Raw genomic sequence first — 62,028 nt, 5'->3', positions numbered from 1 at the left:
TATGGAGTGCTGCATCAGATGACCTGGCCTCCACAATCACCAGACCGTACCCAATTGAGTTGTTTTAGGATGAGTTGGATTGCAGAGTGAGGTAAAGCAGCCACAATTGCTCAGCATGTGTGTGAACTTCAAGATTGTTGGAAAAGCATTCTTTGTGAATCTGGTTGAGAGAGTGCCAAGAGTGTGCCAAGCTGGCAAGCAAGGGGTGGCTACTTTGAAGAATCTAAAATACAAGCTATTTTGATTTAACACTTTTTTTTGGTTACTACATGATTCCATATGTGTAATACCATGGTTGTGATGTTTTCACTTATTATTCAATGTAGAAAATAGTAAAAATTAAGAAAAACCCTTGAATGAGTAGGTGTGTCAAACGTTTGACTGGTACTGTATATTACACCAACTGACTGGTTCTTCTTATGTTCACACAGGAGATCATGTTGAGACATTCTCTACATCCAGAGAGCAACAGCAGGAAGATCACAGAGCTAACAGGTCTCACCACTGCCCACATTGTGAGGAGATTTTCCCAATTCTATCAACGCTAAAAATACACCTAAAAATACATACAGGAGAGAATCTGTATTTCTGCACTGACTGTGGGAGAAATTTCACCACATCAAGGGCTATGATAGTTCACCAGAGATACACACAGGAGAGAAGCCTTTCTCCTGCCTGACTGTAGGAAGAGTTCTCTCAATCGAGCCACTAAAACACATGAACGTATAAAGACAGGAGAGAAGCCTTACTCCTGCTCGGTCTGTGGAAATAGTTTCTCGGACCAGGGACATCTAAAACAACATGAACGTATACACACAGGAGAGAAGCCTTACTCCTGCTTACTGTTGGAAGAGTTTCTCTCACTCGAGCCACCTAAAACAACATGAACGTATACACACAGGAGAGAAGCCTACTCCTGCTCTGACTGTGGAAAATGCTTCACACAATCGTCTCAGCTAAAAGTTCACCAGAGAACACACACAGGAGAGAAGCCTTACTCCTGCTCTGACTGTGGAAATAGTTTCTCTCACCTGGGCCACTTTAAAGCACATGAACGTATACATACAAGGAGAGAAGCCATACTCCTGCTCTGACTTGGAAAATGCTTCACAACATCAACTGAGCTAAAAAGTTCACCAGAGAACACACACAGGAGAGAAGCCTTGCTCCTGCTCTGACTGTGGAAAATGCTTCACCACATCAACTGAGCTAAAAGTTCATCAGAGAACACACACAGGAGAGAAGCCTACTTCTGCTCTGACTGTAGTGCGAGTTTCTCTCAATCGAGCCAACCTAAACGACATGAACGTTATACACACAGGAGAGAAGCCTTACTACTGCTCTGACTGTGGAAAATGTTTTAAAATCATCAGCTGAGCTAAACGGTCATCAGAGAACCACACACGAGAGAAGCCTTTCTTCTTCTGCTCTTACTGTGGCAAGAACTTCTCCCGATTGGCCAATGTAAAAACACAACCACGGCTACAACACTTGAGAGAAGCCTTGATCAGTTTCTCTCACACCAGCTAAGATTTGTCACTCCACTTAATTCTCAATCTCATAAAATAATTGGCAACGTTGAATTGGATCAAATGAAGAAAGTGTAGAACACTATAGTAATCCTGTAGTTTCTCACTGTGAGAGAAACAATGCAGGGGAAAGGGAGGCATCATAGAATGTTAGCCTCTCTTTACTGATCAGTGTACATCTGGTCAGTTTTGCTGTGTTTTTTTTAGCCCGCGTCTATAGAGACACATACCAGCTCTACTGGTAGCACGGCTACTACCAGCAGTACCGGCACCTGTCGACTGCACAAGTTGTTCTGCTTCCACGAGCACATCCAATGCTAGCATTAGTTATTCTACGTTTGTTGTTAGCCCAGCTAGCATGGACACTGACAGTTGTGATTCTGATGCAGCCGAAGAGCTAGTGCCCCTTTACCCAGCAAGCACTGAACAACAGACGGATGTTGGACCATCGAAGAGGTGCAAATATGGTGAGAACTGCATTGATTTGTGGTTCACTTATATTGGGAATAGTGCCTTTCCTCAGCCACAGTGTGTTATATCTCACAACTCAATGAAAATCTTGGTGAGTTACCAAGTGCTAGGACAGTCAAGCTCCATACTATTGTGGAGGACTCATTCTTCCTGCTTCCGTGGATATGGCTGGGGGAAAATGTTTTAAAAAATGATTCCGTTCATGATGCATCAGTGACATGGCAGATGTTTTGAAACCATTACTGCTTCGCATACAAGCCAGTGAATTCAGTGGGATGTGTCAACAGACGTGGCGGGCCTGGCACAGCTCCTGGTATATGTCCATTACGTTTTTGGGGGGTCAATTAAGGAAGACATCCTCTTCTGCAAACCACTGGAAACCAGGACAACGGATATCTTTTAAAGTACTGGACGGCTTTGTGACATCAAATGGACTTAGGTGGTCAAGATGTGTTGTATCTGTACTGATGGCCAAATGCCATGACAGGGAGACATAGTGGAGTGGTACTTACTCCCGATGCTTCTTGGGTTCACTGCAGCAGCCACCGAGAGGCCTCTTGCTGCCAAGGGAATGCCTGACAGCTTGAAAGACGTTTTGGGGGACTACAGTGAAAATTGTTAACTTTGTTAACATGGACAACACACAGGTCTTTTCATCATTGTATGATTTATTTTGTGTGCAAATGAACTCAAGCTTATGGTCAATGTCAATGTGATCTAGCAAAGCACCTGAGTGAGTTTTGGTGTGCAAATACACGGGTACTTTCTGAAACGGATGACACCAACTAGATTCGTTATCCCTTCATGCCCTGCCTCCAGTCCACTTACCGATATCTGAACAAGAGAGCCTCTTCAAAATTGTAACAAGTGATTCTGTGAAAATGTAATTTAATCAGAAGCTACTGCCAGATTTCTGGATTGGGCTGTGCTCAGAGGGAGCCTGCCTTGGCAAATCGCGCTGTTAAGACACTGATGCCCTTTGGAACCGCGTACCTATGTGAGAGTGGATTCTCGGCCCTCGCTAGCATAACTAAATACGGGCACAGACTGTGTGTGGAAAAGGATTTAAGACAACCCTGCAATGTTGAGTTGTATTGGAGAGAGTATGTGCATCTTTTCAAGCAAACCCTTCTCATTAACCTGCGGTGAGTCTTTCACAATTTTCAATGAGCAACGAAGGTTTAATATGTAAAATGGCTAAATAAGAATTTACATATCAGACTAAATTGAACACGCACTGCAGCCGAGGTCTACTGCTAGTCGTGACCCCGAAACGCAACACGAGGTTGAAGACAAAGTAAATCTCTGAACAATCAAGTCTATGGTGGAGTAGCTATTCTTAGTACTGTATCAAGGAAGTTGAATTTGAGCTATTCTTTTCAAGTCACCGGTTGTCTACACGGTCCTCTTACCCACGCCGGGAGCATCGACACGCCTGATTAGCCTCCTCAGAAGCCCACTCTCACAGAACGAGTACAAGGAAACTGACAACTAAGAGAAAGGACATTGTGACATAGTTTGGAAAATCAGAGACTTACACCTGAAGACGAATGAACAAGGCGTTGGCCAAACCTTTCCCACTAAGCGGAACTCGACCCACAAAGAGACACCCAACAGAGACCTTCAACACATAAATACATGCATTACACTTTTTTTAATCATAACAGGGGCAGTTCAGGGCAAGCTGTTAGGGCTGAAACTAAGCATAGTTTACAAATGTATCCAAGTGTTGAATTTCTCTCTTTCTCTCTGTGTGTGAAGCTCCATCTTGCATTGGTCCACTAGGGACCTGTTTCCATTTTATGAAGTTTTAACCAATAACCTAGACTGTTTGTGTATATTTATCTTATGTTATCATATAACTGGTTAGTAAATAAATAACAATCTAAATTTGTGTGGTACGGCATAATTTGTGAGACCCGGGTTTGTGCAGATTTACTAATTATGCGACATTCAGAATGAGACGGAGGAAATTAATTAATTGATGACTGCTATGAAATCTATGTAATCTTTGAGTTAATTTGCGAAACGGTTACTCATTAAACAAGCTTTTCCTGTGGTGCTTCAGGTTAGAGTTAATTGTTACAGAATTAATTTAATCACGTAATAATAAACAGCTAATTATTCGATAAATAGCATGTCATCACATTAACAATAACGTCGGGACATATTGCTGCCCCTGTGCGAGAAATCTAAATCTAAACTAGGCCTCACTGTTGAATTCAGTACATAGGAATTGTGTAGCAAGTTACTCACACCAATCATGATTATTGTTGAGTGGCGTGTGTGTAGTTTTTCTTTTTCACCCAGATACTAGTATAGCGAGATTGACTCGTGTTGTATATCTGACACACATCAGTGTGTAGGGGATTTACTGAATGCTATGAGCTGGGGCATATGTACCAGCCGATGCAGGCATTCTGAGAAAAATACTAGTTGGGCCCAATGTAGTGTTATTTCTGTCTATCGCGTTCAGAAGCGAGTAGACTTGGTCATAATGAATTTCTCGAGCATGGACACAGGGCCGTTTAAAATTTGAGTAGATATTGGCTTGACCAAGTTAGTAATTATCTCTGTCTCGTGTTTTCATTGGTGTGAGTCAACCAACCGTGTGTTTGTGTTTTCCTCACGTTCCGGTTAATCGCAAAAAATATTGCTGAAAGGTTGAACGTGAGACGTCACTTAGTAAACCCGTTCTCTTGTTGGAGCGGAGTCTGACTTTCCAGCACAAGTGAAGCTAAGCATTGCACCAAATGCTAAGCTAACAAGGGGGAGCAGCCGTTTTTGTTTCCCCCTTTGTTCAAAGTGAAATCCCGTGCCGTGCGGGAATCCCATGTGATTTCAGCTTTTGCTATCAGTGACCTCTGGTGCTGAAGAATCGCCAGTAATTGTTTTAAATATCTCCGGTTACACGGCATGATATGATTTTCAACTTTCTACATAAACGTTATTTTTCCAAAAATGAAAATAGTGCCCCCTAGCTTCAAGAGGTTAACCTCTTGAAGCTAGGGGGCACTATTTTCATTTTTGGAAAAATAACGTTCCCAAAGTAAACAAGCTATTTGTCAGGACAAGATGCTAGAATATGCATATAATTGACAGCTTAGGATAGAAAACACTCTAAAGTTTCCAAAACTGTAAAAAATATTGTCTGTGAGTAGAACAGAACTGATATTGCAGGCGAAAGCCTGAGAAAAATCCAATCAGGAAGGGACTCTTATTTAGAAAGCTCTGCGTTCCTATGCGTCCCTATTGAGCAGTGAATGAGATATCAACCAGATTCCATTTTCTATGGCTTCCCTTATGTGTCTAGTGTCACAATACATAGTTTCAGGCTTTTATTTTGAAAAATTATCCTGAACGACAACATTGCGTCAGTGGTCAGCTGGAGGCTCTCAGTGTTTTGTGCGTAAAAGACAAATGCGGCCATTGTTTCTCTCTTTCCTACTAAGAAGCCACCTGTCCCGGTTGATATGTTATCAATAGATATTTGAAAAACACCTTGAGGATTGATGGGGATGGGCTGAGAGTGGCTGAGGGTTGGGATTAAAGACTTTGTTTGGTAATGTATTGTTGTTTATATATAAAAATACCATCTATGTAAAAATGTATTGGTAAAAATGTATGTATAGGTAGCAAAAAAGGGTGTACAAAAAAGAGGACAAATAGGGGTTTAAAAATAAAGAATGATGGAAATGACTCGAATATGGCTTATTGAGAGGTCAATAAGAAAAACATTGCAATGAAACATTGTTTCTGTTCAAATCAATTCTAGCCATAGCTCTAGTTTTCCTCATCTTCAGGTTCACCCTCTCCAACTGAACAGGACATCAGTAGGTTTAGTCCGCGCACACAGATATGCAGCTTTGCCTCCTGAAGTGCCATCGTACAAAAAACAATGGAAAGAAAGTACATTTTCTTAGAAATATACCTTTGCACTGTTTGTCTCCATTTATGGTCTTGGTATAACCTAGGCCTACACTATAGTCTATCGATCATGTTGGAAGAGAGAAGAAACCTCTGGGAGGAGGGCCGGAGGGATCCACCCCAACGACACTAACCACAGTCCTATTTCCCACAGTTCTCTGCTCATGCTGCTCTGGACTCAGGCAGGGCCATGACAATACCAGTAAAAAGAACAGACCTAGGTCCTCTGAGAAATAAACAATCAGTCTATCTCAGAGGTGGTGAGTGGTGACACCGCCTAGTTGGAAGGTATAAACATGTCATTGTGTGACTTGTATGTTGTATTTGCAGCTGACGTATCTAGTAGGTTGAATAAATCTGGTTTGTGCTTTTACTAGTTGTCAATCTGAGTTTCTACTCTGTTCGTTCAGAACTTAACAATCCTTTTATTGAGACCGCACTTGATATTGCTCACCCAGCAGAGAATCAGGGAGGAGGGGCATCATGATATAATAAGCAACTAATTCTCAAACCCTGAGCAATGTGACATTTGATTGATTGCAAATTACATGACACTCCCTGAACTAAATTGAAAAAATACTAAACCCTCCCCTTGACTGAAATCTAAAAAGCATGACACTCCCTTATTTTCCTCCGGGTAACAATTGTGTAAATTTCACCTCTCCCTAAGCGACTTTTGTTTAATGATATACATATGTTGAAACTACTACATATGTTTATTACATTGTCTTTTAAAACTAGATGTATTATGTTCATCCTTGATGAAGAATGTGTTTGGATAACTACATGGAACTTGATTGATCCGCTAATGAAAAATAAATATTCTACATTCTACTGCTCAGCCTATGGGTTATCTATACAGAACATGTGTTTGTTTAATTGATAGCATGCTAAATCATTTAAATGTCTATGTATCTACTCAATACATGTCACTACACCTCTGCATTCCAATTAGCTAGCCCCCAGTATGCTCTACAATGCATACAAATAATGTTTTGCAGTATTAAGGACATTTTTCATATTTAAATAAATGTGAAATACAACTAATGTAAAATATTGTGTGTGTGTGTTTTCTATGGTGCCAAAGTCCAGGGACAATATTACTACCACAATTCAAGTATGATCCACTTACTATTGGGGAATGGAACTAGAGAGGAAGCTGCATAACCCTTTCCCTTTGCCTCATTATTCAGAGAGGAAGAGCTGGGAACTCACCTGTGATGGCCCACATCTACCACAACATTTCCTATTGTGTTAGTAAGCACCACAGAATTTTAGGAAGCCATTGTTCAAAATCTGTTCATACACTCCGTAACAATGGGAGGGGGTGTGGCCTGCACAGAGGAAGACCAGGAGGTCGATTTCAGATGTCTATTTAGGACTGGGATCCTTTCCAGAGTTGACAGGTTGACAGTGAGTACAAACTCAGCCTGCCTCTCTCCTTCCACACTGAGACCAAACCTGCAGTCACTGGGTCCTGATTGTGACACTGGAGCTGAATGTCAAAATTAAAGATGATGAAGAGGAGGAGAACATTGGGAAATATTTTATTCATGGTAAAACCAGGTTCTAGATATAAATGCTATTCATAAATTAAACCTCCATAAATTATGACCCAGTCTATTGCTGTGTTGAATTCTGACATTACACATCCATGAAGAACTTCCAACTGCACTAATGTAGTTATGAAAGTTCAATCAGTAAGGCTGGTCTGAATGGATCGTCACTTCATTCATCTAGTAAACTCTATGGTGCAGACATGGTTTAAAATAGTCTCAGACTTGTCCTAGTGTAGATGTAAAGTCAGGATGATTTAATCGAGATTTAAGCAGTGGGGAACCATGAGGGCCTTCAGAGAAGGCTAAGGCTTGATAAAAATGTATATATTTTAAAAATAAAATTTCATTTTAATTTGTATTTCATCGTTACAATTCGTTTAATTTGTATTTTGTCTTAACAATAATTGTAATCATTTTCTGATTTCATCTCTTCAGTTGTTGTTGGAAAGAGAATAGTTAACACTGAAGAGAAAGAATATCCAATCAGGATTTTCTTTGGTGGTCTCTGGGTAGAAATATCTAGCTAGCTCAGCCAGCCATTGGCTAGAGTCATGGGTAACAGCATATATAGAGTGTGTCTGAAAGTGGGCCTGTTGACAGAAGTGGGAGGATCAACAGAAGTGAGTGTATGGAAAGTGAATCAGCTAATTGAGAAGATTTGTTGCCACTCAAGTCCGTTTTGTGTGGCTGATATGATTGTTGAACAACCAGTTGATTGTTTGACAACTGTAGCATTTTATCTAAGCAAAACCCTAACCCCTTTCCTAACCTTAACCTCATCCTAACCTCCACGTTAATTATCCTAACCATTTTCCTAACCTTAACCTCATTATCCTAACCTGCTATGTTAGTTATCCCAACCTGCTAGGTTAGTTCTCTTAACCTGCTATGTAAACATTACGCTGACCAGCATGCACCTGGGTATGGCTGGTCTGACCAATAATGGAGTGCTGATGTTAAACTTCCACCTTTCCAGACACAAGTCTCTCATCGTTGCCACTTGTTATAGACCCCCTTCAGCCCCCAGCTGTGCCCTGGACACCATATGTGAATTGATTGCCCCTCATCTATCTTCAGAGTTCATACTGTTAGGTGACCTAAACTGGGACATGCTTAACACCCCCGCCATCCTACAATCTAAGATAGATGCCCTCAATCTCACACAAATGATCAAGGAACCTACCAGGTGCAACCCTAAATCCAAAACCATGGGCGCCCTCTTAGGTATCATCCTGACCAATTTGCCCTCTAAATACACCTCTGCTGTCTTCAACCTGGGTCTCAGCAATCATTTCCTCATTGCCTGCGTGCGTAATGGGTCCGCTGTCAAACGACCACCTCTCATCACTGTCAAACGCCCCCTAAAACACTTCAGCGAGCAGGCCTTTCTAATCGACCTGGCCCGGGTATCCTGGAAGGATATTGACCTCATCCCGTCAGTAGAGGATGCCTGGTTGCACATTGAATGTGCTTTCCTCTCCATCTTAAATAAGCATGCGCCATTAAAAAAATGTAGAACTAAGAACAGATATAGCCCTTGGTTCACCCCCGACTTGATTGCCCTTGACCAGCACATAAACATCCTGTGGTGTTCTGCATTAGCATTGAATAGCCACCGTGATATGCAACTTTTCAGGGAAGTCAGGAACCAATATACAGTAGTCAGATTAGGCTACAGGTAAAACAAATGTTTAAAAAACACTGGCTGTTCTTGACAAGCATATTCAGTTAATATTCATATTTAATTCAGTGATTGAAATGATGAGCCCATCCCTCAGTAGCCTATTCCAGCAGGCTATTGGGAAACAAGCACTTCTTATTGAGGATTTGCCTCGCTTTCATGTTGAATAAATTAGTCTGGAAATTTGAAGTAAGCAAGCTGCTAAATCGTTCAGTTTACATCTTGCCTACATCTTGTCTAGGCTACTGTAGACTATCTGAAATTATATGTAGGTCTATCAGGCTACCTACTTTTATCCAAGCAAACTATGGCAAAATGTAATTAGAAACATAAACCCAGATTTTAGTCTGTTGCCTATGTCTATTGAAATGACAAGTCAGTCTCGCAAATGGGTCATTTATAACGGCTGTATTCTTACAATCTGGCACATAATAACAGCATTATTTCTATAAATTTGCCTAACATTCGTTTTTTTTATGTTCATCCAAATGTTTCTTGCTCAGAGATTTCGAAATCCTCTGCCAGCTTTCATCACTCAAACTCTCCTGTCGGATTTATCTATAGTTATGCACATGCGTAAAGGCTATTTATTTACAAAAATAAACCTGATTCAAGCCCTGAATGCTGATTGGCTGAAAGCCGTAATATATCAGACCATACACCAGGGGTATGACAAAACATTCCTTTTTACTGTTCTAATTACGTTGGTACCCCGTTTATAATAGCAATAAGACACCCTTGGGGTTTGTGGTATATGGCCAGGCACTCCGCGTTGCGCTTAGAACAGCCCTTAGCCGTGGTATGTTGCCCATATACCATACCCCCGTGTGCCTCATTGCTTAATCAAGTCGACATTCATTGATGGAAAATGATCTGGTGAGTTTAATAAAGGTGTTGTGTAAAGGTCTTATAACATGTGTTATATCTGGAGTTTCCTCGGACAACGAGGTTCATCTTCTTAAGCAGAAGATTCCTGGAGTGTTTGGATGACTAAACCGTGTGTAGATGGAAAGGAGGAAAGTCAATCGGTTTTACTGACGTTGGAAGAAGAGTACCAACCTACTAATATTTTTGGTATTTATTAGAATCCCCCATTAGCCGCTGCAAAAGCGTCAGAGTTGTTCACTTCTTTCATTAACTTCTCAAACCTCGGCTTGGTCTGATTTCAAGCGTTCTCGCAAGTCTCGCGTTGTTGCGTCTCTTGGTTAGGAACTCTATGGCTGAAGTGGGGGAACAGGAAGTTCCGGCCAGGGCCTCATCTTTCTTCATAACAAAGAAAGTGGCAGAATTGTGCAGTAGAGACGATTACTTTTGTCTCCTTTTCAAATGGATTGATACAGGTATGCACGTTTAAATATAACGTTTAAACGTTGTAATATCGAAAGAACATGTCATAAAAAAACGTTAAGGTATTATCACGTTTAGTTAAGGTTTTATTTTTGTATCAAACTGGGTGAGTGAAGAACGGGATAAAAATAATGTACAATTCACATAACGTTAGCTAGTTAGAGACTTTGGGCTTGCCTGAGTGGATGTACATAATTTCGTCAAAGTAATTTCATAAATAATCAATTTATTTGAGATGTCGGAGTTTGTTTTACATGTCGTTATTGGTTTTGTGTCAAATGAGCTGGAAAAATGGCGAGCTGGGAAAATGGTGGTGCCCACTCTGTCTGCGTCAAAGAGAGACAATTTCACGGTTGCACTACTGTTTTGAAGCTGAATGTGATGATGATCAGTTTTCTACATATGTAGTAATATTCAGACACATTCAGTTTCCACCTTGATCTATAATTGTTACTGGTGTGAACGGGAAATACAATCGGTCTTTGAATTAAATAATACATTGAAGAGAAGGTTATTCGGGAGAATCAAATGTGTCACTAGCCGAATACAACAAGCGTTGAACTTAGGGAGGATCAATGCAAATAGTTCAGGTAGCCTTTTGATGAATTGTTCAGCAGTGTTATGGCTTAGGGGTTAAAGCTGTTAAGGAGCCTTTTTGACCTAGACTTGGCGCTCCGGTACCGCATGCCGTGAAAATGGTACATAGAGCTGCCTAAATACAAACTGCAACCTTGTACTAAATGGTTTTTGTCATTTATGTGAATTTGGGAAATCTACTATAGTTTAAGTGCATTTACGTTATGTAGCCTAATTTATAGTGTGTACTCGCCAAATGTGAATTAGTGTTTTGCTGTCAATGCTTAGCCACCAGAACTGTTGAAATTAGATAATTGAACAAGAAAAAATAGAGAATAAAGAATGTACCTGAACTGCCAAGACAATAACTTTTGTGTCCGTTTGTCTTTGTTACTACAGGCCGACTCAGATTAAGTCTGAGGCTGGTAACATCAACAGTGAGGACAAACCCAGCCTGCCTCTCTCCTTCCACACTGAGTCCAAACCTAAAACCTACAGACACTGGGTCCTAATTGTGACAGTGAGCCCAGTTTGCACTGCAGGATCCAGAGATGGCATCAGTGAAGTTGGAAGACTGCAGTCAAACACTGGAGCTGAATGTCAACATCAAAGATGAAGAAGAGAAGATTGGGAAATCTGTTTCTCACGGTAAGAGCAGTTTCTATCTAACTAAGTTTGTTATTCATTCCAACTTCCCACTGTGCATGAGAAGTTGCAGTAGAACTGTTTCATGATGAACTGTTTCAATGAGAAGGTAGATGTCTGTCCTGTGTAGCTCAGTTGGTAGATCATCGTCCTCTCATCGCCAGGGTTGTGGGTTCGATTCTCACGGGGAACAGTATGAAAAAAAGTATTGTAAATTTGTAATACGGTAGGAGATAAAGAACAATGTTTTCTTCATTACATCTTTCACATTATTATGTAGTTTATGGTGGTCCCCAGTCATCTGGTGTTTGTTACAAGAACACAATGAGAAGAGACCGGAGTCTTGTGAGTCACTCACTGTCGGGCAGCATGCACCAGGTGATCTAATTACAGTATGGAATTCACAACTAAATGTTTGCCAGCTAGATATCTTAAACCTATTAAGTTCAGTCTACAATGTGCTAAATGCTCTGCATTTGCCCATTTTGTTTGCTAATTTAGTAGCTAGTTAGCTACCTAGCTAAGTGGCTAGCTTCTTCTAAAATCAAACATTCGCCTGGTAACAGCAGAGAATGCCCTCCTGGATCAAGATCCCTGCAGGCTAATATTCAGTTGGGGGTGCAGCAAACTCAGTCACGTTTTTGAGTTACCTGTATATTTGTATAGTTTGTCCGAAACTGTACAAAATGTTTGCAACGCGCTCATTAGCATTTAGTTTTTTCTATGAGGATTCCTTAGTACTTGTTAGCATTTTGATAGCATTCTGCTAAGTGACTTTTAAACGGGTGTAGTCAACTTGTGCTCTAGGTAATAAATAAAGCACATTGCGTTCATAAATTTGCCCATTTAGATCATTTTTCATTATGAAACTTACCACTACTAGTTTCCCAAAACAGAGGTCTGAGCCAGTAACGTGTGTCAAACGGTGGCTATAAAATATATTTTGATTTAACACTTTTTTGGTTACTACATGATTCCATATGTGTTGTTTCATAGTTTTGATGTCTTCACTATTATTCTACAATGTAGAAAATATTAAAAATAAATAAACCCTTGAATGACTAGGTGTTCTAAAACTTTTTACCGGTAGTGTATATCTGCAGAAATAAGACTGATCCTGCTTGTGTTGCCTGTTTGTTTTAATAGCCTACTGATTCCGTGAGCACAAAGCCTCACGCAACATGTCGGAAAAACTATTTTAAAAATTCAGCAGTTTTTTTTTAAATATCTTTGCAATGCTGTAATGAAGGCTTAACCAAACGATTCAACAGACTTGGTTATGCTTATTTATTTAGTGTTGTTTACGTTGTTCCAAATAGTCAGAACTTTTTTCTTGTACTCTAACAGCACCTACTTGGAACACCCCATATGCACTCAGTGTTTGCTCCTTACCTTCTTTTTCTTGATCTCCAGTGTTTTCCACAACTAGTCACATTTATTCCACACATCTGACTTCCCTTTACCTACTGAGCAACCAGTAAACATTCTCCCATTTTCAAGTTCGTCATGTCCTCTGCATTCATTTTTCTGTTACGGTGTTCTGAGTTTGTTATAACCAATTTATTTATGTGATTACGATATAGGTTAGGCCCTATTGGTCAGGTGCATGCGATGTATACATGTGTCACAAAGAGAGGAAAAGTTGAGGGAATAGAGAATGTTTTTCCATAACATATGAGGGATTTCAGCAACAGAACTTTTCAGTCAGAAATGGCTGTAATTATGTTACAGCTTCAGTACAGTGGACAGCGTGATGAACACTGTTGATGTTCTGTGGTGGTCCCTGCAGCAGGGAAGAGAGAGAGACAACGGGTGCTAGTCTTTTTTGTTGTTGTTGTTGTAAGTCTGAGCACAGTCGTATCAATTGCGGTCGAACTCCCTCTAGTCATTTGTGTGTCTTAGTTTAAGAGCAGTTTGATTAAATAAGTATCAGACAAGCTCAGTGCATGTGGTTGATTTGATTAAAACATGTCTATATATGGAGAAATAGATGGTACATTTTTCGACCAATCGATTGGTGGAAAGAACAGACTACTCTTGGTGCCCTAATGGACTGTGCAAGTTGTTTTTTGATATGTATTTTTATTTCACCTTTATTTAACCAGGTAGGCCAGTTGAGAACACCTTTATTTAACCAGGTAGGCCAGTTGAGAACACCTTTATTTAACCAGGTAGGCTAGTTGAGAACACCTTTATTTAACCAGGTAGGCCAGTTGAGAACAAGTTCTCATTTACAACTGCGACCTGGCCAAGATAAAGCACAGCAGTGCGACACAAACAACAACACAGAGTTACAAATGGAATAAACACGAGTACAGTCAACACAATAGAAAAAAAGAAAGTCTATATACAGTGTGTGCAAATGGCCTGAGGAGGTAAGGCAATAAATAGGCCATAGTAGCGAAGTAATTACAATTTAGCAGATTAACACTGGAGTGATAGATGAGCAGATGATGATGTGCAAGTAGAAATACTGGTGTGCAAAAGAGCAGCAAAGTAAATTAAAACAATATGGGGATAGGTAGATTGGGTGGGTTATTTACAGATGGCTATGTACAGCTGCAGCGATCGGTTAGCTGCTCAGATAGCTGATGTTTAAAGTTAGTGAGGGAAAGTCTCCAGCTTCAGCGATTTTTGCAATTCTTTCCAGTCATTGAAAGTATTCCACAGAGAGGCTGGCCCATGTTGACTCAAAATATGGATGTCCTTTGGGTGGTGGAATGTTCTTGATTCATAAAGGAACATGTTCAGCATGAAAAACCCAGCAGCATTACAGTTCTAGACACAAACCGGTGCACCAGGCACATACGATCATACCCTGTTCAAAGGCACTTAAATCTGTTTTCTTGCCCATTCACCCTCTAAATGGCAGACATTCGATCCAAATGATCTTAAGCCTTAAAAATCTGTCTCCTTCGCTTCATGTATACCGATAGCCGTCACCGGGTCAGTCTGTCATGGAAAGAGCATGTGCTCATAATATTTTCTACCACTGACTATTTTCTTCTGATGCTGTTCACACAGGTCACCTTGAGACAACCTCTACATCCAGAGAGCAGAAGCAGGAAGATCACAGAGCTAAGAGGTTTCACCACTGCCCACATTGTGAGGAGATTTTCCCATATCAATCAAAGCTAAAAATACACCTAAAAAAACACACAGGAGAGAATCTATATTCCTGTACTGACTGTGAGAAAAGATTCACAACATCACATTCTCTGACAGTTCATCAGAGAGTGCACACAGGTGAGAAGCCTTACTCCTGCTCTGCCTGTGGGGGGAGATTCTCTCGACGGAGCCACTTAAAGAGACACCAACATATACACACAGGACAGAAGCCTTACTCTTGCTCTGACTGTGGAAAATGCTTCGCAACATCATCTGACCTAACAGTTCACCAGAGAACACACACAGGAGAGAAGCCTTTTTCTTGCTCTGACTGTGGGGGGAGATTCTCTCAACTGAGCAGTTTAAAAAAACACCAACATATACACACAGGAGAGAAGCCTTACTTCTGCTCTGACTGTGGGAAAAGTTTCTCCCTATTGGATACCTTAAAAGCACATGCACGTATACACACAGGAGAGAAGCCTTACTCTTGCTCTGACTGTGGGAAGAGGTTCTCTCAACGGAGCAACTTAAAAATACACCAACGTTTACATACAGGAGAAAAGCCTTATTCCTGTTCGGACTGTGAAAAGAGTTTCTCCCAATTGGATAAGTTAAATAGTCACCAGCGAATACATACAGGGGAGAAGCCTTACTTCTGCTCTGACTGTGGGACTTGTTTCAGCCAAATTGATACGTTAAAATGTCACCAGCGAATACATACAGGAGAGAAGCCTTACTCTTGCTCTGACTGTGGGCAGAGTTTCTCTCAACACAGCAGCTTAAAGAAACACCAACGTATACACACAGGAGAGAAGCCATACTCCTGCTCTGAATGTGGGACGAGTTTCTCTCTACAGGACAGCTTGAAATCACACCAACGTATACACACAGGAGAGAAGCCTTACTTCTGCTCTGACTGTGGAAAGAATTTCTCTCGACACAGCAGCTTAAAGAAACACCAGCGTATACACACAGGAGAGAAGCCTTACATCTGCTTTGAATGTGGGAAGAGTTTTACAACATCAAGTGCTCTGACAGTTCATCAGAGAGTGCACACAGGAGAGAAGCCATACTCCTGCTCTGACTGCGGGGGAAGTTACTCTCGACTTGGAAACTTAGAAACACACCATCGTACACATACAGGAGAGAAGCCTTACTCTTGTTCTGACTGTGGTAAATGCTTCACAACATCAAGTGCTCTGACTGTTCATCAGAAAACACACACAGGAGAGAAGCACACCAACAGATACACACAAGCCGAGAGTTTTGCAGATTAAAATCTTACGTTTTCGGTGGATTGACAATGGACCCGTATTAAAGTATCCTTTTTTTGGTAACAGTTCTCTCAAACCAGCTGTGATTAAAGTCACTCCATCACTTAATTCTCATTAAAGAAGTGGTAAGTGAATTGGATCAAATGAAGAAAGTGTAGAACACTATTGTAATCCTGTTGTTTCTCACTGTGAGAGAACAATGCAGAGGAAAAGGAGCATTACAGAATGTTAGCCTCTCTTTACTGATCAGTGTGCATCTTGTCAGTGTTGGTGTTTTGTTAGCGTCTACTGCAAAGATATTGAGATGACCTTGGATTGGCCCTTAGTGTTGAATATCCTCTTAGGTTTCTCTTGTTGAAACAATGGAGTCTGATGGTTGACTGGATAGTACTGCTTCCCTCTGTAGTTTTCTGTTGGAATGAGCAAGTACACACAGCATGTATGAGATAGAGATGGTGTGATGATCAGTTTTCAGCATATATATATATATAGAGGAGCACAGTTAGCTCTGGATAACATGACAACAGCCTAACCAGCTAGGGCGAGTAAAATGGTCAGTTGGGTGTCCTCTCATTTGTGACTGGATGTAGCTAGCAAGCAAGCCAATTTTAGCCAGTTAGCTGTGGACGATGCTGAATGGGCAAAGAAGAGCTCTCCAGTAGGTACCAAAACATTCAAAGGCCATTTTCTCAGAAGTGAGGTTACAAGTATCAAGTTAATGGCCGAGCTGGTCGCCCGGCCAAACTGAGATATTGGGGGAGAAGGACCTTTGTCAGGGAGGTGACCAAGAACCCAATGGTCACTCTGACAAAGCTCCAGAGTTCCTCTGTGGAGATGGGAGAACCTTCCAGAAGGACAACCATCTCTACAGCACTTTGCCAATCAGCACATGACTTCCCGCTTGGAGTTTGCCAAAAGGCACCTAAAGGACTCTGACCATGACAAACAAGATTCTCTGGTCTGAATAAACCAAGATTGAATTCTTTGGCCTGAATGCCAAGCTTCACATCTGGAGGAAACCTGGCACCAGCCCTACGGTGAAGCGTGGTGGAAGCAGCATCGTGCTGTGAGGATGTTTTTCAACCGCAGAGACTGGGAGACTAGTCAGGATCGAGGGAAAGATGAAAAGTACAGAGATCCTTGATGAAAACCTGCTTCAGAACGCTCAGGACCTCCGTCTGGGGCGAAGGATCACCTTCCAACAGGACAACACAGGGATGGCTTCAGAACAAGTCTCAATGTCCTTGAGTGGCCCAGCCAGAGCCCAGACTTGAACCCGATCGAACATCTCTGGAGAGACCTGAAATTAGCTTTGCTGCGACGCTCCCCATCCAACCCGACAGAGATTGAGAGGATCTGCAGATAAGAATGGGATAAACTCACCAAATACAGGTGTGCCAAGCTTGAAGTATCATAACCAGGAAGACTCAAGGCTGTAAACACTGCCGAAGGTGCTTCAACAGAGTAAAGGGTCTTAATGTATTTAACTATTTTATTTTTTTGCAAACATTTCTAAAGACCCGTTTTTGCTTTGTCATTATGGGGTATTGTGTGTAGATTACGTAACGCAAAATGTGGGAAAAAGTCTAGGTAACTGAATACTTTCCGTGTGTGTGTGTGTGTGATGTGGTTGCCTACCTTGTTCAGTTAATAAAGTCAACGCAGTATTAAGATGATCCATAATGGGTTATGCATAATAAGCTAATAGCCTCTGTCTCTTGTGCAATACTCACCTGTGCTCTGCTGGCCTTTCCTTAAACCCTCCTTAGCTCTTGGACTCACATTTCTTCCTCTAATAGATTATTGGAAGAGAGAAGCAAGTTTTTTTTTTTTGCTGAATATTAATTACAGCAGCCAATAGAACTCACGGGTAGTTTGAAAGAGCCAACGCTCAATGGTGGTAGAATATATAGTAGTTATTGATTCACACCCATAACCATTCAATCTTTGTGAAGAGAAAGCCGTCTGCATCTTATTGTAGTCGTATATTATCTTATTGTAGTCGTATATTATCTTATTGTAGTCCTATATTATCTTATTGTAGTCCTATATTATTGTATTGTAGTCCTATATTATTGTAGTCCTATATTATTGTAGTCCTATATTATCATATTGTAGTCCTATATTATTGTAGTCCTATATTATTGTATTGTAGTCCTATATTATTGTAGTCCTATATTATTGTAGTCCTATATCATATTGTAGTCCTATATTATCATATTGTAGTCCTATATTATCATATTGTAGACCTATATTATTGTAGTCCTATATTATTGTAGTCCTATATTATTGTAGTCCTATATTATCATATTGTAGACCTATATTATTGTAGACCTATATTATTGTAGTCCTATATTATCATATTGTAGACCTATATTGTAGTCCTATATTATCATATTGTAGACCTATATTGTAGTCCTATATTATCATATTGTAGACCTATATTGTAGTCCTATATTATCATATTGTAGTCCTATATTATTCAAGCATGTCATTACAATAATAAAGATGAGGACAACAGGACTTATTTAACTGTTGAAAGTCAGGAAGGAATGAAGCAACCATAGAAAAAGGAGTTAGACTAATAACATTAGGGGAAACATTATGAATCCATATGCATCCGCCTACTAATTATACAAATGTAAAATAGGCTCTATTGTATTTCAAAATGATTATCACATTTGCTAGCTTATAATTGTAACTTTGTAGGCCGCATGTCCTGCACCAGATTTGCATGTTCTCTCCACAGTTCATGGAATGAAAGAGGTGAGTAATTCCAGTCCAGATAATACAATATAATACAAACCACACTCAAAGATTAGCCTACTGGAGCTAGTTTCATGTATTTACCCAAAAGAGCATCGCTGCATCGATGGGCTTTTATGTTTTTCTGTGTGCAATGTGCGGCAGCCTATGTATTGGATAATGGCACAATCATTTGGGGCCCACTCCAACGACTCTAACCACAGTCCTATCTCACACACCTCACGCTGCTTTGCACTGAGTCAGGGCCATAACAATACCAGGAAGAGGAACAGACTTGGGTCATCTTATCAATTGAGACTGATTATCTTAGAGGGGGTGAGTGGTGACTCGGTCCAAATTTGGAAGGTATAATAATGTACTTGTATTTGCATCTGAAGCGTCCAGCGGGTTGAATAAATCTGGTTTGTGCTTTTACTAGTTGTCCGTCTGTTTCTACTCTGTTCGTTCAGAACTTAACAATCATTTCATTGAGACTTCACTTGGTACACTTGATATTGCTCACCCAGCAGAGAATCAGGGATGAGAGGCATCACGATATAATAAGCAACTAATTCTCAAACCCTGAGTAATATGACATTTAATTGATTCCAAATGACATGACCCTCCCCCGAAATAAATGTACACATTTCTAAACCCATTTTTCTCCAGGTAACAATTGTCAATTTCGATCTCTCCCTAAGCGACTTTTGTTTTAATGATATACATACTTTGAAACTCTTTATTAAATTGTCTTTTAAAACTAGATGTATTATTTTTGCCATTGATGAATGTATTTGGATAACTGCATTAATTGCAACCTGCATTGATCCGCTAATGAAAAATTCATATTCTACATTCATTTGTGCTGCTCAGTCAATGGGTTATCTATACAGAAAAGGTTTTAGTTTATTTCCTAGCATGCTAAACCATTTAAATGTCTATCTACCCAATACATGTCACTACACCTCTACATGCCAATTAGCTAGCCTCCTTTCATATTTAAATAAAACTGAAATAAAACAACAACAAAAATATTATTTTAAAGTGTTTTCTATGGTGCAAAAGTCCAGAGACTATATTACTACCACAATTCAAGTATGACCCACTTACTATTGGAGGATGCAACCAGAGAGGAAGCTCTCTGGAGAATGCAACCAGAGAGGAAGCTTACCATTTCCATGCCTCATTGTTCAGAGTGGAAGAGCTGTGAGCTCACCTGTGATGGCCCACATCTATCACCTTTCCTATTGTGTTCGTAAGCACCACAGCATTTTAGGAAGCCATTGTTCAAAATGTGTTCATACATAATATTATAATGAGAGGGGGTGTGGCCTGCACAGGGGAGGACCAGGAGGTTGAGCTCAGACTTCTTTTTGGACTAGCATCCTATCCAGAGGTTCCAGATTACCATTGAGTACAAACCCAGTCTGCCTCTCTCCTTCCACACTGAGTACAAACCTACAGTCACTGGGTCCTGATTGTGACAGTGGAGCCCAGTTTGCTCTGCAGGATCCAGAGATGGCATCAGTGAAGCTGGAAGACTGCAGTCAAAAACTGGAGCTGAATGTCAGCATTGAAGCTGAAGAGGAGGAGAAGAATGGGAAATCTGTTTCTCATGGTAAGAGCAGGTTCTAGATATAAATGCTATTCATAAATTAGACCACCATAAGTTATGATCCAGTCTATTGCTAATTGAATTCTGACATTACACATCCATGAAGAACTTCCGACTGCACTAATGTAGTTATGAAAGTTCAATCAGTAAGGCTGGTCTGAATGGATCATCACTTCATTCATCTAGTAAACTCTATAGTGCAGTTCCGTGGACACAGATTGAGCCTAATCCTTGAATAAATTGCACATTTAAACTGTAATAAACCATTTCAGTTATCTCAGGCACGGTTTAAAATGGTCTCAGACTTGTCCTAGTCTAGAGTTTAAAAGTCTGATTTCCAGAAGGATGATTAGAGTTCATCTAAATTCAGCAAAAAAAGAAACATCCCTTTTTCAGGATCCGGATTTCCAAGATAATTCCTAAAAATCCAAATAATTTCCCAGATCTTCATTTTAAAGGATTTAAACACTGTTTCCCATGCTTGTTCAATGAACCATAAACAATTGAACATGCACCTGTTAAAGACACTAACAGCTTACAGACTGTAGGCAATTAAGGTCACAGTTATGAGAACTTAGACAAAAGAGACCTTTCTACTGACTCTGAAAAAACACCAAAACAAAGATGCCCAGGGTCCCTTATCATTTGCATGAACGTGCCTTAGGCATGCTGCAAGGAGGCTTGAGGACTGCCGATGCGGCCAGGTCAATAAATTGCAATATCCGTACTGTGAGACGCCTAAGACGGCGCCACAGGGAGACAAGATGAACATCTGATCGTCCTCGCAGTGACAGACCACGTGTAACAACACCTGCACAGAATCGGTACATCCGAACATCACACCTGCGGGACAGGTACAGCTGGTGGCCACACCAGATACTGACTGTTACTTTTGATTTTGACCCCCCTTTGTTCAGGGACACATTATTCAATTTCTGTTAGTCACATGTCTGCGGAACTTGTTTCAGCTGTTGAATCTTATGTTCATACAATTATTTACACGTTAAGTTTGCTGAAAATAAACTCAGTTGACAGTGAGCGGACTTTCTTTTTCTGCTGAGTTTAGATCTAACAGTGGGGAACCATGAGGGCCAAGGCGACCTGCCGCCCCAAGCTTGCTGATATATATTTTCTGTAATGTTCAGCCATCCGGCTTTGTTGTCTCGTAGAGCGCATCATCATCTGCGTTGGACAGGGTCGTGGGATGGATGGAGTCAAACAGACTCAGTGTTGCCCGCAGGCTTTTAAATCTGTTTGACAGCTGGTAAATAACGATGTCAAGGTTTGCATTAAAGACGTTGACTCTAAAACTACTCTCCCCATCAGTCGCTCGTCCTCACATAGCTCATCAAAATGATGCCTCGCCTTCCTTGCCTTCCTTCTCCGAGTGTCTTCAAATGCCTTCTGAGCACCCCATTTGTCGGCAAGGGTCTTTCAGTGACTTTGGCCTTCTCAAAATCATGTCGGAATCCGGACAGGACCTCTACAATGTCCTTGAGTAGTCTAACTGCCCTGTGCAGGTCTGCATCTTTGGCCTGTAGCATTTTGGAGACGACGTTCACACTTTCTAAAACCTCAGTCTGCAGAACGACTAACATTTAAGTGCTGCTGCATCATCCATCTCGTCCTTCTTGTCACTTAAAAGCACAATGTTGGTGAGGTCCTTCATTACGTCCACATATCTGTGTCTCAGGGCGGCAAGGGACTCCTATCTAGATGACCAGCGGGTGGGACACAGTCGTTTTGGAGTTACAATTTCTGATGCAAAATCAAATATACCACTCAACATTGACCATCTCTTTATGCTATACCCGAAGAAGGTGTATAACAGTTCAACAGTATCATACTGTTTAAACTGTTTAATCTCTGGCACATTTTTGATAGAGTCGTTGAGAGCCAGGTTAAGATTATGCGCTGCCCAATGCACATAAACAGCAAGCTGCTCCTTTTCGGATATTCTGGCCTGCACACCTGAATAGACCTCGCTCATGTTAGCAGCTCCATCATACCCCTGACCACGACATTTTGAAATATCCAGCCCTTTATCCTCTTTGCTGACGAAGGTTTTTATGTTGAAGTCTCCAGAAATCCCCAAAACAACTCTGACGGTCAGATCTGTGGCCACATTATTTGCATCCCTTATCACTCTCACCTAGCGATAAACTTGGCTTAACTGGTCTACTTTGGATACATCCGGTGTGGTGTCCATACTAATAGAAAAGAATGGGGCTTCCTGCATCTCTGCCTGAATGTCACACTTCACTCGCTCGGCTAAAATATAAATCAGCTCGTTTTGGATTTGAGGACTGAGATAGTTAACGGATCCTGCAGGGCGTTCTAAAAGTTCTTTCAGAACTGGCTCCTAAAATGACAGCAGTTCAATTATACTGAGAAAATTTCCACTGTTGGCCTGCCCCAGCTTTTCACAGTGCTTCCAGCTGAACGCTAAATTACACGATGCAAGTGTGAGAGTTACATTAACTATGCGCTCCAACACCTGTCGCCAGAAATTTGCTGCGTTACGCACGCCTCTCTCTTTCTGCGTCAATAGTGCCATTGAGCTTCCATTGCTCATATACCAAACAGGCACCCATGTGAATCTGGGATGTCTCATGACATGCTATTTTGGGTGTTAGATGGCGGCAATCTCTCACTCCATTCACCCACGCATCAGAGAAGAAAGGGGCTCTCTGATCTCCGAACAGCCAGCAAGGCTCACAATACGTGCAATCTACCTTGGCCAAATAACATAGCCATGTACGTGGTCATTTGATTACAGCCTTGGTTGTAGTGGTGTGATACGACTCGGAAAAACACCGCCTTTCATCATCTCTTGAGAATGGGCCAGTAGGTTTACACGAGCCTAATGCAATAACGTGCCGTTTAACTTTTGCATCGACATTTGTTGTATAATACCCCCCTGTCAGTTGGATAGGCAAAAAGTTTCCTCAGCCGCCACAATTCTAGCCTCGCCCTGCTCCTCTTCCTCCCCGCCCGGGGATAGCTTGTCAGGCCTGGCTTGTGCTCAGGGTTGTATCCACCGATACCTGACAACCTGTCAACTTTCCTCTGTCAAAGTTGCTTCTTCTGGTATGATGGAACAGCTCGGCCTTGGCTCACTTGACCCGCTAAAAGCTGCTGCTGGTGATGATAAACCTACATCCTCTTCTGGTCCTGCTACATTTCTTGTGCTAGCAATGGCTGCACTTGAACTGCATTTGAATCGAACTGCATTTGAATCTAATTTAACACATTTTGAAACCTCCTTTGCTTTCTCATTTTTGATCCTTGCTCTTTTGGGCTTCACTTTTGTGTTGATACATTGCTGATTTTTAAATCCGTAATTTTCTATTCTCGACATTCTCTCAAATTGTTTTGCGCCCGTTGTCTCTTGATAGCTGCTCAACTGTTGCTTAAAAGGATCACAGAAACAACAAAACTTTGGAGAGTATTTGCACAATGAATCCCAGAATGCATTTCATTATCTTAACATGGTATTGAAAGTATTAAATAAAATGATTTATTTAGCAAATTAATTAGATTTGTCGTCAATACACTAAAATATCATGCTGACTTACAATAGGCCTGTCCCTCTGCCAGGGTAAACAAAGTGGTAATGTTGTGTATTGTATATACAGTTTTTCACTTTTATTTCATTTAATTATACACAAAAGAAAAGCAGCTGCCCATAAATTCATGTACAAACATTTTTCATCGCTTTGTCAATTAGCAGATGTTCTTATCCAGAGCAATATACAGGACAAATAAGGGTCAATTGCCTTGCTCAAGGGCACAATTACATATTTTTCACCGAGTCGGCTCGGGATTCAAACCAGTGACCTTTCAGTTACTGGCCCAACACTTAACCACTAGGCTACCTGCTGCCAGATCAATTCACAAACACACAGTTATTCAAATACATTCATCATCAATGACTCAAATAATGAATCTAGTATTAAAATACAATTGAATAAACACAAGTAGTCGATTCATAGCCTGTTTATCATTAAACAAAGTTGTTTAGTAATATAAAATAATCTACCCAAACTAATGCAAAAAACTGATCATCACACCATCTTTTCTGATATAGACAGAGTACAAAACATCAGGAGAACCTTCCTAATATTGAGTTATACCTCCTTTTGTCCTCAGAACAGCCTCAATAGTCGGGGCATGGACTGTCCAAGGTGTTGAGAACGTTCCACAGGGATGCTGGCCCATGTTGACTCCAATGCTTCCCACAATTGTGTCAAGTTGGCTGGGAGTGGATCTACTCTGAATAACTCGTTCCATCTCCTCTCACAGTAAGCTGAATTCTCTGTAATGTTCTTGGAACCATTCCTGGACAAGTCTTGGGGCATAATCCTGCTGAAAGAATCCATTTGCAGATAGATACACTGCTGACATGAAGGGATGCACCTGATTGACAATGATGTTTAGATATCATGTGGCATTCAAACATTGTTCAACTTTTATCAAGGGGCCCAATGTGTTCCCTGAAAACACACCCCAACCATCACACCACCAGCCTGCAATGCTGACACACGGCATGGATGCAGGCAGTGGTGTAAAGTACATAAGTAAAAATGATTTAAATAATCATAACTACATAACTCATTAACCTTTGACTATTGGATGTTCTTATAGGCATTTTAGTATTGCCAGTGTAACAGTATACCTTCCATCCCTCTCCTCGCTCCTCCCTGGGCTCGAACCAGGAACACAACGACAACAGCCACCCTCGAAGCAGCGTTTGCCATGCAGAGCAAGGGGAACAACCACTCCAAGTCTCAGAGCGAGTGACGTTTGAAATGCTATTAGCGCGCACCCGCTATCTAGCTAGCCATTTCACATCGGTTACACCAGCCTCCTCTTGGGAGTTGATAGGCTTGAAGTCATAAACAGCGCAATGCTTGATGCACAACGAAGAGCTGCTGGCAAAACACACAAAAGTGCTGTTTGAATGAATGATTACGAGCCTGCTGCTGCCTACCACCGCGCAGTCAGACTGCTCTATCAAATCATAGACTTAGTTCTAACATAATAACACACAGAAATACGAGCCTTGGGTCATTAATATGATCGAATCCGGAAACTATCATCTCGAAAACAAGAGGTTTATTCTTTCAGGGAAATACAGAACCGTTCCTATTTTATCTAAGGGGTGAGATCCATTAGTCTAAATATTCCTGTTACATTTGCACAGCCTTCAATGTTTTGTCATAATTACGTAAAATTCTGGCAAATTAGGCGGCCCAAACTGTTGCATATACACTGACTCTGCGTGCAATGAACGTGAGAGAAGTGACACAATTTCACCTGGTTAATATCGCCTGCTAACCTGGATTTCTTTGAGCTAAATATGCAGGTTTAAAAATATACTTCTGTGTATTGATTTTAAGAAAGGCATTGATGTTCATGGTTAGGTACACATTGGAGCAACGATACGCACCGCATCGATTATATGCAACGCAGGACAAGCTAGATAAGCTAGTAATATCAACCATGTGTAGTTGATTGATTATGATTGTTTTTTTATAAGAGAAGTGTAATGCTAGCTAGCAACTTACCTTGGCTTACTTCATTTGCGCAACAGGCAGCCTCCTCGTGGAGTGCAATGAGAGGCAGGTGGTTAGAGCATTGGACTAGTTAACTGTAAGGTTGCAAGATTGAATCTCCCGAGCTGACAAGGTGAAAATCTGTCATTCTGCCCCTGAATGAATGAGGCAGTTAACCCACCATTCCTCAGCCATCATTGAAAATAAGAATGTGTTTTTAACTGACTTGCCTAGTTAAATAAAGGTGTACATTTTTCTTTTTAAACGCCAAATTGGTGTCCAGAACCAGTTCCTACATTTGAACATAAAAATTTATTTTATTAGACGAAACTACGCTACATTTTATCTGTGGGACCCTCAGGATGACAAATCAGAGCAAGATGACTCTGATGAAAAGTACATTATTGAAAGTACATTATTTACCTTCAGAGGTGAATGTATCAAATAATTTGCGCGATAAGTTTGTTGTTGTGTCTCTTCAAACAATAGCATGGTATTTTTTTACTGTATTAGCTACTGTTAATTGGACACTGCAGATAGATAAACAATAATTTAAGCTTTCTGCACATATAAGATATGTCTATGTCCCGGAAAGATGGCTGTTGTATACAACGTCAATCTAGTCAGACTAGCACACCTTAGCTACAACCGTCCCAGTTTAGGGACACCCATCCCTTAGGGGTAATTTAAGGAATTGGAAATTATGCATACTTTTACTTTTGATAATTAAGTATATTTACAACCAAATACTTTTCCTCAAGTAGTATTTTACTTGGTGACTATCACTTGAGTTACTCTTGCCACATTAAGAGCAAAAGTAAGGTTCCCTCTTGACCTTTCAGCTCAGCTTCTCTCCTCTATGTATACGTTCATGTGTTTTTAAGAGACCTATTCGAGAGAAACTCTTCCCGCAGTCAGAGCAGGAGTAAGGCTTCTCTCCTGTGTGTGTTCTCTGGTGAACTTTTAGTTCAGTTGATGTTATGAAGCATTTGACACAGCCAGAGCAGGAGTACGGCTTCACTCCTGTATGTATATGTTCATGTCTTTTCAAGTGGGCCAGTTGAGAGAAAATATTTCCACAGTCAAAGCAGGAGTAAGGCTTCACTCCTGTATGTATACGTTCATGTATTTTTAAGAAAGCCAATTGAGAGAAAGTCTTCCCGCAGTCAGAGCAGGAGTAAGGCTTCTCTCCTGTGTGTGTTCTCTGATGAAGTTTTAGCTCAGTTGATGTTATGAAGCATTTTACACAGTCAGAGCAGGAATAAGGCTTCACTCCTGTATGTGTATGTTTATGTCTTTTCAAGTGGCCCAGTTGAGAGAACATCTTTCCACAGTCAGAGCAGGAGTAAGGCTTCTCTCCCGTATGTATACGTTGGTGTGTTTGTAAGGCATCGAGTCGAGAGAAACTCACCCCACAGTCAGAGCAGGAGTAAGGCTTCTCTCCTGTATGTATACGTTGATGTATTTTTAAGAAAGCCAATTGAGAGAAACTCTTCCCGCAGTCAGAGCAGGAGTAAGGCTTCTCTCCTGTGTGTGCTCTCTGATGAACTGTCAGAGCCCCTGATGTTGTGCATCTTTTCCCACAGTCAGAGCAGGGATACAGATTCTCTCCTGTGTGTATCTTTATGTGTATTTTTAGCTTTGATAGAAATGGGAAAATCTCCTCACAATGTGGGCAGTGGTGAGACCTCTTAGCTCTGTGACCTTCCTGCTGCTGTTGCTCTCTGGATGTAGAGAATGTCTCAACATGGTCTCCTGTGTGAACAACATCAGAAGAACCAGTCAGCTGGAGTGATATACATGTCAATCAAATGTATACTATGAAGCCCTTTTTACATCATCAGTTGTCACAAAGTGCTTTATAGAAACCCGGCCTATAATTCCCAAAGAGCAAGCAATGTAGATGTAGAAGCACAGTGGCCAGGAAAAACTCCAGAAAGAGCAGGAACCTTGGAAGAAACATAGAGAGGAACCAGGCCCAAAGGGGTGACATATGTATTAATATCAGTAGGCTGTACAACACAAAAGGGGAATGAAACAATTATAAAAGTGGGTAAGAGTTGAAAGCTAAAAAGGGGGCGTGTCATCCTTCAATCACTATCACAAGGGTTAGTAACTACAGACTCATTTCATAGAACTTTAAAACACTGGCAGATTGTCTACTTCACTTCTTTAGTCTACTCTCAGATAGCCCAGTAAATAAAACAAAATGCAGACAATACTGGTGTCAAACCATGCAAGTCTGAGTAGCACGAAATACCATCTACCTTCTCATTGAAACAGTTCATCATGAAACAGTTCTACTGTACCTTTTCATGCACAGTGGGAAGTTGGAATGAAACACCAACTTAGTCAGAGAGAACCTGCTCTTACCATGAGAAACAGGTTCCCCAATCTTCTCCTCCTCTTCTTCATCTTTAATGTCACCATTCAGCTCCAGTGTTTGACTGCAGTCTTCCAGCTTCACAGATGTTCCTAGACTTAATTCTAGTCGTCCTGTAGTAACAATGAGAGACAGACAAAAAGTTAGAAATTGACGGAACTGTCAAGACTTTCTTCTCTAAAAATATATTATATTTCTTCTTGTTCAATTATCTAATTCAGTGCTCGACTTGGACTGAAATAGGTGCAGGTACTGTTTATATTTAGGTTCAATAGCTTCACAATACTGTTGAGCTAATATTCTATAAGAGGAACATGAGCTCAAACAGTAGACATTTGAGGTGAACTGTCCAAGTCAAGCACTGATCTCATTTCAATAGATCTGGTAGCTAAGCATTGACAACAAAACATTAATTAATTCACATTAGAAAGGACACACTTTAAAATTAGGCTACACAAACGTAAGTGAACTTAATCAAAAGTAGATGTCCTAAATTCACAAATGACAAAAACGATTTAGTACAAGGTTGCAGTATGTTTTAGGCAGCACTATGCACTATTTTCCTGAATAACCTTGTCTCCACTGTATAACCACATCAAAAAACAATAGTATTTCCCGTTCACACCATAGAAACATTTACAGATAAATATGGAAACAACTGTCTGAATTTTACTACACATGATAATCATTACATTCAGCTTCAAAACTGTAGTGCCATCGTGAAATTGTCTCTCTGCATCCGCACTGCAGTCCGTTGACACAGACAGTGGGCACGCCCTGTTACCAGCCCACGGATTTCACACAAACCAATAACATGCCAAATGAACTCAAAAATCTCAAAAAAATTAATTTATTAAAATTACCATGAAGAAATTATGTACATGCATTCAGACAAACCTAAAGTTTGTATCTGTGTGACTTTTAAAATAGTTTCACGTTCACTTGGTTTGACACAAAAATAACAATGGGTTTGTTACCTAGCATGGAATGAGTTCTTTTGTTATTATGCAGAGCAAGGAAAACAACCACCCCAAGGCACAGAGCGAGTGAAGTTTGAAACGCTATTAGCGCGCTAACTAGCCAGTCATTTCACTTCGGTTACACCAGCATCATCTCGGGGGTTGATAGGTTTGAAGTCATAAACAGCGCAATGCTTGACGCACAACGAAGAGCTACTGGCAAAACGCACGAAAGTACTGTTTGAATTCATGTTTACGCACCTGCTTCTGACTACCACCGCTCAGTCAGATACTTAGATACGTGTATGCTCAGTCAGATTATATGCAACACAGGACACGCTAGATAATATCTAGTAATATCATCAACCATGTGTAGTTAACTAGTGATTATGATTGATTGTTTTTTTATAAGATAAGTTTAATGCTAGCTAGCAACTTACCTTGGCTTACTGCTTTCGCGTAACAGGCAGTCTCCTTGTGGAGTGCAACGAGAGAGAGGCAGGTCGTTATTGCGTTGGACGAGTTAACTGTAAGGTTGCAAATTTGGATCCCCCGAGCTGACAAGGTGAAAATCTGTCTTTCTGCCCCTGAACGAGGCAGTTAACCCACCGTTCCTAGGCAGTCATTGAAAATAAGAATGTGTTCTTAACTGATTTGCCTAGTTCAATAAAGATTAAATAAAGGTGTAAAAAATGTTTTTTTAAATAAATAACAAAATTATTTTAATACAATTATTAAAAAAAATATATATATTTTTTTTAATTAAACAAATTTAATTTAAAAATAATTAAAATATCGGCACCCAAAAATACCGATTTCCGATTGTTATGAAAACTTGAAATCGGCCCTAATTATTCGGCCATTCCGATTAACCGGTCGACCCCTAATGTCTACAATGATGCTTATTAGAGTTTTATCATCTGAGAGGAAATAGAGACTAATATATTGGTAAGTCACCTAGTCCGAGATACATTTCCATGGTTATCAAAACGTCACGCCAGGGTAAGCTTACACGAAACGCAGCCCTTACTTTTATTGTTTCTAAAAATCACTGGAAAATGATTGGAACCATTTCCATTTTCCCCCCGATACGAAATATCACATTTACATAAATAGTCAGAACCTTTACTTTACTCCATACTTTGATGAAGCACCGTTGGCAGTGATTACAGCCTTGAGTCTTCTTGGGTATGACGCTTCAAGCTTGGCATACCTGTTTTGGGGAGGTTCTCGCATTCCTCTCTGTAGACGTGTCGCCGCACAGCTATTTTCATATCTCTCCAGAGATATTTGATTGGGTTCAAGTCTGGGCTCTGGCAGGGCCACTCAAGGACATTCAGAGACTTGTCCCGAAGACACTCCTGTGGTGTCTTAGCTTTGTGTTTAGGGTAGTTGGAAGGTGAACCGTCACCCCCATTGTGAGGTCCTGAGTGTTCTGGAGCAGGTTTTCATAAAGGATCTATCTGTACTTTGTTGTACTTCCCAACTAGTCTCCCAGTCCCTGCCGCTGAAAAACATCCCCACAGCATGCTGCTGCCACCACCATGCTTCACTGTAGGGATGGTGCCAGGTTTCCTCCAGGCGCGATGCTTGACATTAAGGCCAAAGAGTTCAATCTTGGTTTTATCAGACCAGAGAATCTTGTTTCTCATGATCGGAGTCCTTTCGGTGTCTTTTGGCAAACTCCAAGCAGGTTGTCATGAGCCTTTTACTGAAGAGTGGCTTCCATCTGGGCAGTCTACCATAAAGGCATGATTAGCGGAGTGCTGCAGAGATAGTTGTCCTTCTGGAAGGTTCTCCATTCGCCACAGAGGAGCTCTGGAGCTTTGTCAGAGTGAGCATCGGCTTCTTGGTCCTGACCAAGGCCCTTCTCCACTGAGGTCTCAGTTTGGCCGGGAGTCCAGCTTCCTAAAAAGTCTTGGTGGTTCCAAACTTCTTCCATTTAAGAATGATGGAGGCCTTTCAAATCATATCCTTGGACTAATATGATTGACACTCACATGCAAAGGAACTTTGGGTAACGTGGCACATATACAATGGCATCTTTTCCTCATGGATGCTGTTCATTTCTGATCTTTGATACTTTTATTGGTTTGTAACCGTATCATGGTATACTATGTTAACGCTATGTGGGAGGGCCACTTTGTTACTTGGTAGCTACTAGCAAAAAACCCTGTGTTGTGGATCATCTACAACTATTTTGGACTGTCCATACTGTAACGTTGGTCTCAGGCTTCACTAACTAGCATTACTGTTATAGGTGGAGCTATTCTTTCCTACTTTTCAAACAAATACTGTAATATTTCACATATCTTGCTAGATATGTATCTTGTTGTGATATTTCACATAACTAGTATGTGCTTTGAAAGCCTCCCATCTGGTACTCCATGACGTTTGGTCAGTGTTCAATGTAAAATAAACATCTATATGCACTCCAACATAATGTAAGAAGTTTGGGTCCTGTAACCATCTGGGATGCAAATGCCATCTAGGAGGATCCTTTTACTAGTTTTGTATCCCTGTAGAATAATGACACCGGGGAACGGTCACTCAGAACAATACTATCATATCCACTTCCTGCTACATTGGGAAGCAATGAGCAAGAAACTAAAAAGTAGTCTGTATGAGAAAATGGAATACTCCCTTTTACTCGGGTTCTGAATCCTCCAAGGTTCACATAGATTAATGTCCTTAATGAAAAGCTGTCATTTCTTTCTACTCTGTTAGTGGGAAGTGTCTAAACCAGAGGAGCGATCCAGATCAGGAGCAATTAAAATCCCCTGCCATTAGGACTTTACCAGGAAGGGATGTAACTAGACTAATTAATTCTCAGTTACTCTAATATTTAAATAAACGATAATACTTCATACGGCGTCTAGTATGTTCAATAGAAAAGGAAAATTACGAAGAGCGCACCCTCGTTCACGCGGGCAAAGAGACTAATTTTCTCTTAGTGCTCCCCATGGATAAACAACCATTACTCGTTTGTTTTTCAAAAAACAAGCCTGAAACTATGTATAAATACTGTTGACATCTAGTGGAAGCAATATTATCCTCCACTCACTATCACAAGGGTTAGAAACTACACACTCATTTAATAGAACTTTAAAACACTGGCAGTTTGTCTACTTCATTTCATCAGTCTACTCTGATCACTCCAGACAGACCAGTTAATAAAACAAATGCTGGAAATACTGGTGTCAAACCATGCAAGTGTCAGTAGCATGAAATATCATCTACCTTCTCATTGAAACAGTTCATCATGAAACAGTTCTACTGCAACTTTTCATACACAGTGGGAAGTTGGAATGAAAAACAAACTTAGTTAGAACCTGCTCTTACCATGAGAAACAGATGTCCCAATCTTCTCCTCCTCTTCTTCATCTTTAATGTTGACATTCAGCTCCAGTGTTTGACTGCAGTCTTTCAGCTTCACTGATGTCATCTCTGATTCCTGCAGTGCAAACTGGGCTCCACTGTCACAATCAGGACCCTGTGACTGTAGGTTTGGAGTCAGTGTGGAAGGAGAGAGGAGGCCTGCGTTTGTCCTCACTGTTGATGTTACCGACCTCATACCATAGTCAGCAAGTACTAGAGGAGAAACAGACACAAAAGTTGTGTCTTCAAAGTCCTGGCACATTCTTTATTCACTATTAAATATATTCAATTTTTTCTTGGTCAATTATCTAATTCAGTGCTTGACTTGGACTGAAATAGTTGCCGATACTCATTTTGTGTGCTGGTACTGTTTATATTTAGGTGCAGGAGCTTCATAATATATTTGAGCTAAAACTTAACCTGTAGTAGATAAATGCATACAAGACTCAAAAACCATTTAGTACAAGGTTACAGTTTGTTTTTGGCAGCACTATGTACTATTTTCCTTAACCTTCTTCACGGTATTATTCCAATCAAAAAACAATTGTATTTCCATATAGAAATACATAAGACAGACTGAATGTGTCAATATTCTACACATGTAGAAACTGATAATCATTACATTTAGCTTCAAAACAGTAGTGACCTTAAAATGGTCTCTGCTGCACCCACACTGTCTGCACTGAAGTCCGTTGAAGCAGACAGAGTGGGAGCCGCCATTTTACCAGCTTGTGAATTGTTCCTTCCATGGAGATCTACGGACAATTCCTTCGACCTCATGGCTTGGTTTTTGCTCTGACAGGGCTGGGCGATGTGGCCAAAATATCATACAATTTTTCACATTTTTGACGGTATTTTATGTTTTTGATTAATAAAAGTTCTACATTTGCTTTATGAGTAGTGTGTGACCCCAGGGTGGCAACACTTATATTCTAAATGAATTCAATGGGTCTTTCTCAATTCAGATTGTTTTATACTGTTCAATTCAACTTCAACCTAAAACAATTTCCTGCACTCATTTGAGGTAATTTACACACTGCCACGATATGGGCAAAAATAATAGGGCTTATTATTAACCAAATGTTGCAATTTAGATCAAAACACCAAGGTGAACTTTTGGAATCATGGAAATAGAATGATTATTCTAATTCTATAGTTAGAAAATAAATAATGGGCACTTCTACCTTCTCATTGAAACAGTTCATCATGAAACAGTTCTACTGCAACTTTTCCTGCACAGTGGGAAGTTGGGATGAAACAAACTTAGAACCTGCTCTTACCATAAGAAACAGATGTTCCAATCTTCTCCTCCTCTTCTTCATCTTTAATGTTGACATTCAGCTCCAGTGTTTGACTGCAGTCTTCCAGCTTCACTGATGCCATCTCTGGACCCTGCAGTGCAAACTGGGCTCCACTGTCACAATCAGGACCCATTGACTGTAGGTTTGGACTCAGTGCAGAAGGAGAGAGGAGGGCTGGGTTTGTCCTCACTGTTGATGTTACTAGCCTCATAGTAGTAGAGAAACAGACAAACATTATTGTCTTGCCAGTTCTGGCACCCTCTTTATTCTCTAAAAATATATTATATTTCTTCTTGTTCAATTATCTAGTTCAGTGCTTGACTTGGACTGAAATAGGTGCCAGTGCTGTTTATATTTAGGTGCAGGAGCTCCACAACACTGTTAAGCTAATATTCTATAAGAGGAACATGAGCTCAAACAGTAGAAATCTGGAGGTGAACTCTTGTCCAAGTCATGAACTGATTTCATTTCAATAGATCAGGTAGGTAAGGATTGACAAGAAAACATTGATGCATTAATATTAGACACAAAGGACACACAACGTAAGATCACTTAATATATAGATTTCCTAAATTCACATAACATGACTCCAAAACCATGAAGAACAGGGTTAGTTTGTTTCAGGCAGCACTATGTATTATTTTCCTGAAGAACCGCGTCTTCGTTGTTTCAATCAAAAACCAGCAGTATTTCCGTTCACACCATACTCAAATGTATAGATAAAGATAGAAACAACTGCATGTGTCTGAATATTAGTACACATGTAGAAAACCAACAATCATTACATTCAGCTTCAAAACAGTTGCGCAACCGTAACATTGTCTGCACTTTAGTCCGTTGACCCAGTCCGAAAAGGCGCCGCCATTTTCACAGCGTGTGAATTTTACACAAAACCGATAACATGCAGTTCTGAAATCTCAAATAAATGGATTCTTTATTCAAATTAACCTGAGCAGAATATGTACATCCACTAAGACAAACCCAACGTCTCTAGTTACGTGACTTGTAAAATAGTTTAACGTCACCACGTTCTCCACTCGGTTTGACACAAAAATAACACATCAAACCTTTACCAAACGTGATAATAATTTAATAGATTTGTTACCTAGCATGGAATGACATGTTCTTTCGACATTAGAACTTTTAAACGTGCTATTACGTACCTGTAGTAATAAAATGAAACAGGCACAAAAGTTACCTTCTTAACTGCACAGTTCTGGCGCTTTTTTTTATTCTGAAGAATGGTGCGTGCCTGTGGGGAACTTCCGGTTCCCCCACTAACACCGTCCGTGCATTTCGGGATCCTTGGGTTGGCCCTACCCCATTACATGAGAAGGGGGTAGCTGCTGCTGCTGCTCCCGCCCTCTCCTGCTGCTCCTCCTCCTTCTCTGGGACACTTCTCCTTTGCATAGTGTTGATCAAGCTGTCGATTGTGGCCTGTGGAATGTTGTCCCACCCCAGCTAGCACAGTGGATCTGGGCGGATTCCGGCTGTGTGTCGGGGCTCTCCGCTGAGAGTCAGACTCGGCCGACATCATGTGGCCCGAGGATGCGGGGATTGAGGCACTCGGCTGAGTCAGACTCGGCCGACATCATGTGGCCCGAGGATGCGGGGATTGAGCTCGGGCCGAATCCGGTGAGAGTTTATCTGGCCCAAATGTATTACTTGGGGCTCGGGACGGTTGGGGCTACTCTCTGGCAGATGATTACACGGGCGCCTGTATATAATTAACATTTCATTATTTATTTATTTGTCCATATTTTTTTATTGTTTCCGTGATCAAAAAAATACAATTCACTTTTAAATTAAATTATTTTAGAGTCCGGTTTAAGTTGTATTTTAGTATTTTGATACTTTGTACATGGCAACTGATAAGCAATAATTACATTCAGCAGTCGCGGTGCAGATCCAGTAAGGGTAATGAAACATTTTCTGGCGAAACATTTTCTGGCGACAGTAGTCTGTGAAGTCTTGGAGGCCCAAAAACTTCTCAGCTGTAGATATAATTATGTCCAGGAAGCTTGGCCCCAGTGATGTACTGGGCCGTTCGCACTACCCTCTGTAGTGCCTTGCTGTCGGTGGCCGAGCAGTTGCCATAACAGGCAATGATACAATAGGGGGAATAGGTTTTTTCATGCATGCTTCACGACTGTCTTGGTGTGCTTGGACCATGTTAGTTTGTTGGTGATGTGGACACCAAGGAATTTGAGGCTCTCAACCTGCTCAAAAATGAAATGCTAATGTGGCTATCATAAAGAACTACAAGTACAATGACGGCCTACCCTGGGAAAACCCTAATCCGAATGACACTGGGCCAATTGTGCTCTGCCCTATGGGACTCCCAATCACAGCCGGTTGTGATACAGCCTGGAATCAAACCAGGGTCTGTAGTGATGCCTCTAGCACTGAGATGCAGTGTCTTAGACCGCTGCCCCACTCAGGATGGCACATTTGTAAAATCCAGGGAAAATATTCAACTCTAATGGTGACTGAAGGAAAAGGCTGACAGAATCTATGGATAATAGCCTATAATTTAGTCTGTCAAACAGGTATATGTAACAGTATTACTTAAGACCGTGGAGTTAGCATGCTAATATCAACATTTAGACATGGCAACTCACTACCGAGTTACTGGGTTAGGGTTAAATATCAACATTCAGACATGACAACTGATTACCGAGTTACTGGGTTAGGGTTAAATATCAACATTCAGACATGACAACTCACTACCGAGTTACTGGGTTAGGGTTAAATATCAACATTTAGACATGACAACTCACTACCGAGTTACTGGGTTATTACAGGCTGGCTAAACCGCTCGCTTACTATGGTTATTACTGGGTTAGGGTTAAATATCAACATTTAGACATGACAACTCACTACCGAGTTACTGGGTTCGGGTTAAATATCAACATTTAGACATGACAACTCACTACCGAGTTACTGGGTTAGGGTTAAATATCAACATTCAGACATGACAACTCACTACAGAGTTCCAAACTGCCACTATCACAAGAGTTAGTAACTACCAAGGGTGAGAAAGAATTCATTTCAAGTAGTTCCAGTGAAAGAAAATCTTAACGCTAGAGCATACGATGACATTCTAGATGATTCTGTGCTTCCAACTCTGTGGCAACAGTTTTGGGGAAGGCCCTTTCCTGTTTCAGCATGACAATGTACCCGCGCACAAAGCAAGATCCATACAGAACTGGTTTGTTGAGATCAGTGTGGAAGAACTTGACTGGCCCGCACATTGCCCTGACCTTAACCCCATCGAACACCTTTGGGATGAATTGGAACGAATGTTCTGTTCTATATCTTCAATCAAATTAAACATGTACTACTGTGACATTAAAATGTTTCATGGTATTTTTCATCATTTGTTTTATATGAAATGTCATTACCAAAGCTAAGTCATTACCACCAACGCCAAATCATTACCACAAACGCTAAGTCATTACCACCACACTCTGTCATTACCACAACGCTAAGTCATTACCATCACGGTACATATTGTTGTGGCAACGGTGTATTGAATTACAATTGATATTGATGATTTTCCCATATGTGAACCTTTTATACTTGTTCTTAAGATAATATTTCACATTACTTTAGAAATTAAGATTTTGATGTGGTAAATACATGTTTCTGAGTATCATCAAGGCATACAGTGGGGCAAAAAAGTATTTAGTCAGCCACCAATTGTGCAAGTTCTCCCACTTAAAAATATGAGAGAGGCCTGTAATTTTCATCATAGGTACACTTCAACTATGACAGACAAAATGAGAAAAAAAATACAGAAAATCACATTGTAGGATTTAATGAATTTATTTACAAATTATGGTGGAAAATAAGTATTTGAAATATTCATTGTCTCTGTGAATTGAAATTATATTGTTGCCCACCAGTGCACTCAGAAGAGGAAACAATGATACAATGCAGTCTAACAACATCTCTCTCAAACAGCACAATGTGATTCACTGTAGAAGCACTGGTCCTCTTACATTTTAATTCAAAGTTGCATATTACAATATTTAAGTGCATATCAGATGGTCTGTTCTGACCATAACAGTCACACCAAGCATAGGGTTGGTTGGTATAAGATTGAAATTAGTAAATAATGTACCTAGTAGTTACTTAGCCTGATAACATATCACTCCCAAAAGACATAAGCAGAAATGTAGCAGCCTTAACACCTAATCATTAGTGATCTGACATGCTGTATTACATGGAAACTCTAGGCTACTAACAACAGCAGTTACATAGTCTAGTTTACTATGGTCCTGTCCCTCTGGCCAGGGTAAACAAAGTGGTAATGTTGTGTATTGTATATACAGTATGTCACTTCAAACAGTTTATTTCATTTAATTATACACAAGAGAGAAAAAAATGTATGTACAAACATTATTTTTCATTACATTTTTGTCATTTAGGAGATGTTTTTATCCAGAGCAACTTACAGGACAAATAAGGGTTAATTGCCTTGCTCAAGGGCACAATGACAGATTTTTCACCTAGTCGGCTCGGGATTCAAACAAGCAACCTTTCAGTTACTGGCCCAACACTCTTAACCACTAGGCTACCTGCCACCAGATCAATCGACTTCAATACAGTTATTCAAATACATTCATCATCAATGACTACAATAATGAATTAAGTATTAAAGACAATTAAATAAACAAGTAGTAGATTCAGTCTGTTAATCATTAAACAAAAGTTAGTAATAAAATAATACACCGATACCAATGCTAAAAACTGACCACCCCATCTTTATCCGATATACACTGCGTACAAAACATTAGGAACACCTCCAAAATATTGAGTTGCACCCCCCTTTGTCCTCAGAACATCCTCAATTCATTGGTGCATAGACTGTCCAAGGTGTCTACTCTGAATAGCTCGTTCCATCTCCTCCCACAGTAAACTGAATTCTCTGTCATGTTCTTGGAACCATTCCTGGACAAGTCTTGTGGCATAATACTGCTGAAGAAATCTATTTGCAGATGGATACACTGCTGCCATGAAGGGAGGCACCTGATTGGTAAGGATTCTTTAGATATCCTGTAGCATTCAAACATTGCTCAGCTTTTATCAAGGGGCCCAATGTGTGCCCTGAAAACACACCCCAACCATCACACCACCAGCCTGCAATGCTGACACACAGCATGGATGCATGCAGTGGTGTAAAGTACTAAAGAATAAATTATTTGAAGACCTACTTTAGTTGTATCTGTACTTTACTATTTATATTGTTCACAACTTTTACTTCACTATATTCCTAAAGAAAATCATTTACTTTTTACTCCATACATTTTCCCTGACACCCAAAAGTACCCCTTACATTTTTTATGATTAGCAGGACAGGAAATGGTCCAATTCACACACTTAAAGATAACATCCCTGTTCCTCCCCACTGCCTCTGATCTGGCAGACTCACTAAACACAAATGCTTTGTTTGTAAATGATGTCTGAGTGTTGGAGTCTGCTCCTTGCTATCCGTACTATATATATATTTTTTTTAAAGACAAATGTGCCATCTGGTTTACTTAATTGAAGGAATTTGAAATTATTCATACTTTCACTTTTGATACTTAAGTATCTTTACAACCAAATACTTTTACTCAAGTAGTATTTTACTGGGTGACTCACTTTTAATTGAGTCATTTTATATTAAGGTATCATTACTTTTACTCAAGTATGACAGTTAGGTACTTTTTCCACCATTTCCTCCCATCAGTATGAAACAGCAGGAACTGGGATTCATCAGACCAGGCAGTATGTTTCCAATTTTCCAGTGTCCAGTGTTTTCATTCCTTAGTCCAGTGCAACCACAGTTTGTTTTTTGTTGAAAGCTAATGAGGATCTATAATAAATACACAACAACTAGATCATTAAGGATATGTCAAGGAAAGAACAGGTGTCGTTAATGTTTTGTACACTCAGTGCATGTTGTATCTACTAGCTAAATCCCACAGAAAACTGCAGAGTGAAGCAGTACCACTCAGTTACCCATCAGACTCCACTCTATAGTGAGACGCCTCACAAAGGATATTCAACCTTAAGGGCAAATCCAAGGTCATCTCAATATCTTTACAGTAGATGCTAACACTACTCACCAAAACTGTCAAGGTGTACACTGATCAGTAAAGAGAGGCTAACATTCTAGAATGCTCCATTCCCTCTGTACAGTTCTCTCACAGTGAGAAACAACAGGATAACAATTGAGTGTTCTACGCTTTCTTCATTTGATTCAATTCAACGTTGCCAATTATTTAATTCTCATGTCATTAAGTGGAGTGTCTAATCTTAGCTGGTCTGAGAAAACTTCTCTCCTTTATGTATACATTGGTGTCTTTTTAAATGGCCCAATCTGTAGAATCTCTTCTCACAGTCAGTGCAGTGATAAGGCTTCTCTCCTGTGTGTAAACGTTGATGTCGTTTTAAGTTGCACAGTAGAGAGAAACTCGCCGCACAGTCAGAGCAGGAGTAAGGCTTTTCTCCTGTGTGTATACTTTCATGTCGTTTTAAGTGGCACAGTACAGAGAAACTCGCCGCACAGTCAGAGCAGATGTAAGGCTTCTCTCCTGTGTGTGTTCTCTGATGAACTTTTAGCCTAGTTGATGTTGTGAAGCATTTTACACAATCAGAGCAGCAGTAAGGCTTCTCTCCTGTGTGTGTTCTTTTATGGACTTTTAGCTCAGTTGATGTTGTGAAGCATTTTACACAGTCAGAGCAGGAGAAAGGCTTCTCTCCTGTATGTATATGTTTATGTGTTTTTAAGTGGCCCAGTCGAGAGAAACTCTTTCCACAGTCAGAGCAGGAGTAAGGCTTCTCTCCCGTATGTATATGTTGGTGTCTTTTTAAGTGGCCCAGTAGAGAGAAACTCTTTCCACAGTCAGAGCAGGAGTAAGGCTTCTCTCCTGTGTGTATACATTCATGTCGTTTTAAGTTGCACAGTAGAGAGAACCTCGCGGCACAGTCAGAGCAGGAATAAAGCTTCTCTCCTGTGTGTATACGTTCGTGTCGTTTTAAGTTGCGCAGTAGAGAGAAACTCTTCCCACAGTCAGAGCAGATGTAAGGCTTCTCTCCTGTGTGTGTTCTTTGATGAACCTTTAGCCTAGTTGATGTTGTGAAGCATTTTACACAGTCAGAGCAGGGGAACAGCTTCTCTCCTGTGTGCACTCTCTGATGAACTGTCAGAGCCTTGGATGTTGTGAAATTCTTCCCACCGTCAGTATAGGAATACCGATTCTCTCCTGTGTGTATTTTTAGGTGTACTTTTAGCTTTGATAGAAATGGGAAAATCTCCTCACAATGTGGGCAGGGGTGAGACCTCTTAGCTCTGGGATCTTCCTGCTGTTGCTCTCTAGATGTAGAGAATGTCTCAACATTGTCTCCTGTGTGAACAACATCAGAAGAACCAGTCAGTTGATGTGATATACATGTCAATCACATGTATTTTATGTAGCCCTTATTACATCAGAAGTTGTCACAAAGTGCTTTACAGAAACCCAGCCTCAATCCCCAAAGAGCAAGCGATGTAGAAACAAAGTGGCCACGAAAAACTTGCCAGCAAGCAGGAACCTAAGAAGAAACATAGAGAGGAACCAGGCTCAAATGGGGGGCCAGTACTCTTCTGGCTGTACCGGGAGACATACATATTTATATCTGTAGACTGCACAATAGAAAAGGGAACAGAACTATTCTAAAAGTGGGTAAAAGCCATATCATCCTCCACTCACTGTCAAAGGGTTAGTAACCAGGCTGTATCACATCTGGCCATGATTGGGAGTCCTATAGGGTGGCTCACAATTGGCCCAGCGTTGTCCGGGTTTGGCCGGGGGTAGGCCGTCAATGTAACTAATCATTTGTTCTTAACTGACTTGCCTAGATAAATAAAAGGTATGTTTTCTTTGTTTTTTAAAGACTAATTTCATAGAACTTTAAAACACTGGCAGATTGTCTACTTCACCACTTAGGTGTACTATTCTTTGAGCACTCCAGATATCCCAGTGAATAAAACAAATGCTGGCAATACTGGTGTCAAACCATGTAAGTAGGAGTAGCATGAATTAACATCTACCTTCTCATTGAAACAGTTCATCATGAAACAGTTCTACTGCAACTTTTCATACACAGTTGGAATTAATAACAAACTTAGTTAGATAGAACCTGCTCTTACCATGAGAAACAGATTTCCCAATCTTCTCCTCCACTTCTTCATCTTTAATGTTGACATTCAGCTCCAGTGTTTGACTGCAGTCTTCCAGCTTCACTGATGCCATCTCTGGATCCTGCAGTACAAACTGGGCTCCACTGTCACAATCAGGACCCAGTGACTGTAGGTTCTGACTCAGTGTGGAAGGAGAGAGGCAGGCTGAGTTTGTCCTCACTGTTGATGTTACCGGCCTCAGACTTAATTCTAGTCGTCCTGTAGTAACAATGAGAAACCGACAAAAAGTTATTGTCTTGACAGTTCCGGCACCCTCTTCACTCTCTATTAAAATATATTCTATTTTTTCTTGTGCAATTATCTAATTCAGTGCTTGACTTGGACTGAAATATGTGTCGGTACTGTTTATATTTAGGTGCAGCAGCTCCACAATACTGTAGAGCTAATATTCTGTAAGAGGAACATGAGCTCAAGCAGTAGAATATTGAGGTGCTGGTACTCAGCTCCTGGTACTCAGCTCCAGTGAGCTCCTGTCCATCTCATTTCAATAGATGAGGTAGGTAAGCATTGACAACAAAACAAGAATTCATTCAAATTAGACAAAGTACACGCTACACAACGTAACTTAACCTATAGTAGATTTCTTGGATTTACATAAATTAATAAACGACTCAAAAACCATTTAGTACAAGGTTGCAGTATGTTTTAGGCAGCACTATGTACTATTTTCCTGAATAACCTTGTCTTCACTGTATTATTTAAATCAAAAACCAATTGTATTTCCCGTTCACACCATATTAACATTTATAGACAAAGATAGAAACGGAATGCGTCTGAATATTAGTACACATGTAGGACTGATCATCATTACATTCAGCTTCAAAACAGTAGTGCGACCATGAAATTGCCTCTGTTTGACGCAGACAGTGGGCGCCGCCATTTTCCCAGCTTTACACAAAACCAATAGCATGTAAAACGAACTCAGAAATCTCAAATAAATTGATTTGATTATTAAATGACCTTGAGAAAATGATTTACATCCACTCAGTTCCAAGATGGCGTAGCAGTCAGTCTTGTGCCATGTATATCTTTTTCTTCGCATTCTTTTTAATATTTTTCCTAACCTCAACTTCAAATACTCTCCTTCAACCCGCCTCACCCAATGTGGTGTGGATCTGTTTTTATTCCTAAATGATTTCTATTTACCTCAGAACTGAAGTCCCTCAACTGAAGCTAACTAGCTAACTAGCTACCAGCTATCAGTCAGCTAACCACTGCTAGCGGTCAGCAGCTTACCTTTAGCTCGGACAGCTCTCGCCAGTTCTTACAACGCGTTTCAAACCAGAGCAAACCGGACCTATTTTTCTCTCCATATCCTCCGGATTCCTACCAGCAAACTCTGAACCTTTTCATCTGGATCATCGCCGCTTGCTAACCAAATGTGTATACAGAGTATGTCCACATCTCCGCCAGACCATTTTATTGGTAAACTACATGGTAATTTTAAAATTTGCATTTATTTAGTGATCCAATACGTAATATAGTACTCGTCATAATTTGGTTTTAATCCAGAGAGAATAGCAAAAGTATCTAGATCCTCTATGAGGCCGTGGAGAGACTCTAATTGTGGTTTTAAAAGAAAACATAAATCATCAGCATACAATGACACCTTAGTTTTTAAGCCACGGATTTTGTAATCCCTAAATATTGTTTGATCTAATCTTAACAGCTAACATTTTGATGGCAATAATAAATAGATATGCCGATAGTGGACAACCTTGTTTTATTCCTCTAAATAGTTTAAAACTGAGATGTAGCCATTATTTACTATTTTACACCTAGGGTTACTATACATAACTTTAACCCATTTTATAAAGAGATTCCCCAAAACTGAAATATTCCACGCATTTATATATAAACTCCAGTCGTACTTTATCAAAAGCCTTCTCAAAATCAGCTATGAAAACCAGGCCTGGTGTCCCTGATATTTCATAGTATTCTATTGTTTCCAGTACTTGTCTTATATTATCTCCAATGTATCGTCCATGTAAAAAAAACTGTCTGATTACTATGAATAATAGCTGACAATACTTTTTTAAATTCTATGCGCCAAGCATTTTGCTAGAATTTTTGCATCACAACACTGAAGTGTAAGAGGTCTCCAATTTTTTAAATGGACTGGATCTTTATATATACACACCACTTGGGTCCGGTTTCAGTAATAATGATATCAGACCTTCTTGTTGTGTGTCTGATAATCTACCATTTATATAGGAGTGGTTAAAACATGCATACATACTTCCACTGGTATGCCATCCAGCCCTGGAGTTTTCCCATCCTTAAAGGCCCCAATTGCACCAAGCAGTTCCTCCTCTGTAATTTGGCCTTCACATGAGTCTTTCTGTACAGATGTTAATTTTAACATGATTATTATTAGGGAAAAAATCCATACAATTAGTTTCAGTTAGTGGAGATGGAGGAGCCTGAAACTAAAACATATTCTTAAAGTACTTTACTTCCTCTTTCAAAATATCATTTGATGAATCATGTGTGACTCCATCATTCATTTGGTGAATCGTGTGACTCCATCATTCATTCGGTGAATCGTGTGACTCCATCATTCATTCGGTGAATCATGTGTGACTCCATCATTCATTCGGTGAATCGTGTGACTCCATCATTCATTCGGTGAATCGTGTGACTCCATCATTCATTCGGTGAATCGTGTGACTCCATCATTCATTCGGTGAATCGTGTGACTCCATCATTCATTCGGTGAATCGTGTGACTCCATCATTCATTCGGTGAATCGTGTGACTCCATCATTCATTCGGTGAATCGTGTGACTCCATCATTCATTCGGTGAATCGTGTGACTCCATCATTCATTCGGTGAATCGTGTGACTCCATCATTCATTCGGTGAATCTTGTGACTCCATTCATTTGGTGAATCATGTGACTCCATCATTCATTTGGTGAATCATGTGACTCCATCATTCATTTGGTGAATCATGTGACTCCATTCATTTGGTGAATCATGTGACTCCATCATTCATTTGGTGAATCATGTGACTCCATCATTCATTTGGTGAATCATGTGACTCCATCATTTGGTGAATCATGTGACTCCATCATTCATTCGGTGAATCATGTGACTCCATCATTCATTCGGTGAATCATGTGACTCCATCATTTGGTGAATCATGTGACTCCATCATTCATTCGGTGAATCATGCGACTCCATTCATTCGGTGAATCATGTGACTCCATTCATTTGGTGAATCATGCGACTCCATTCATTTGGTGAATCATGTGACTCCATCATTCGGTGAATCATGCGACTCCATTCATTTGGTGAATCATGTGACTCCATTCATTTGGTGAATCATGCGACTCCATTCATTTGGTGAATCATGCGACTCCATTCATTTGGTGAATCATGCGACTCCATTCATTTGGTGAATCATGTGACTCCATCATTCATTTGGTGAATCGTGTGACTCCATCATTCATTCGGTGAATCATGTGACTCCATCATTCATTTGGTGAATCATGTGACTCCATCATTCATTTGGTGAATCATGCGACTCCATTCATTTGGTGAATCATGTGACTCCATTCATTTGGTGAATCATGCGACTCCATTCATTTGGTGAATCATGTGACTCCATCATTCATTCGGTGAATCATGCGACTCCATTCATTTGGTGAATCATGTGACTCCATCATTTGTAACAAGTTTTAATACTTTTTTTTGGTAGCATTTCTATATTGAAGATTGAAATAGAATTTGGTGCATTTTCCCCCATATTCCATCCAGTTCGCTTTATTTTTTATAATATATTACACTGAATAGGTTCCTCCATTTCTTTGTGTTTTTCCTCTAACTTATTCTGTGCCTCTATGGTACCGTTTTTATTGCTATCTAACTGTTCTGTTAGTCCTTCAATTTCCTTTGTTAATAATATGGACTCTTGATCTAAATCGCTTTTGTTTTATAGAGGAGTACTGAATTGCATGGCCTCTAAAGGCACACTTAAGTGTCCCATACAATAAGGGGATCTGCTGTACCTATGTTATGTCTGAAAAAGTCAGTTATAAATTCTCCTGTCCTAGTTCTGAACAATTTATTATCATCTAGTAGGCTTTGATTAAATTTCCAATATCCTCACCCACATGGAAATTCTGTAAGAGTAATATATAAATATATATATATGCCAATTATGTGATGATCCGGCCGCATCTTGTCCCCTATCAACACTTTTTAAACTTTTGGTGCCAGAGAGAATGGCATAAGAAAGTAGTCAAGACGACTAGATGGATTAAGCCTCCGCCATGTATATCTCACTAGGTCAGGGTATTTAAGTCTCCATATATCCACTAACTCCTTAAGTGTCTGAGGGTGATAGTTTGTAGTGCGATTTCCTTTCTGGTCCATAGAGGTATTTAAGACCATATTAAAATCTCCCACCATAATAATAGAGTCTAGTGTTGCTTGTAGAGTTGATAAATTCTTATATATATTTTTAAAGAAGCTTGGATCATCATTATTCAGACCGTATAGATTAATGAGCCATATCTGTTAATTGTCCAATAACATATTTATAATAATCCATCTACTGTGATAATCTATTTGGACAATTTGTACATTTGGATCAAAATTACTGTTAATTAAAACCATCACCCCTTTTGAATTTCTTTGCCCATGGGAGAAATATATTTCGCCCCCCCCCAGTACATTTTTTGTTGAATGGGTTTCCTGTAAACAATAGATATTATATTCCTTCTCTTTTAGCCAGGTAAATACTGATCGTCTTTTCTTATTACCTGCTAGGCCATTACAATTGTAACTGGCCATACTTATTTCACCACTTACCATGAGACAACTTTCAATTCTATTTATCAAAATATTATGTTTATAAATGTACCATTAAAAAGTTACATGATGTGTCATGAGTGTCTATATAGCTGTACCATGATATTTGCATTGCTACTAGGTAAACCTCCAATTGGTCCCTACTATTCCACCCGCTAAAAGCCCTCATCCCGAGTTGGGTTGTCATCCCAATGCCCGGCAGACCACCCCCGACCCCCCCGTATCCCATAGCCCTGAACAGATTGGGATCCATCCTTCGAAAAAAGCTCACAGTTCCATTTACCGAGTTGAAGTAGATCAACTGCCAAATGCCTTTCCATCGCCCTCACCCCGGTTTGTATAGCTCTGGATCATCCTCTATCGTCCCTAACATCTTTTACTCCTTCGCAACATTTGTGGGATACACACATACACCCACACACACTCAACCCTTTCCCCCCACACAACCATAAACTCACATTCTCAACAGTTGCACCATCCCAGAGCCCAACTCAAGAAAGGCCTTGATTTACAAATGCACTTACAGTTGCAGCTGTATGAGAAGGCCTGCAAGACAGCAAAAAAAAAAATGGGCAGAAATTGAGAGATTTTATGAACCATTGTCACATCCTAGATGATGGAGGTCAAATGTACACCTTTTCCCTGAAACACCCACAATACAGTCACCCATATTGACCATATTCCCAAGCATCTCCATGCAGTCAGACTTTGATTTTGCGCCACCAGGGTCACAATATACCCTCTCTCTGAATGTCAGAGTGTGACCCCCCCCATGGGTTACTGCAGCTAGTGTTGCCAGCACTGCCACTGCCTGGGTGGGGGCACCCCACCGGAATCCCCACCGGATAGGTACAAGGTCGTCAAGGTTCTCATTAGCAGCTTTGAGAATGTCCTTGTGTAGTATGCTCTCCCTTTAGGGGCCTTTGGCTTTGCAGGACCAACCCTGCCAGGCAGGCTCAGAATCTTGAGGGGGCAGTACTGCTCTTGGTCTCTGACCGCATTTTGGCTGCATACAGACCTCTTACAGCAGGCCCATAAAACAGTTAGGGATTTCTCCTTAGTATCTGGGTCATTCAAGTGGGTGTCTAGGGTATAGGGTTGTGGACCGTACCATTAAATTAGGATAAATAAATAAATAGATATAATTTATTTTAAAAGTGTGGTTCCCCATGATAGGACAATAAATAAATAAGAAGTATAATTCATTATAAAAGTATATGCATCATCTGAACATTGACAGCTAAGGATAAGGATAAATAAGGATAAATAAATAAATAATAATAATAAATAAATAAGATATAAATTATTTTAAAAGTGTGGTTCCCCATGATAGGACAATAAATAAATCAAATGTATAAGTTATTTTAAAACTGTTCCACCATGATAGGACAATAAATAAATAAGAAGTATAATTCATTATAAAAGTATATCCACCATCTGAACATTGACAGCCCGCTCATACCCTGGCCCACAGCAATACATTGGTTCTGGGATATGCAACCATTCCATTACTCACTCAACTTTCCCAAACAAAACAATACATTTAAAATAATAAACACACCCACACCATCCACACATACTATGCCTTCTGTTTACTTGGTTTTTGTCTTCACCATGTTGAATTAGTGCTTGTGTGTTCCAATTAGTTACAGGTGAAGATATATACAAAAGCTTTTTTTTATTGTATTGTTACAATCCATAACCGGGCTAGAATTGTGTTTCATTATTTTCCTCATCTATGAGAACTTTGTAATTATTAAAATAACCATGGAGTAGTCTTTGTGTCTCTGAACAACTGGTTATCAATATATAGTTTATCAACGACGAGAGCTACTCGTTTCCCTTTTAATCTATTTTCTTTGAAAATTGGATACAGAACTTTACGCCGTTCTGCAATTTCCTTCGGAAACTGATCATTCATGACAATTTTGGTCCCAGCAAGTCTTTTACCCAGGCTTTTAACCATTATTTTATCTTTAAATGAAGCAAATTTGGCAACGATTGGGCGTTCATACCTTTGGCCTCTCTGTCCGAAGCGGTGTACACATTCAAGTTGGATTTTGTCAATAGCTTCGCGTGGGATCTGAAGTAGAGGTCAACCGATTAATCGGAATGGCCGATTTCAGGTTTTCATAACAATCAGAAATCGGTATTTTTGGAAACCGATTTGGCCGAATTCTTATACAGTGGGGGAAAAAAGTATTTAGTCAGCCACCAATTGTGCAAGTTCTCCCACTTAAAAAGATGAGAGAGAGGCCTGTAATTTTCATCATAGGTACACTTCAACTATGACAGACAAAATGAGAAAAAAAATCCAGAAAATCACATTGTAGGATTTTTCATGAATTTATTTGTAAATTATGGTGACCATTTTCCCAAGCATCTCCATGGGTTTGGTACAGGTAGGCAGTCACTGTAAATAAGAATTGGTTCTTAACTGACTTTTAATTTTTTAATTTTACCTTTATTTAACCAGGCAAGTCAGTTAAGAACACATTCTTATTTTCAATGACGGCCTGGGAACAGTGGGTTAACTGCCTGTTCAGGGGCAGAACGACAGAATTGTACCTGGTCAGCTCGGGGGTTTGAACTCGCAACCTTCCGGTTACTAGTCCAACGCTCTAACCACTAGGCTACCCTGCCGCCTTGCCTAGTTAAATAAAATAAAACAATTATAATATGCCAGTACACTAAAGCCATGATAATGCTTTATTATAAAAGGTATTTTATTTAACGTGTTCTGGTACCTCGGAGACCCGCAGGTCACCACCTCCGGCTCACTTTTGGTTCCAGCACCTCCCAATTTACACATTAAGCACTGGAGAAATTGGTAGCTGCCGCTGCCTCCTCCGGCACACATCTCCTTTGCATAGAATTCGTGAGGATGTTGATTTTGGCCTTTGGAATAGACCACAACACCTGAACAGGATCGATACATCCGAACATCACACCTGCTAGACAGGAATGTCAGTGTTTTGCACGTCTGGGACCTGTAGGATCGGAGGGTGAGGGATAGGACCATTCCCCCAGGAAATGTCCGGGATCTTGCAGGTGCCTTGGTGGAAGAGTGGGGTAACATCTCACAGCAAGAACTGGCAAATCTGGTGCAGTCCATGAGGAGATGCACTGCGGTACTTAATGCAGCTGGTGGCCACACCAGATACTGACTGTTACTTTTGTTTTTGACCCCCCCCTTTGTTCAGGGACACATTATTCTATTCTGTTAGTCACATGTCCATGGAACTTGTTCAGTTTATGTCTGTTTTTGAATCTTGTTATTTTACATACAAATATTTACACATGAAGTTTGCTGAAAATAAACGCAGTTGACAGTAAGAGGACGTTTATTTTTTTGCCGAGTTTATTTTGACCTTGTCAGCTCAGGGATTCGATCCAGCAACCTTTCGATTACTGGCCATCTCTCTAGCCACTAGGCTACCTGTACGTAATTCATATCAGTAGGCTGCACAATACAAAAGGGGAATAAAACTAATCCAAAACTATCTCAGCCATATCATCCTCCACTCACTATCACAACTCATTTCATAGAATTTAAAAACACTGTCAGTTTTACTACACTTCTTCAGTCTACTCTCTGAACACTCCAGACAGCCCAGTGAATAAAACAAATGCTGACAATATTGGTGTCAAACCATGCAAGTGTCAGTATCCTGAAATAACATCTACCTTCTCATTGAAACAGTTCATCATGAAACAGTTATACTGCAACTTTTCATACACAGCGGAGAAGTTGTAACAAACAACAAAATTAGACAGAACCAGCTCTTACCATGACTAACAGATGTCCCAATCTTCTCCTCCTCTTCTTCATCTTTAATGTTGACATTCAGCTCCAGTGTTTGACTGCAGTCTTCCAGCTTCACTGATGCCATCTCTGGATCCTGCAGTGAAAACTGGGCTCCACTGTCACAATCAGGACCCAGTGACTGTAGGTTTGGACTCAGTGTGGAAGGAGAGAGGAGGGCTGGGTTTGTCCTCACTGTTGATGTTAACGGCCTCATACCTGAGTCTGCAAATAGTATATGAGAAACAGACACAAGTTATTTTCTTGACAGTTTTGGCAAGGTCTTTATTCTTTATTAAATATATATATTTTGTTCAATTATCCAAATCAGTGCCTGACTTGGACTGAAATAGTTGTCGATAAACATTTTGTGCTGGTACGGTTTATATTTAGGTGCAGGAGCTTCATAATACATTTGAGCTAAAACTTAACCTGTAGTAGATAAATGCATAAAAGACTCAAAAACCATTTAGTACAAGGTTACAGTTTGTTTTAGGCATCACTATGTGATATTTTCATTGATAACCTTGTATTCATGGTTTACTTCAAAAAACAATTGTATTTCCTGTTCACACCATAGATAAAGACAAACTGAATGTGTCAATATTATTTCACATGTAGTAAACCGATAATCAATACCTTTAGCTTCAAAACAGTAGAGCAACCGTAAAATTGTCTCCCTGCTGCAACCACACTGCCTGCACTGAAGTCTGTTGACACAGACCATGTGGGGGCCGCCATTTTACCACCTTGTGAATTTTTCCTTTCATGGAGTTCTACGGACAATTCCTTCGACCACGTGACTTAGTTTTTACTCTGACATGCACTGTGAAATATGGGACCTTATATAGACAGGTGTGTGCCTTTCCAAATCATGTCCAATCAATTGAATTTACCACAGGTTGACAACAATCAAGTTGTAGAGATATCTCAAGGATGATCAATGGAAACAAGATGCACCTGAGCTCAATGTCGAGTCTCATAGCAAAGGGTCTGAATACTTATGTAAATAAGGTATTTGTTTTAAATGTTTTATAAATGTGAAAACATTTCTAAAAACCTGTGTTTGCTTTGTCATTATGGGGTATTGTGGGTAGATTGATGAGGGACATTTTTCATTTAATCAATTTTAAAATAAGGCTGTAACGTAACAAAATGTGGTAAAAAATCAAGGGGTCTGAATACTTTCCGAACACACTGTACGTATTCATATCAGTAGTCTGGTACTGTACGTATTCATATCAGTAGGCTGGTACTGTACGTATTCATATCAGTAGGCCGGTACTGTACGTATTCATATCAGTAGGCTGGTACTGTACGTATTCATATCAGTAGTCTGGTACTGTATCTATTCATATCAGTAGTCTGGTAGTGTATCTATTCATATCAGTAGGCCGGTACTGTACGTATTCATATCAGTAGGCCGGTACTGTACGTATTCATATCAGTAGTCTGGTACTGTACGTATTCATATCAGTAGTCTGGTACTGTACGTATTCATATCAGTAGGCCGGTACTGTACGTATTCATATCAGTAGGCCGGTACTGTACGTATTCATATCAGTAGGCCGGTACTGTACGTATTCATATCAGTAGGCCGGTACTGTACGTATTCATATCAGTAGTCTGGTACTGTACGTATTCATATCAGTAGTCTGGTACTGTACGTATTCATATCAGTAGTCTGGTACTGTACGTATTCATATCAGTAGTCTGGTACTGTACGTATTCATATCAGTAGTCTGGTACTGTACGTATTCATATCAGTAGTCTGGTACTGTACGTATTCATATCAGTAGTCTGGTACTGTACGTATTCATATCAGTAGGCTGGTACTGTACGTATTCATATCAGTAGTCTGGTACTGTACGTATTCATATCAGTAGTCTGGTACTGTACGTATTCATATCAGTAGTCTGGTACTGTACGTATTCATATCAGTAGGCTGGTACTGTACGTATTCATATCAGTAGGCTGGTACTGTACGTATTCATATCAGTAGTCTGGTACTGTATCTATTCATATCAGTAGTCTGGTAGTGTATCTATTCATATCAGTAGGCCGGTACTGTACGTATTCATATCAGTAGGCCGGTACTGTACGTATTCATATCAGTAGTCTGGTACTGTACGTATTCATATCAGTAGTCTGGTACTGTACGTATTCATATCAGTAGGCCGGTACTGTACGTATTCATATCAGTAGGCCGGTACTGTACGTATTCATATCAGTAGGCCGGTACTGTACGTATTCATATCAGTAGGCCGGTACTGTACGTATTCATATCAGTAGTCTGGTACTGTACGTATTCATATCAGTAGTCTGGTACTGTACGTATTCATATCAGTAGTCTGGTACTGTACGTATTCATATCAGTAGTCTGGTACTGTACGTATTCATATCAGTAGTCTGGTACTGTACGTATTCATATCAGTAGTCTGGTACTGTACGTATTCATATCAGTAGTCTGGTACTGTACGTATTCATATCAGTAGGCTGGTACTGTACGTATTCATATCAGTAGTCTGGTACTGTACGTATTCATATCAGTAGTCTGGTACTGTACGTATTCATATCAGTAGTCTGGTACTGTACGTATTCATATCAGTAGTCTGGTACTGTACGTATTCATATCAGTAGTCTGGTACTGTACGTATTCATATCAGTAGTCTGGTACTGTACGTATTCATATCAGTAGTCTGGTACTGTACGTATTCATATCAGTAGTCTGGTACTGTACGTATTCATATCAGTAGTCTGGTACTGTACGTATTCATATCAGTAGTCTGGTACTGTACGTATTCATATCAGTAGTCTGGTACTGTACGTATTCATATCAGTAGTCTGGTACTGTACGTATTCATATCAGTAAGGTGTTACTGTATGTGTTCATATCAGTAGTCTGGTACTGTACGTATTCATATCAGTAGTCTGGTACTGTACGTATTCATATCAGTAGTCTGGTACTGTACGTATTCATATCAGTAGTCTGGTACTGTACGTATTCATATCAGTAGTCTGGTACTGTACGTATTCATATCAGTAGGCTGGTACTGTACGTATTCATATCAGTAGGCTGGTACTGTACGTATTCATATCAGTAGGCTGGTACTGTACGTATTCATATCAGTAGTCTGGCAGTGTACGTATTCATATCAGTAGTCTGGTACTGTACGTATTCATATCAGTAGTCTGGTACTGTACGTATTCATATCAGTAGTCTGGTACTGTACGTATTCATATCAGTAGGCTGGTACTGTACGTATTCATATCAGTAGGCTGTACAATACAAAAGGGGAATAAAACTATTCTAAAAGTACCTCATATGTTATGAAAATGATGAGCTATAATCAACCTCCACTCACTATCACAAGGGTTAGTAACTACACAGACTCACTTCATAGAACTTTAAAACACTGGCAGTTTGTCTACTTCACTTCTTTAGTCTCCTCTCTGAACACTCCAGACAGCCCAGTGAATAAAACAAATGCTGGCAATACTGGTGTCAAACCATGCAAGTGTAAGTAGCATGAAATAACATCTACCTTCTCATTGAAACAGTTCATCATGAAATCCTGCCCTGCCTTTCTAAAGTATTCAAAAGCCAAGTTAACAAACAGATCACCGACCATTTCGAATCCCACCGTACCTTCTCTGCTATGCAATCTGGTTTCCGAGCTGGTCACGGGTGCACCTCAGCCACGCTCAAGGTCCTAAACAATATCACAACTGCCATCGATAAAAGACAGTACTGTGCAGCCGTCTTCATTGACCTGGCCAAGGCTTTCGACTCTGTCAATCACCACATTCTTATTGGCAGACTCAATAGCCTTGGTTTGTCAAATGACTGCCTCGCTTGGTTCACCAACTACATCTCAGACAGAGTTCAGTCTATCAAATCGGAGGGCCTGTTGTCCGGACATCTGTCAGTCTCTATGGGGGTGCCACAGGGATCAATTCTCTGTATATATCAATGATCTCGCTCTTGCTGCTGGTGATTCTCTGATCTACATGTACGCAGACGACACCATTCTGTATACCTCCGGCCCTTCTTTGGACACTGTGTTAAATCTCCAGACGAGCTTCAATGCCATACAACACTCCTTCCGTGGCCCCCCCAACTGCTCTTAAATGCTAGTAAAGCTAAATGCATGCTCATCAACCGATCACTGCCCGTACCCGTCCGCCTAGCATCACTACTCTGGACGGTTCTGACTTAGAATATGTGGACAACTACAAATACCTAGGTGTCTGGTTAGACTGTAAACTCTCCTTCCAGACTCACAGTAAGCATCTCCAATCCAAAATTAAATCTAGAATCGGCTTCCTATTTCACAACAAAGCCTCCTTCACTCGTGCTGCCAAACATACAGTGCCTTGCGAAAGTATTCGGCCCCCTTGAACTTTGCGACCTTTTGCCACATTTCAGGCTTCAAACATAAAGATATTAAACTGTATTTTTTTGTGAAGAATCAACAACAAGTGGGACACAATCATGAAGTGGAACGACATTTATTGGATATTTCAAACTTTTTTAACAAATCAAAAACTGATAAATTGGTCGTTCCACTTCATGATTGTGTCCCACTTGTTGTTAATTATTTTATTGCCTTACCTCACTAATCTTACTACATTTGCACACACTGCATTTAGATTTTTCGTTTGTTTATCCCATGTGTAACTCTGTGTTGTTTTTGTCGCACTGCTTTGCTTTATCTTGGCCAGGTCACAGTTGTAAATGAGAACTTGTTCTCAACTGGCCTACCTGGTTAAATAAAGGTGTTCTCAACTGGCCTACCTGGTTAAATAAAGGTGTTCTCAACTGGCCTACCTGGTTACATAAAGGTGTTCTCAACTGGCCTACCTGGTTACATAAAGGTGTTCTCAACTGGCCTACCTGGTTACATAAAGGTGTTCTCAACTGGCCTACCTGGTTAAATAAAGGTGTTCTCAACTGGCCTACCTGGTTACATAAAGGTGTTCTCAACTGGCCTACCTGGTTACATAAAGGTGTTCTCAACTGGCCTACCTGGTTACATAAAGGTGTTCTCAACTGGCCTACCTGGTTACATAAAGGTGTTCTCAACTGGCCTACCTGGTTACATAAAGGTGTTCTCAACTGGCCTACCTGGTTACATAAAGGTGTTCTCAACTGGCCTACCTGGTTACATAAAGGTGTTCTCAACTGGCCTACCTGGTTACATAAAGGTGTTCTCAACTGGCCTACCTGGTTACATAAAGGTGTTCTCAACTAGCCTACCTGGTTAAATAAAGGTGTTCTCAACTGGCCTACCTGGTTAAATAAAGGTGTTCTCAACTGGCCTACCTGGTTAAATAAAGGTGTTCTCAACTGGCCCACCTGGTTAAATAAAGGTGTTCTCAACTGGCCTACCTGGTTACATAAAAGGTGAAATAAAATAAATCAATATAACAGTTATACAGCAACTCTTCATGCACAGTGGGAAGTTGGAACGAATAACACACTTAGTTAGATAGAACCAGCTCTTACCATGATTAACAGATGTCCCAATCTCCTCCTCCTCTTCTTCATCTTTAATGTTGACATTCAGCTCCAGTGTTTGACTGCAGTCTTCCAGCTTCACTGATGCCATCTCTGGATCCTGCTGTGCAAACTAGGCTCCACTGTCACAATCAGGACCCAGCGACTGTAGGTTTGGACTCAGTGTGGAAGGAGAGAGTCAGGCTGGGTTTGTCCTCACTGTTGATGTTACCGGCCTCAGACTTAATCTGAGTTGGCCAGTATTAATAAAGAGAAACGGACACAAAAGTTAGTGCCAGAACTGTCAAGACTTTCTTTATTCTCTAAAAATATGGTTTATATTTAGGTAAAGGAGCTCCACAATAATGTTGAGCTAAAATTCTATAAGAGGAACATGAGCTCAAACAGTAGACGTTTGAGGTGCCGGTACTCAGCTCCGGTGAGTTCCTGTCCAAATCAAGCACTGATCTCATTTCAATAGATCTGGTAGCTAAGCATTGGCAACAAACATTAATTAATTCACATTATACAAAGCATACACTTTAAATTAGGCTACAGAACTTAATCTATAGTAGATTTCCTGAATTCACATAAATGCATAAATGACTCAAAAAACATGTAGTACAAGATTGCAGTATGTTTCAGGCAGCACTATGTACTATTTTCCTGAATAACCTTGTCTTCACTGTATTATTTCAATCAAAATCCAATATTATTTCCGTTCACACCATAGTAACATTTATAGACAGACAGAAACAACTGAATGTCTCAATATTAGTACACCTGTAGAAAACTGATAATCATTATATTTATCTCCAAAACAGTAGTGGAACGGTAAAATTGTCTTTCTCTGCTGCACCCTCACTGTCTGAACTGAAGTACGTTGATGCAGACCGAGTGGGATCCGCCATTTTACCATCTCGTGAATTTTACAAAAAAACAAAAACGACATGTAAAACGAACCCAGAAATCTCAAATAGATTGATCCTTTATGAAATTACCTTGACGAATTATATACATCCACTCAGACTACCAAAGTATCTAACTATGTGACTTGAAAAAGGTGATCACGTTCACTCACGCGGTTTGACATAAAAAAAATAGCACATAAAACCTTTATCAAACGTGATAATACCTCGACGTATTTGTTACCTAGCATGTTATGACATGTTCTTTAGATATTAGAACGTGCTGTTACATACCAGTAGTAATACATTTGAAACGGACACAGAAGTTGTCGTCTCGACTGCACAATTCTGACGTATCCTTTATTCTGAAGAATGATGTGCGCCTGCGCGGAACCCCACTACCAGTTTCTAAACACAGAGACGTAACAACGCGAGACTTCAGAGAACGCTTGGGAAGCAGACCAAGCCGGGGTTTGAGAAGTGAACAATTCTGATACTTTTGCAGCGGCTAATGGGGATCCGAATAAATACCAAAAAGATTCCCTCGGCAGACACTTGAAACATGGCCATTCTTTTATCAATTTCATAACTGCAGTGGCTTATTCACAATAGCTCACACTGCATATGATATATATCCTAGCATCACAGGTAGCCTAGTGGTTGTAGCTGGAAAGTTGCTGAATCGAATCCCCGAGTTTACATAGCATTAATCTGTCGTTCTGTCCCTGAACAATGTAGTTATTAACCCACCGTTCCTTAGTAGGCAGTCATTGAGATAAAGGTAAGAAATATATATTTAAAAAATCACGAGTAGCCAGACCGAGGTGAAGTTGGTTTCATATTCAGACATTCATTCGCCAAAAGCCATTGCAATTTCAAAAATCAATAACAAATGAATTGATTGTCACAGAAACAAAAATATATATGGTTTATTCTATAAAATCTATCAACTATCATTTAAAACTGTATAAATCCATAACTAATTCACCGTTTGTCACAGAAACAAACTATGTATGATGTATTCTATAAATGTCTAGTATACTTTTACAACTTTTGCTTTGAGGAGAAATTCCCGTTTTGATTTGATAGAAATACATAAAATATCAAATATTGCATTTAAAGACGAAGAAATCAATAACTAATTCAGTGATTGTCTCAGAAAAAAAGTGAGAATATGCATTTAAAATAACTTTAAAATGTTAATTTCAAGTGCAATTTGTTCTATATGAAGTTAGACAATGTGTACATAAAGTTATACAATGTTTACAATCTTAAATTGTATGTCAAATCAATGTTTGCATTTTTAGTGCAAAAGTTCCACATTTTAAAGTAGTTACAAGGCACAACAGTCATTTATTTATACGTCTCTAATTTAACAGCAAAAAAGTCCCCTTCCGATAATTTTCTATTTTGGCTTTGTTGAAGTCCTTCATTGTCATCCCCAGACAAGCTAAATGGAACCATCTCTGGCACACAGAGCGTTCTATCTGCAGTATTAAAAACATAAAACAGGGTTATGTTGATTTACAAGTAAATAACAGTTCTGGAATACCCAAATTCTGTTACTGGCTTTTGCAATTAGGAACATTTTCAAATTGAATTGGATTTTTGTTCAATTGCTAAATTTACTTTAATGGACATGCATTTAACCACAATCCTGACAGAAGCACACATAACTGAGGTGCTAGTCATCGTTAAGTATTCAAGCAATATAAATGTTGTAATATCAAACATTACAAGAATGGCATCTTATAGATTTGAAATATTTCTATCAAATCAAAACTGGAATTTATATTAAAAACAAAGGTTGTAAAAATATGCTAGACATTTATAGAATAAATCATATCTAGTTTGATGATTCTGTGATAAAGGGTGAATTGGTTATTGATTTAAACAGCTTTACATTGCATTTAAGATGTTATATGTTTCCATCAAATAAAAAACTGGATTTTTCAAATTCAAAACAAAGGTTGTAAAAGTATGCTAGACATTTATAGAATAAACCATATCTATTTTTATATCTCTGTGACAATCATTGAATTAGTTACAGATTTTTACAATTATTTATGGCTTTTTTGCAAATGTCAGTTGAATGTCAGAATGTGTGAATATAAAACCAACTTTACCTCGGAAGTAGGCAGAAGTAGGCAGTTGTTCTTCAAACAACAGTAAAACTGATTGACTTTCTTCCTTCTTTCCATCTACTACACGGTTTAGTGCTCCAACCACTCATGGAATCTTCTGCTCAAGACGATGAACCTCAATATATAACAAAACTCTTTAATAGGTGCCCTGCTCCGAAATTATATACACAATATAATATACACAATATAATACAATATATTGATTTTAAAAAATCGAATATCTTGTTAGATGTTCTGATATAGACAGAATGACTGAAAATTCACTGTAATTTCAAATCATTAGTTTACAATTTCCAAAAGGAATTGATTACAATTTATAACCGTCATGTCTCAAAACTGGGAGTAGCAGAAAGAGCAAGTCATTCACCCGACATTTGTTCCTCAAGACAGTAACACAACAACACAAGGATAATTGTAAGCATCAACATTTTTGAAAACGTTAGTAATTTTACATGGTTGTTATATTAATGATCCGTTTCCGTTAATGTCGCAAACTATTATTTCTCTAGGCTAACGTAAGAAACTCTGCCTGGATACTTGCATGCTAGCTAACATTAACACTAACTTAGCTGCTCTAGTAGGGTCATGTCCCTCTGGCCAGGATAAACAAAGCGGCAATGTTGTGTATTGTATATTTTCTCTAGGCTAAGAAACTCTGCCTGGATACTTGCATGCTAGCTAACATTAACACTAACTTAGCTGCTCTAGCCTACTATGGTCCTGTCCATCTATCCAGTGTAAACAAAGCGGCAATGTTGTGTATTGTATATACAGTATTTCACTAAAAACTATTTAATTCATTTAATTATACACATGAGAAAAAAAGGTTGCCCAGCACGAATTCATGTACAAACATGATTTTTCATTACATTCTTGTCATTTAGCAGATGTTTGTATCCAGAGCGACTTACAGGAGAAATAAGAGTTAATTGGCTTGCTCAAGGGCACAATGACAGATTTTTCATCTAGTCGGCTCGGGATTCAAACCAGCAACCTTTCAGTTACTGGCCCAACACTCTTAACCGCTAGGCTACCTTCCACCAGATCAATTAACTTCAATACAGTTATTCAAATACATTCACCATCAATGACTAAAATAATGAATCTAGTATTAAAAGACAAATTAATAAACACAAGTAGTCGATTCATAGCCTGTTTATCATTAAACACAATTGTTTAGTAATATAAAATAATTCACCCAAACTAATGCTAAAAACAGATCACCCCATCATCTTTATCTGATATACACCGAGTGCACAAACATTAGGAACACCTTCCTAATATTGAGTTGCACCCCCCTTTGTCCTCAGAACAGCCTCAAGTCGTCGGGGCATAGACTGTCCAAGGTGTTGAGAGCGTTCACAGGGATGCTGGCCCATGTTGACTCCAATGCTTCCCACAATTGTGTCAATGTGGCTGGGAGTGGATCTCTACTCCGAATAGCTCCTTCCATCTCCTCCCACAGATGAACAATTGGATTGAGATCTGGTGACTCGGAAGGCCACTGCAGTAAACTGAATTAATTGTCATGTTCTTGGAACCATTCCTGGACAAGCCTTGTGGCATGGGGGATAATCCTGCAAATCTATTTGCAGATGGATACACTGCTACCGTGAAGGGATGCACCAGATTGGCAAGGATGCTTTAGACATCCTGTGGCATTCAAACATTGCTCAACTTTTATCAAGGGGCCCAATGTGTACCCTGAAAACACACCCCACGCCCCATAGTCCTCCCATCATCATGAAACAGCAGGAACCGGGATTCATCAGACCAGGCAATGTTTTAAAAATTCTCCAGTGTCCAGTCTTTTCATTCCTTAGCCCACTGCAACTGCAGTCTCTTGTATTCTACTGAAAGCTAATGGGGATCCATAATAAATACACAAAAACTACACTATTTTGGATCATAGTTTTTCACCTGGATTCACCTGGTCAGTCTATGTCATGAAAAGAGCATGTGTCGTTAATGTTTTGTGAACAGAGTATGTAAAAAGAGTATGTTGTGTCTACCAGCTCATTCCCACAGAAAACTGCAGAGGGAAGTAGCACAACCCAGTCAACCATCAAACTCCATTTTGATACATATCACAGAGGATATTCAACCCTAAGGTAATCTTAATATCTTTACAGTAGAAACTAACAAAACACATCAAAACTGACAAGGTACAAACTGGTCCGTAAAGTAAAGAAAGGCTAACATTCTATAACGCTCCCTTTCCTCTGTAAAGTTTTCTCATAGTAAGAAACTACAGTTGAAGTCAGAAGTTTACACACACCTTAGCCAAATACATTTAAACTCAGTTGGACTATTCCTGACATTTAATCCTAGTAAACATTTCCTGTTTTAGGTCAGTTAGGATCACCACTTTATTTTAAGAATGTGAAATGTCAGAATAATAGTAGAAAGAATTATTTATTTCAGTTTTTATTTCTTTCATCACATTCCCAGTGGGTCAGAAGTTTGCATATACTCAATTAGTATTTGGTAGCATCTCTTTAAATTGTTTCACTTGGGTCAAACATTTCAGGTAGCCTTCCACAAGCTTTCCACAATAAGTTGG

The 62,028-nt window shown here is 39.9% G+C and overlaps 2 protein-coding genes across 4 annotated transcripts; one reads left to right on the top strand and one right to left on the bottom strand.

The window, feature by feature from the left end:
* The first annotated feature begins 10,403 nt into the window (after positions 1-10,403).
* LOC116364354 (zinc finger protein OZF-like) lies at positions 10,404-19,300 on the top strand. The gene is made up of 3 exons (XM_031817526.1): positions 10,404-10,507; positions 11,490-11,738; positions 14,760-19,300. Exons 2-3 carry the CDS (start codon positions 11,642-11,644, stop codon positions 16,121-16,123), a joined length of 1,461 nt encoding a protein of 486 aa, XP_031673386.1. The 5' UTR covers positions 10,404-10,507; positions 11,490-11,641; the 3' UTR covers positions 16,124-19,300.
* Positions 19,301-24,104: 4,804 nt separating this feature from the next.
* On the bottom strand, positions 24,105-35,741 carry LOC109877123 (zinc finger protein 2-like). 3 transcript variants are annotated; one of them, XM_031817525.1, is made up of 6 exons: positions 35,258-35,737; positions 34,039-34,265; positions 32,723-32,971; positions 28,412-28,534; positions 27,707-27,793; positions 24,105-24,845 (listed from the first exon to the last, which is right to left on the bottom strand). In XM_031817525.1, coding segments are annotated over exons 1-6 (900 nt in total). In that variant the 5' UTR covers positions 35,470-35,737; the 3' UTR covers positions 24,105-24,843. The 3 variants fall into 3 exon arrangements, with proteins under 3 accessions (XP_031673385.1, XP_020325034.2, XP_031673384.1); XM_020469445.2 differs by having other exon boundaries at positions 24,105-24,848; positions 35,258-35,733; XM_031817524.1 differs by having other exon boundaries at positions 24,105-27,793; positions 35,258-35,741.
* Between the last annotated feature and the right edge of the window lie 26,287 nt (positions 35,742-62,028).

Source organism: Oncorhynchus kisutch, unplaced genomic scaffold (genome assembly GCF_002021735.2).
Source record: "Oncorhynchus kisutch isolate 150728-3 unplaced genomic scaffold, Okis_V2 scaffold1053, whole genome shotgun sequence".
Lineage (NCBI taxonomy): Eukaryota > Metazoa > Chordata > Actinopteri > Salmoniformes > Salmonidae > Oncorhynchus > Oncorhynchus kisutch.
Note: the sequence above shows the minus strand (reverse complement) of the source record. Positions and strands in the feature narration are given on the sequence as shown.

Bases quoted from the DNA above. Each gene is read 5' to 3' on its own strand.
- LOC109877123 (XM_031817524.1), bottom strand. From the start codon at position 35,469: ATGCAAAGGAGAAGTGTCCCAGAGAAGGAGGAGGAGCAGCAGGAGAGG. The intron at 28,535-32,722 runs GTAAGAGCAGGT...TTGTTACTACAG, and splicing joins TGGGACATCTGTTTCTCATG to GACGACTAGAATTAAGTCTA. The intron at 27,794-28,411 runs GTAAGAGCAGGT...TTGTTCACACAG, and splicing joins TGGGGAACCTGTTTCTCATG to GAGACCATGTTGAGACATTC.
- LOC116364354 (XM_031817526.1), top strand. From the start codon at position 11,642: ATGGCATCAGTGAAGTTGGAAGACTGCAGTCAAACACTGGAGCTGAAT. The intron at 11,739-14,759 runs GTAAGAGCAGTT...CTGTTCACACAG, and splicing joins TGGGAAATCTGTTTCTCACG to GTCACCTTGAGACAACCTCT.